The 58,600-nt window shown below is 47.2% G+C and overlaps 1 protein-coding gene across 1 annotated transcript; it reads left to right on the top strand.

Annotated features, from left to right (window-relative positions):
• The first annotated feature begins 19,138 nt into the window (after positions 1 to 19,138).
• Positions 19,139 to 58,241, top strand: CHRNB3 (cholinergic receptor nicotinic beta 3 subunit). Its single transcript, XM_050945465.1, has 7 exons — positions 19,139 to 19,150; positions 19,930 to 20,023; positions 31,670 to 31,821; positions 33,771 to 33,815; positions 47,325 to 47,434; positions 52,887 to 53,769; positions 57,917 to 58,241. Exons 1-7 carry the CDS (start codon positions 19,139 to 19,141, stop codon positions 58,049 to 58,051), a joined length of 1,431 nt encoding a protein of 476 aa, XP_050801422.1. The 3' UTR covers positions 58,052 to 58,241.
• Positions 58,242 to 58,600: the final 359 nt, after the last annotated feature.

Here is a 58,600-nt window from a genome sequence, read left to right as displayed (position 1 = left end):
GAATGTTGTATTAACTAGGTGGAATATATGGGCTCAAAGAGTCAAAGGTGTTAACATGACCCTGAAACCATCCAGCGTTAAACTGTTTTAAACAAGGTTTGGTATCAGAGACCTTAGCCTGCTTAATACCATAGCAAACACATCATTAAAAATCCTTTAACCTTTTATTAAAGATACAGAAAAGAAGGGAGAACAGTTAAAGCATTTCAAATGTAAGGTATTAAAGATGGCTTTCATCGTAACAACACCCCTTTTCCCTTTCAGCTGGAGAGAGTTTTAAGAAGAAAGTTCCAACCTCCCCCCATGGTTTGACAGTCTCTTATATGGTATTACAGAGGGAAAGAACTGCCTGTCTGGGGGAAGAAAGAATAAGTTAGTTGAGATGGCCTTCCCCTTCTTTCACACCTTCCCCTTCTTTCAGTCAGCCAGTGTCGTAGGCGCCGACTTCTGCTGTTGGCCTTGGGTGCTCGATCCCACCCCCACTCCCACCCCTGCCCTGCCTCACTCCCTCCCGCCCCAACCCACCCCTATTCCAACCCCTTCTCCAAAGTCTCCGCCCCCTCCCTACCTCTATTCCAACCCCTTCCCCAAATCCCTGCCCCGGCCCCACCTCTTCCCCGCCTCCTCCCCTGAGCGTGCTGTGTTCCCATTCCTCCCCCCTCCCTCCCACAGCTTGTTACACCACAAAACAGCTGTTTTGCGGCAGCAAGTGCTGGGAGGAGAAGCAGGGATGCGGCGCGCTCATAGGAGGAGGCAGAGGCAGAGTGAGCTGGGGTGGAGGGGCGGGGAGCTTGGCTGCCGGTGGGTGTAGAGTACCCACCAATTTTCCCCCATGGGTACTCCAGCCCCGGAGCACCAACGGAGTCAGCACCTATGGCCAGTGTCATGTTGCCTCTGTCTGTTTCCTCCACAAAGTCTTAGTTTTTTAAGAACCCCAAAAGGGAGCAATGGGACTTTTTCCTCTTCAATTAGGCCTACTTTCTGACACACTCATTTTGGTTCATTGATTTCCTGTCTCACACTGTTCTTGTTTAGCAGGCATGACTGTAATAAAGTCCTTGATTTATATCACTAAGTCTTTTTGTTTGGACCAATTCAGTGTTTCTGTCTCTTTTTGTGCCTTTTCTCATCAACATTTATTGTTGTAGGTTTTTGTGACATCTTAGGAGCGTTCACTCCTGAGCTTTCACAGTTGAGCTTACAATTAGGGTAAATTTGTTGGCTCAGTTACCACAAAAGGACTTTTTAAAATAAGATAAATGCTAGGTCACTGTCCCTTGAATGAAGGGAATCCTCTGGCTTTACCCTTCCTTCTGCTTTCCTGCCCAATGCTCTCAGTCTGCTGTCCTCTCATGCTGCTGCCATTAGCATGGCCCTTTCTGTCATCACAGCAGACTTCATTAAGCCAGGATCCCAGGAAATCATCTGACCTTGCTGGGATTTCATCTGTCTCCGTCCAAAGCCACACAAGTAACGGTGCTTCCCCACTCCAGATGTTTTGGCTTTGAATGAGATTGGTTGCATCTAAGGCTAAGTGAAACTCTTTTTTAACTGATGTGGGAGGAGGAAAGTCAGGAAGTTGTGTGCATCTGAGATTTTAGTTTTGTCCAGTTTCTAATTCTTATCCAAAGAATTTCAGCATCACACATTTCATTTGCAAGCGAGCTAAAATTTGACATGGTAATTGACATTCTGGTTTGATTCTTTGCTGAGAACTCTTGTAGGGCTTTTCTGCTTCCCTGATGACTTGAACCCTCATCAGATGGCCTTGGTATTAAGGAAGTGATGACTTCACGTTTTGGATCCATGCATATACCAAATAACAGCTGTCAGGTAATTGACATCAGTATATAAAACGATAATACGTAAGAACATTTAATTATTGTCTGTAATTGGTGCTTTTCCCAAGTTATTCCAAATACCTTCTGACAAGCTGGATTCGTGTACGAAACACAAATCTCTGCATCCAGTATTCTTGTCAGTCAGTTTATACTTGCAGCAGATGATGATGTGCTGGTCCTTAGGTCAGAATTCAGTCTCCACCACATGCTACCTACTGAAGCCATCTTCTATGTAACAAGATATGGGGGGACTTCTCTGCTTATTCAAATAGCCTTTCTAGGCTTAAATGTTGCTTCTGATCTCTTCTCTTTTCCCTTTTGTGCTTAGCCTTGTCCTTTTAAAATACCTTGCCTTTCCTTTGTTTCCCTCACAATTCTGTTCACCCATTGAATTAATAATTTGTCAGGGTTTAAGATCCCGAATTACCTACCCTTTCCCCCTCCTCAAACTCTCTCTTCTTCTGTACTTAGAAACAAAACTGTGCACAGTTAATTGCATTTGTTTCAGATGTACTGGCTCTGGGAGGTGCATGCAGGGACAATACACATTTACTAATTTTCATCTGCTGTATTCTGATGACTATTAATGCTGTATCATTTGTTTTAAAAAGTGCCAGAGGTGGTGGGGAAAAAAACTGTGAAACACAGAAACAAAATAAAATGTAGATTTCACCAGAGAATATTATATTTCTTAGACCATACAGACATAACCAGACCATGCTGAAGGAGTGTACTCTAGGTGAGAAAGTTGTTTATAATTTCAATATATTTACTCCTACCATATTGGTCTTGTGTTTGTGTAAGAAAACAGAAATATTTTCATTATCTGTGTAGACTTATAAATGAGAATACCTTCTGCTGTTTTCACAAATGAAAATACCTATTTAGGGAATGCAAGGTTGTTTATCTTGTAACTAAAAAACCTAAGAAAGGGTTTTGAGTCTTTGTATCCTACTTGAATCTTGCTGTTCTTATGTATAAAATAATGGGACAGATTAAGAGCTGGGTCTTGTCAGGTTCTGAGCATTCTCGCTTCCCATTGGGAATCAAAGGGTTGTTGAGGGCACTCAGGGTGGAATTTTCAACATAGACTTCCATGGAAGCACAGTTCTTTCAGTGATTAAAACTCCTGTTGACTTCCCCTGGAGCTGAGTTAAGCCAACACCAAGGGTGAAATTGTGATACCACTGAAGTCAATAACAAAACTCCTATTGACTTCAGTGGGGCCAGGATTTCCCCCTGAGGGCTATGGCAAATCCCACCATCAGCAGACCTTATCAAAAGGGAGCTAGATAGATTCATGGAAGATAGGTCCATCAATGGCTATTAGCCAGGATGGGCAGGAATGGTGTCCCTAGCCTCTGTTTGTGAGAAGCTGGGTTTGGGTGACAGGGCATGGATCACTTGATGATAACCTGTCTGTTCATTCCCTTTGGGGTACCTGCCGTTGACCACTGTCAGAGGACAGGATACTGGGCTTGATGGACCTTTGATCTGACCCAGTATGACTGTTCTTGTGTTCTCCCAGCCCCGCTTGTCAGAGTAGTGCAGAATGAGCCCTTAAGACAGGAAAGATTAGAGTAATAGCATCGCTTGAAATTAATCTAACCATGCTTATTTTCCTGTAACAAGGGCTTGGAACCACATGTGCTTTCAGCTCCAATTGCCTAAATCATAGTAGCAGATGATGTCATAATGGGAGCTCAGTTTTTAGTACACGCATGTCAGTCTCTGGTGAGTTGTGTCCATAACAGATCTATGGTAAAATAAAACCAAGTTATAATTTTAAATGATTATTTAAATAATCAAATAATGTATAGAATAATATTGATACACAGGTGATCGTCCCTCTACTAGCACAGGAGTGCAAAATTTAATGCTAAAGGATTTTCTGTATTGAATACCCACTTGTTGTTGTTATGGTTTGATTGATTATTTATTAAACTGTGGGGTGAATTTATCTTGTTCCCTGGTGTAACCTTCTTCAGGCCTGTTTGAAATACTGATCTATTTGTTGATTGAAAAATTGTTTTGGATGGGCTGCTTATATTGAAAGTAACTGTAGAGTTACTGTAGTTATGTTCTTCAGCCCAAGTAAACTAGAAAATAAGAGATGGGTAGTGGCTTTAGAAATTGTTGCTGTGTTCATGGAGGGGTGCTGCAGCAGGTTGCCAGAGAGGGTCTGAGGCTATGTCTACACTGCACTTTTGTCAGTAAAACTTCTGTCAGACAGGGGAGCTAGGGCTACTGCTAGTTCTGACACTTTCTTGGCCCCTCTTGTGCTCAGGGAGTACAAAGCACAGAGTTGTCTGGCTCCCTCCACTCTCCTCTTTGAGCTCAAATACATAAGTGGGGCTGTGACACACGTAAGCATGTGCCTTACCTTAATCACATGAGTAGGCTCATTGAAGTCAATGGGGTTCCTCCCTTGCTAAATTGGGACCTATGTCACTGTCAAATTATGGTAGCTCATGTAGGAAAAATACCAATCATCAAAACATAGGAAAATGTAGTTAGGTTCTGAAGTTTATAGTCACTAGTGCCCATAATGCTGAATGTACCTGAGGCATGCACTGCTGGTTCGGGTATACTCATTGCTCGCCTAAGTAGAAGATAGTTTGTTGGCGAAGTTATTTTTAAGTAGCAGGAGAAGGAAGCCCACATTGACGGCAACATTAGCAAAAGAAACAGAAGGCGGTAGCGGTCAGAAAGCAGAACTGTTTGGGGTTAGGCTATGCATGTAGATTTGAGCACAGAAATATTGCTTCTCCAGTTGTGTAGCCACAGGTGCTGCAGTTACTGATACACTCGTTGGAGAGCACACTGCACTCGATGAAAGATTCCTCTGTAGGGGTAAAGCACGTTGCTGAACATGATTCTCTTTCTGTAATCCAAGCAGGTTGCAAGGGGGCATGGAACATGAAAGGAAAAGATATAACAGCAATCGGATTTCTTGTCGCTAAAAGATCATGAAAAAAGTCCTAAATGCCAACAAAACATCCAGTCATGTAATGAGGGATGAGACACCCGAATATGAGCCTTCAGACATCTGTAACAAATATGTTAAGTTTTCACATTACAGACAAGCTAAGCAATATGTTCCATACGCAACAGCAAATGTTCCAAAAGCTGCTGGGATACAAGGAATTAACACAAAACTGCCAGGCAGGTGTACTGTGCAAATGCACATACACAGCTCAGCTATCTTTGAGAAAGCGGATAAAGATGCTCCAAGGCACAGGCTATTGACAGTAGGGAGAAGTGAAGATCGTAAAACTAGCCATTCTGCTCATAAGCAAGAGTTTCTAAGTTATGCCAAGTTTTTCAGTTCCAACGCTGTGTGCCAAAGCGAGGCGCCATCCCAGCAGCGCAGAATCAGACAAAGAAAAACACAACAGCAACTTCAAAAAGAAAACCAGTCCGCAACAATCATTCAGTCCGCCTGGCGAGGTTGTCAGGTCAGAAAGGAGATCAATGGGATGAATAAAGCTGCTGCCAAAATTCAGGCAGTTTTTCGAGGCTACAGGACACGACGGGAATTGCTTCTTGGATTTAACACACATGGCAAGGACGAAGGCCTACAATTAAAAAAGAAAAGGAGAGCAGAAAGCAAGAAAAAGCTATTCCCACTCATTCCAAGGTTTGATCAGCGGTGGGGTTGGGACTCCAGGACACTAAGCAACATCACTAAAAATGATAGTTTAAGAAGCCAACATAAGACTAACAAAAGAGAAGGCACCTTCTTTATCCCCATAGCAATCTTCCCAAAAGTAGAGTCTTCACTCAAGACCAAGAGGAAAGGTTTTGTGTTGCCTAGTGACTTACCTACACTAAATGTCTTTGAAAGCAGGACACAGCAGCACAGGATCTGTCATGCTGCAATTCAAATCCAAGCTGCATGGAGGGGGTATCAAGCCAGAAAGCAGATGAGGGAAATAGAAAGGCAAGCTAAGATAAAGGCAGAGGAGAGCCAGTCCTTTTCTAATGGTTGTAAAAACAGTCCTGAGAGCTGTGAGAAACAGCCTATGTCAGGAACAGAAATGTCAGGAGCTGTTGCAGAAATTCAGTCTTCGACTCCTGAGCAAAAAGACCCAGTGCAGGAACCTGAACAGGACTCCTCTGTAAAGGAGGAACCTAGTAAGGAAAGCAAAGGAACTAATACAGAAGGCAGTGTGCCATCTGTTAGAAATATTAACATATACACTGTTGTGAAGGGTGTGCCAGCTTCCAGAAGACCCCCCATCGCCATACGAGTGTCCAGTCCTAATGCAATAGTGCAGGGATATCACCGAGACATGAGCAGAGGGATGCAGGGGCTCTACACTGTCAAAAATCACCATGATCCAAGGCCTTCTCAAATCATTGTTCAGATACACATGGTGGAGAAGGAAGATAACCCAAGCACTCCTTCTTAATAATGGTAAAGAGGAAATAAAAGCTGGCACCTGACTCACACTGTGAGTTTCTTTGAATGTGAAGGGCTGTTTGTTGAATGACTTCTGGGAAGCTACCATTCCCTTCTGCTAATTTCCTCTACCAGTTGTCCCAACTGGCATCCCAGCTGCTGAACCCTCTTGCTACATCTCCTGACAAATATCTGCTCACTTCATCATAGGAAAGCATCCCTCTCTAGTATCAGAGTGGCAGCCGTGTTAGTCTGGATCTGTAAAAAGCAACAAAGAGTCCTGTGGCACCTTATAGACTAACAGACATATTGGAGCATGAGCTTTCGTGGGTGAATACCCACTTCGTCAGATGCATCCCATGAAAGCTCATGCTTCAGTACGTCTGTTAGTCTATAAGGTGCCACAGGACTCTTTGTTACATCTGTCTCTAATTCCTCTGCTCCTTCTCAGACACTGCCAGCTGTCACACTCTCCCATTAACCCCAAGACAAATGTGTGCTCCCTCTTCTTAGCTGCTCCTGTAACCCCAACTAGTGGCTGGCCCACATCAGAGACTTATGAATCTATCATTGTTTCTAGCTAATTAGCTATGTGCTTTAGCTTAAGTGAGAGCATCTCATGTGTTTAGCTCCAGCCTCCAAGGTCTGTGGGCTCAAGCCCCATTGTTAGCCCAAGTGGAGTCAGTTACACTGCCTTCTAGACAGTTATCTCATTGATGTTATTACAGTAATACCTATAGGTCCCAACAGACTGGAGCCCTGAAAAGGCACAGAAAGATTAAGTGATTTGATCAAGGTCACTCACTAAGTCTGTAGCAGAGCCGAGGAGTGAAACCAGGTCACCTGAATCCCAGGCCCACCTTTCTCTAAAGATATGTATTTTAAAATTGAAACCGGATAGATTTGGGGGGTAAAACTCTTTAATAAACAAACAGGGAATCATAGAATGGTAGGACTGGAAGGGACCTCGAGAGGTCATCTAGTCCAGTGCCCTGTACTGAGGGCAAGACTAAATATTACCTAGAGCAGCATTTCTCAAACTGGGGTCTGTGGACACCTGGGGGTCTGTGAGGGTACTCCAGGGGGTCCGCTGGACCCACTGATCAACTCCTCCTGCTCCCTCCCAGCGCCTCCTGCATGCCAGGCAACAGCTGTTCAGGAGGTGCTGGGAAGGAGTGGGAGGAATTGATTGGGGGGCCGGTGGACCCCTTGGAGTACCCTTGGTTCCCCGGCATGCAGGAGGTGCTGGGAGGGAGGAGTGGGGATGGGGTGCACTCAGGGGAGGGGGCGGAAAGAGGCAGGGAAGAGGAGGGGCAGGGGTGGAGCGGGGGTAAAAAGGGGTGGGGATGAGGCCGTAGGGGAAGGGTTGGAGTAGGGGTGGGGCCTGAGGCTGAGCGGGTGGCTTTGGGGTCTGCAAAAATTTTTAAATCAAAATGGGGTTTCTCAGGTAGCTAAAGTTTGAGACCCGCTGATCTAGACCATCACTAACAGGGGTTTGTCTAACCTGCTCTTAAAATCTCCTTAACATAAGTGATTTTTTCGGTGACCTGCCACTCATTCACACAAATCTTTGCAGCTTCTTTCCAGATTTCAACCATTTTTGAGGAAAATTGAATTACATTTTAAAATGTAAACTTTTTCAGAGGGGAAGGGCATACAGGCCTGATCCAAAGTCAGCAGAAGACAATGGAAGGCCTTTGAATCAGACCCTATAGCTATAATTCAATCAACATGAACTTTAAGTGATTTACTAATGTCATCAGAATTAAAAAGAGAATATAGGATTTAAGCTAAATTTTCAAACCTGGAGGCCTAAAGTTAAATGCCTACAGAAAAGTGGCCTGATTTTCAGAGGTGCTAAGCCCCCTGGGAACTGTGTACGCTCAGTACTTCTGAAAATCAGGCCACTTTTATGTAACTTCCTAAATAAGCATTCTGGGGATGGGATTTTCAAAGGAAATTAAGGGAGTAAGACAATGAAATACCATTAAATTTCGTTGAAAATCCCAGCGTAGGTGCCTAAATTTGGTGTCTCATGTTTGAAAATGTTGGTCTGGATTTACATGTGATTTTGGGGTACGTTATTTAATAATCCATGTAAAAATAATGCTACTGCAACTGTACATTTTTGATCACCAAGAAGTCAACTAATTTTGAGTTATTTCTGCTTCTACATGTCTGCCTTATAATGCAGCCTTTCATTTAATAATCATATAATATGGGCCATATCATATACTATATATGTGGCAAATAATAGAGCAATTTGAAGGAGCATCTCGTTTTAAATGTGTTAACGATAATTTGACAGTCACTGTAATTTCATCTCAAATCCACAAGGTGTCACCATTTCCCCTTGCAGATCTTGCTGAGCTAGTCTACATGTTCACCTCCTTGCAGAGTCCAGTACTTTGCTTTTCTCACCAATATACAAGACATGATAAATCTGTTCATTACAGCTGGAATTGCTGACATAACCAGGGCCATACATTTGTGCAAAGTTCTCAAGCTTTGACAAAATGGAGGATATCCGTGGAATAAATTTTTAGCAGGTTTTGTGTAATCCATCAGCAACGTGGAAAAGTTGCACAAAATGATCATCTTAGGTCCAGATTTTCAAACCTAGGTACCTCAAGTTAGATTCCTAAATTATACTTCATGTGAATATTCACATTTAGTTGATGGGACCTGTCATGTGCAGGAAGTTAAATACATCCAGGTTTGCAGAAGCAGGGCCTTAGTCTCCTAAGCAAAAGTGTCCTGATCTTATAAAGATCAAGGCCTGATCTGCACTGCAGAGTTAGGTTGATGCAAGGCACTAACTATATTACTGTCTACGCTAAAATTTCACTCTAACTGATGTAACTCACTTGCTATGCTGATATAAACACTCCATCTCCATGAGTGGCATAGAGTTTAGACTGACGTAATTAGGTTGATGCAGTGTCAGTGTAAATACTGCGTTACTTACATCGGCTGATAGTGGCATCCAGGAGCTGTCCCACAATGCCCCACCTTGACTGCTCTGGTCAACGTTTTGAACTCTGCTGCCCAGCGGCCAGGTACACAGGAAGCCACCCCTCCACTTTAAAGCCTCACCTAGGAACTCTTGAGTACATCTAGCAACTGCTCAGCTGACCATGCTAGCTCCACGCTGCAACTTCTGCCTGGAGAGCACAGGAGGTGTTGGATCTCCTGGGTCTGTGGGGAGAAGAGGCTATGCTGTGCACACACAGCTCCGATCCAGTCGTAGAAACATTGACATCTACAAGCAGATTGCTCAGGGCACAGGGGAGAAGGGCTGCAAGATTAGGGACCAGCAGCAGTGTTGCTTGAAAGCCAAGGAGCTACAGCTGGTGTACCAGAAAACAAGGGAGACTAATAAGCATTCAGGTGCAGAGGTGCAGACCTGCTTCTTTTACAAAGAGCTACATGCCATCCTGGGTGAAGACCTCACCACTACCACATCCAGGGGGCTACTGGATACTTCGGAGGAACCCGAGTCGGAGGCAGTCCAGCCCAAAGAAGCTGTTCTCTTTCCACCTCCATTGCCCTCAAGAGTGAGATATTGGCTAAAATCACCACCGCCTGTGGAAAACAGTGCCAGTATTTAGTTCAGTTGCCCTATCTGCATATCCTCATGTGTGTGAGCTACCCCCTGCCTTATTGTCCCAACTCGCCACCTCCTCCCCTCTGGGCCATACTTACCATGGCTGGCACTAGCGCTGTGCTCTATAAATCCCAAGGAGAAGTGAGAATATAGTGCTGGTAACTTGTGTGGATCAAAGGGAGTGAGTTAAGTATGCCAAATTTCCTTTTATCTTGTAACTACACTCACTATAATACCTTTGTGCATTGCATCTTTTGCAGCTGGAAATGTGGCCTTGGGGGTCTCTCCATCCACACCAGCGGAGCAGTTCAGCCAGATAAGGAGAAGGAAGAGGATGTGGGATGATGTGTTCCAAGAGATCCTGCAACCCTCTGCCGCTCTGGATACCAAGCACAAGGCTTGAAGGATAGAGCAGAGAGGAGAAAGGCGCAGGAAAAGGAGAGGGATGTGCTGCAGGAGATTCTAGCACTTCTCAGGCAGCAAACAGACATGCTGGAGACTCTTGCTGACCTTCAAGTTCAACAGTCCTGTGCTCACCTCCCTCTGCAACCCACAGAGAACTGCCTCTGGGACCTCCCTTCCCCCCCACATTCCACGTGGCATCCAGGGCCACTGCACTACCCCTACCATGCCTCCCCAAGGGAGAGTACAGGAAATCACAGCTGCTCATACACTGACCTGTGAAAGACACGCTTGGTGTGTTTCTGAAATGGAAACAACTGTTCTTTCCCCTTTAAAAGTTTTTTACCCTGTATTTATTGTGTTTTATTCAGTTACAAACTTATCTGTTCTTCGAGTGTTTGTTCATGTCGATTCCAATCAGGTGCATGCGTGCACACGTGCCCAGTAGCCAGAAGATTTTTCCCATAGATGCATCTGTTGGGTCAGTCCGGGTGCCCCTTGGAGTCACGCCTTCATGGCGCCTAATATAGAGCCCAGCCGACCTACTACTCCCTCAGTTCCTTCTTACCGCCAATGACGGTGGGCTGGAACTTCCCGTAGCCCTTGCTTTAGTAAGAGTGTTCTACTCCAGTTGTTTGTACATAGTTAGTTTATCCTAGTAGTTAGTGATTAGAGTTGTTGGGGGTCTCTACCCCCCTTTCGAGTCCCCGGAGCCGTGGTATGCCGTGGTCCCTGGGGTTTAAAAATGGTGTGGTCTGCGCGAAGTGCATGCCAAAGAGCGAACCACACTCCTCGTGTTTAGGGTGCCTAGGGGAGGGTCACCAAAAGGATCGCTGTAAGATCTGCCGCGAGTTCCGCCCTAGAACTCTTTAAAAAAGGGAGCAGTGGCTAAAAGTGAACCTCATGGAGGCAGCTCTACACCCCCATTTGGACCCTGGCTCAGGAGACCCGAGTCTTAGCACTTCCTCTTTGATGTGAAGCACTCCGGCGCCGTCATCGAGTTTGGTGCTGAGAAAGGACTTATCCCAGGACACTGGGCACTGGCATGGCACCTCCTGAGGCACAGCGGAGAGCAGGCACTGGTCTCACTCGCCGGTGTCTCAGAAGAAAAAGAAGTTGGACAGTTGGTCACCCCCTGCTAAGTCTAAGGAAGGGAGACCTCAGATGAGCCATAGCTCGGGATCCCCATTAGCTCCATGTCAACTCCTGCCCAGCCAAGGCAGCTGAGTCTGGGCCCCCCACGTTCACTGGTCCCTAAGGGCTAGCAGCTGCCACTTCCTTCGATGCTGGAAGCTTTCGAAGCTGCTCAGGATCTGCTGCACCTTATGGCGCCGTTCTCACCCCCTACAAGGGAGGAACCAGGTGGAGTCAGGAGGGAAGCTGGCAATGATGTCCAGGCATTCGCCCTCTCCACATCCTTTGGCACTGGCTCACTTGGACAGAGAGCCTAGTCGCTCCCCAAGCTTTTAACACTCAAGGCACCAAAGCTCCACTCCTCCATGGTCTTCAGTCTTGGAGACCTTGGAGTCAGAGTCTGACTCCTACCGTTCTCAGGGGAGCAGGAGCCGATGATCAAGGTCAAGGCAAGACAGGCGATAGCCCTAGGCGTGGCCTCCGCAGTGGCAGAATCCACCACAGTGGCCATTCTGGAACCCCTGGGCCTTTCACCAGAGCCAGGGAGGGATCCAAGGGCACCGCTCCACAGCATCTTCGGTGGCCTCAGACACATTCATCCCGCTGGCAACCACACAGCCTGCCTTGGCGCCTACCCACACACCAACTCCATTGGCTGAGGCACCATTGCTGACACTGGCCTTGGCACCAACAACTCTTTCAACCTCGGTGCTGATTGCATTCTTGGCACTGACTCCTGTGCTGGTACCAACAGCATTTTCGGCACTGCAGCACCGACAGCAGCACAGACAATGGCCCCACCACCTTCATTGGCTCAGGCAGCTGGTTCGGCACTGGCTTCACCCTCCCCAAAAACCACAGAGGCTAAGCGACCCGTCCTTGTCGGGAGAAAGGTCTACTCTACAGGGTGTCTGCAGCTCCATATTTCGAACCAGCAGGCCATCATCAGCAGGTACTCTTATAACCCCTGTGCAGTGATGGCCAAATTTTCAGAGCTCCTCCCTTCAGACTCCTGAGCCAAGTTCTCAGCCCTGTTGGAGGAGGGAAAGCTAGTCTCCCGGGCTTCCCTCCAGGCTGCATTGGACAGTGATGATGTCGCCACTAGTGTCATGGTTACTGGGGTGGCCATGAGAAGGGGCTCCTGGCTCCAAGTCTCAGGGCTCCCTTATGAGGTCCAACAGACCATTCAGGGCCTCTCATTTGAGGGTGTGACTCTTTTCTCTGAAAAGACAGACAAGAGGCTGCATAGCCTGAAAGACTTATGAGCCACCCTCAGGTCTTTGGGCCTGCATACTCCTGCCACACAGCAGGAACACTTCAGGCCGCAACCTCCTCTGAGGTTTTATCAGCAGAACCGCCAGGACGGTTCTCGGAGGAGGAACAGGAGTGCCAGGAAAAGACAACACCCATCCTCAGACCAGGGCTCTGGCCAACCCAAACCACCTTCCAGCCCCAAACCGGCCTTTTGAGATTTGTCCAGAATGGTGCACCAGAACAAAAACTGGATCTACCCCATCTTACCTTTTCCTCCCAACTGTCCTCCTTCTACCGTGCATCGTCCTGTATCATTTAGGACTGCTGGATGCTCCGCACGGTAGCGAGGGGATACTCCATCCAATTCTGTGCCCTCCCACCCTCCTTTCCCGTCCTTCTTCAAGTACGCTTCTCACAAGCAACTCCTTATCCAGGAGGTGCAGTCACTCCTATCTCTAGGGACAGTGGAGAAGGTTTCTCAGGAGCAAAGGGGTGAGGGCTTTTATTCCCGGTATTTCCTAATACCGAAAGCTAAAGGTGACCTAAGGCCTATCTTGGACCTACAAGAACTCAACATTGTCTCTTTGGCCTCCATCATCCCTTCCTTGGATACAGGGGACTGATATGCTGCCCTTGACTTGAAGGGTGCTTATTTTCAAATCGCAATCACTCAGCCCCACAGGAAGTACATCCAGTATGTGATCAACAGTACCCACTACCTGTCAGCAGCACCCCGAGTCTCCACTAAGTGCATGGCAGTAGTTGCTGAGTTCTTGCGCAGGCACCAGGTACAGGTGTTTCCATACCTCGATGACTGGCTGATCAGGGCTGCTCCAGGAACCAAGTGGAAGCTCAGGTCAAGTTCATCAGAGCCACCTTCGACAACCTAGGTCTCCTTCTAAACGAAGCAAAATCGACTCTGTCCCCCGTCCAGACGATAGAGTTTATAGGTGCATTATTGGACTTGACCCAAGCTGGGGCACGCCTGCTGGAAGCAAGGTTTCAGGCCCTGATTGATACCATTTGAGGCCTCAGACAGTTTCCCACTACCACAGCGAGGAACTGCTTATCAGACACATGGCTGCCTGTACCTACATGGTGCAACATGCCAGATTCAGGCTTCAACCTCTTCAGTCATGGCTCACATCAGTGTATCGCCCAGCTTGGACAGGATTGTGACCCTGCCTCACCTGGTCCTTGACTCCTTCCTGTGGTGGCTCGACCCTCACACACCTGATTTGGAATGGACGTGAACAACACATCTTGAAGAACAACAGTTACGAGAAGGTGAGTAACCGTTTTTTCCCATGGATATGGAAGAAAAGTCCAGTTATGGAAATTTAATTCATCTTACTAGTTCACAGTGTATGCTGGCTGGGGCTGACATCATTCACAGGTAATAGTTAGAGGTGCATTTGCAATGTTATATTGCTACTACACACAGCACTCATTACAAGCTTCATCCTGGGGTGGAAAAGAGCAGTGTCAGGTAGAACACACTGCAGCAACACACATTACTGTGACTCACTACTGAAATGATCTTTCAAAGCCTCCCTGAGCTGAATAGCTCTCTACTGAGCCCTTCTTATAGCTCCGGCTGCTCAAAATCAGCAGACAGTCGTTCCACCTCCACTGTCCACCCCGGGAGAAACTTTTCCCCCTTTGCTTCACAGGTATTATACAAGACACAGCAAGAGCTATAACCACTGGGATATTTTTCTCACTGAGGTCCAATCTCAAGAGCAGATAGCGCCAGCGACCTTTCAAATGACCAAAGGCACATTCAACTGTCATTCAGCATCTGCTGAGCCTTTACTTGAAGTGCTTCTTTATGGTGTTGAGGTGGGAGCAAAGAGTTGGCTGGGTCTCCCAGGATCACTGTTGGCATTTCAACATCCCTAATGGTAATCTACTGGTCTGGAAAGAAAGTCCCTGCTTGCAGCTTTCTGAACAGGTCTGTGTTCTTAAACGTGCGTGCATCATGCACCTTCCCAGACCACCCCACACTGATGTTGGTAAAGCATCCCAGTGATCCATCAGCATTTGCATGATCATAGAAAAGTAGCCCTTTCTGTTGATGTACTCTATGGCAAGGTGGTCTGGTGCCAAAATGGGGATCTCGTGCTGTCTATCGCTCCACTGCAGTTTGGGAACCCACGTGCTACAAAATAATCCACTCTGTCCTGCACATTGCGCAGAGTCACTGTCCTTCATAGCAGGACATAATTTAATAGCCCTGCACACTTGTATCACAATAGCCCCCAGCGGTAGCAATCGGGCATTGCCAGTTTCCACAGAGCAATCACCACTCTCTTCTCCACTGTCAGGGAAGAGCTCATTTTGGTCTTGCTGCACTGGAGGCCTGGGATGAGCTCTGTACACAGATTCAGGATGTGGCCTTGCACATCCGAAAGTTCTGCAGCCCCTGCTCATCATCCTGAAACCTCATGACAATGCGATTCACCAGTCAGTGCTCGTTTCTCGGGCCCAGAACCGGTGCTCCACCATCTGCAGCTGCTCTGTGAATGCTGCCAGCAGCTTTGAATTGTTTGTGTCCCACAGCAATCTAGCCTTCAAGGAATGGTCACGGCTCCTCTTGCAGCTCTGCAAATACTCTAGAATCAGGCCCCCCCAGGCTTGCAATGCTCATCACAATAGTTGTGAGATGTCCAGGCTTCTGATACAGATTGCGGACATTGAGGGGGGACATACCTGTTTGCAGGGGTTTTTGAAAAGAGGCGCGAAACGTGGGATGCAGGTGAAATTGTGGGATAGAGAACACTGCATGATGGGAAGTTGACTCATTTTGGCCCCATGAGACATTGCAAAACCTTCCCAAAATACCCTGCGCTAGATGGTAACCAGTTGCACAGTGGGATAGCTACTCATGGTGCATGGCATTCTGCATCACTGCAAGCGCAGCTAGTGAGGACGAGCACTGCTGACACAAGCAGCGTAGTGTGGACAGACAAAAATGATTGAATTACTGTGCTGGCTGTATGCAGATGTAACTTAGGTTGACATAATTTTGTAGTGTAGACATGCCCCAAAGCAACTACAGTTGGTCTCCAGGAGCTGCTGCCAGCAGTGTCCCAACCCTGCCATCAAGTGGTGGTGCAGCTGGACCAAAGAAGCAAATAGAAGGGGAGGAAGGGAAGGCACAGAAAGGGAAAATAGAAAAGGAGACAGAGAAAATAATGGAGGAAGGATGGCAGTGTCAGGAGAGAAAGAAAAAGGGAGAGGGATGGGGAGAAGGATAGCTCAGTGTTTTGAGCATTGGCCTGCTAAACCCAGGGTTGTGAGTTCAATCCTTGAGGGCACAATTTGAGGATTGCTCTTGCTTTGAGCAGGGGGTTGGGCTAGATGCTCTCCTGAGGTCTCTTCCGACCCTAACAATCTATGATGGTGATCATGGGATGTCTCTGGGAAGGGACAAGGAGACAGAGCTGGAGGCTTGGGTGAGTGCATAAGGAAGAGAGAGTTTGTATGGGAAGGAGGGACAGTGAGGATAGGGGAGGGGAGAAGCAGAGAGAGGGAGGGGTCTGTGGAGGAAATGCAGCAGTGAGACACTATTGAGCAGTAGCCCACAGTGCCTTCATGCTATGGAAGGGAGTTGAGGGAAGAGGAAGGGGCCCCTGCTTTGAAAATGCTGTGTGGTGGGAAAGCTACTCTTACCTCTTTGTCCCTATAGGAGCTGATGGGGGCAGCTGGAAATACTGCTGTGGAATTGAGAGAGGTTCCAGGAAACTACACTTAGTCCAGAGGTGCTTTCCAGTCCTTTCCTGACTGGCAATGGCCCAGAACAGCCTGATTCTGAGGGGCTACCATTGATGTCCCTGGAGCAGGTGTTGGGACAAAGGGGGAGTCTGTTGAACTGGATTCTTCTCCGGCTCTTCTGGTGATGAGTGGGCATTGGCAGGGGGATCAAACTTCAACCCCAAAACTTCATTACAGGAGCTGTCACTCTCTTACTGACTCTTCTCTAAGTGGTCCCTGCATGGTGTGGGAGAGCAGCAAGGCCCAGAGCTCCATTACATTTACCCATTTCACTATGACCATCCTGAGATTTTTCCCAAAATGACAGCATGATCAAAGGGAGGGATAGCTCAATGGTTTGAGCATTGGCCTGCTAAACCCAGCGTTGTGAGTTCAATCTTTGAGGGAGCCACTTAGGGAACTGGGGTAAAAATCTGTCTGGGGATTGGTCCTGCTTTGAGCAGGGGGTTGGACTAGATACCTCCTGAGGTCCCTTCCCACCCAGATATTCTATGACTCTATGAAACTGCATCAAAAGCCCCAGGGAGTCAATCACCATCGTGAAATGGCAGCTGAGCCCAAATGCCACTCTGAGGGCCTCTCTCTCTGTCTCTGGGCCTACACAGAGTCCCTTCCCTACATGAGTGAGGCAAGGAGTCTCCTGCTCTGAGTGTTAGACCTGAATAACTGTTCCCGTGTTACCTAGACCTTGACCTGCTGCGCTTATCCCCCTTCTGCCAGAGGATACTGCAGCCAGCTCCTCTCTCCCTTTTCCTGTAGCTGTCACCTATTGTCCTCCAGGCTCCTCCCTGTCTAGCTTCTTCTCCAACTGAGTCTCTCATTTCCTGTCCTCAAAACATCTCAACCTCATCCATGATGATTAAGGAACATAGGGATTGACGAGACCTCCAGGGTCATCAAGTCCAATCCTCTGCTATGGCAGGCAACCCCATCATATAACCCCCTTCATAAATGTACAAAACTCAACTTAAAACTAGTTAGGCTGTTTGCACCCTCCTTTCAGAATATATACTGGAGCAGAGTGTAAAATAATCACAGCAGGCATGTACAAAAGGGTTAGTGACTGCCCAGCATTAAAGTCCAAATCTAAGGGTCTTCCATAACGCAGTCACCACACCATTCCATGTGTCAAAGCCACATTAGCAAGTCTCCAGTTTGAAGTAATGGAACAGGGAATCCCATGAATTCTTGAGTAGGAAAGCAACCTGCAAATACAGATAATCAAATGGAGGTATAACTTGCCTGCTGAATGGGATGCAAAAGATGTTCTTAAAGAACTTGGTGAGCTGTTTTAACAGACTGGGGTACATAGAGGATATAACCCATCACACTGATATAGATCTGAGCATGCTGCCAAAAAGACAGACACCATGAAAAGCCCCATTAGCATCAAAAAGTAAAAAGATGAGCTTTACAAGTGGTAAATTAAGATGTTATAGGGATACCAGGATAGTCATTGTCATACAACTAAATCAGTCGAGGATCTGAATAGCTCCAAAAGATTCTAATATGGCCATCAAAGACTATCAGTATCCCACGAGAACAGCTGAGAAAGTCATATCTAGATTTCAAACTGGAAATGTATTTTCAAATTTGGATGCAAGCTAAGGGTTTTGGCCAGTCCATCTTGCTATAGCAAGGGCAAAACTCTGCACTTTAAACTCCCTTTTCGTAGATATATGTTTAAGTGACTTCCATTCGGCGTGCCTGAGGGACAAATGGGTTGGGAAAATGAACACTGAGGCTCAATGGGTCTGATCCAAAGCCCATTTGAAGTCATTGATTTCCATATACAGGAAGAATGAGATTTAGAAACTTGTGTCTGACAAAGTGGGTATTCACCCACAAAAGCTCATGCTCCAATACGTCTGTTAGTCTATAAGGTGCCACAGGACTCTTTGTCGCCATTTAGAAACTCGTTCAATAATCTCCCCTATGGAATTGCTATAAGCCCCATCAGTTTAGTTATTTAACAGTAGACCATGAGGACAGTGGGTGAAACAATCCTAGACTCACAGAAATGTAGGTCTGGCAGGGACCTTGAGAGGTCATCTAGTCCAGCCCCTTATGCTGAAGTAGGTCCAAGTAAACCTAGACCAGTGATTTTCAAACTTTTTTTTCTAGCGACCCAGTTGAAGAAAATTATTGATACCTGCGACCCAGTGGAGCTGGGGATGAGGGTTTTGGGGTGTGGGAGGGGCTGGGGCAGAGGGGTTTGGGTGTGGAGGTGAGTGCTGCAGGATGGGTCTGGGATTGAGTGGTTCAATGTGTAATAGGTGGCTTTGGGCTGGAGGTGCAGGCTCTGAGGTGGGACCGGGGATGAGAGGTTTGGGGTGCAGGAAGGGGCTCTGAGTTTGAGGGGGGGGGCTCAGGGCTGGAGCAGGGGATTGGGGTGCAGGGTTGGGGCATGGGTTTACCTCCAGTGGCTCTTGGTCAGCAGCGTAGCTGGGGTGCAGAGGCAGGCTTCCCACCTGTCCTGGCATCACAGACCCCACTGCGCCCTGGAAGCAGCCAGCAGCAGGTCCAGCTCCTAAACGGAGGCATGTGAGCAGCTCTGCAGAACTCTCACCTGCAGGCACCGCCCCCCAGCTCCCATTGGCTGGTTCCTTGCCAATGGGAGTGCAGAGCTGGTGCTCGGGGCGGGGCAGTACATGAAGCCTTGTAGCTCCCCCACCTAGGAGCCAGACCTGCTGCTGGCCACTTCCAGGGCTCAGCGCGATGTTGGAACAGGTAGGGACTAGCCTGCCTCAGCTGGGCAGCACTGCTGATGGGGCTTTTAACGGCCTGGTCAGCGGTTCTGACCAGCGCCACTGCGACCCAGTACTCGGTCGTGACCCACAGTTTGAAAACCACTGATCTAGACCATCCCTGACAGGTGTTTGCTAACCTGTTTTTATGAACATTCAGTCATGGAGATTCCATAGCCTCCCTTGGAAGCCTGCCTGTTCCAGTGCTTAACTCCCTAACTACTTTTCCTAATATCTAACCTAAATCTCCCTGGCTGCAGATAAAACCCAGTACTACTTGTCCTACCTTCAGTGGACATGGAGAACAATTGAACACTGCCCTCTTTCTAACAGATTATTACGTATTGAAAGACAGTTAGCATGTCCCACCACAGCTTTCTTTTCTCTAGATTAAACATGCCCTTCTTTCAACCTTTCCTGCACTGGGAAAGTGAGACCTTTCCCATCCCTGAGGTCTATGAGTTAGTGGTAAAAGATATATTTGTATTATGGTCCGTCTTGACTGTCTACCACTTATATTTTTTCTGACTTCATGCTATCTCTGATTTATAACAGGCTAGCACTGGTTATAATATAAAGAGTAAATGTGTCAGAGTTTAGGACCCAGAGATATTTTTTAGACTTACAGGCTGTGACAGCTGACTGAAAATCAATGAAGTGTACTTTAAAAAGCTTCCTAGTGATGCAAGATTAGGCTTGGAATGCCCGATCCTTCTTTGCAGACACTCTGATCCTAATTAGTTCCTGTTCACCCGTTTCTAGGCTGGAATTTGTTTGCTTGTGAAAACAAACGCTGCCATGCTGCTGCTGCTAGATCTTACTCTGGTACCCCTCATTCTTTGTGTTAGCAACTCGGGTAAGTGCGATTTCATCCTTTTCCACCGGGAATGCCAGAAATGGAGATTTCTTTCTGTAACACAGTTCGGTGTCTGCTCGCTGAAGCTAGGCATTAGCATTCATTGTTATAATAGTTCTACTTTCTTTTAAAACAGCTCTGACTTGTAAACATGGTTATATTTGTTCCTCCATTTAAAAGCCTTTTAAACATGAGGCAATGAAGTTACTGGTAGATATTACTGGAGCAGAGGAGAAATAAAGAGTAACTAAAATAGCAGAGCCCCTTTCTACTCAGAAAAGTGCATCTTGGGTTTAGTACCCAATCCCACAAAATATTTGACACTTGAGAAGAAAAGTAGTGTTGTTATGGGTGTGTGAGGGAGAGGGAGAGAGTGTGTGTTGCTAAAAAAGAGAAAATCCCTAGCACCGAGATGAACTCCTAGCTGCTCAAGTGAAAAGAGGAAAGGCTAAAGGTACCACATGTGTAGAAAGCTGCCTCCACCATCGTAGCCAGTGTTTTTTCTATTCATTTAACAACTCTTTTGCCGGTAGGATCAGAAACCGCAAACCGCTATAAATGAGGAAAAGTTAACAAGGGGTGATATTAAGTGGTATGGCAAGTGTGATGAATTCATTGTACACACAGTAAATGTGGTGATGAACACTAAAACTTACACACGCACAAATCAATGACATTGGAGATGAGTCTGACCTACAGCATCTGATAATCTTGTTAATCTTTCTTCAAGGGCAACATTGCTTCTTTCAGTGTATTCCCCGTTCCTTCATCTAGTCTTGTTGTAAAAGATTCTAGCCTAAGGTCTTCTCACATTTCTTTGGGGAGATGAGATCATGGCAGGATAGACCTCACTGGAAGGACTTTTTTCCAGCTATTCAGCCTACGTGTTTTCTGTGCTCAGTTTTACCCCATTTTTCTTAGTTCCCGAAACAGCCATTTTCCTTCTTTAGGGCTTTAGGGATGCCTGTTAGGCACAGCCCAGAGGAGGTGGGGGGAGGGAGGGGGCTGTAATAGCTGGAGACATTGTGTAGAATGTAGCCCTTGCACCAGGTGGGCGCATGCCTGAGATTTTATGGAATGCAGCCTGCTCAACCCATGCCTAGGGAGGGGGCTGGGCCATTGAGTTGCCTCTTCCTTGCCCCAGTCTCCTGCATTTGTGGAATAATTTATGCCCAGTGGATAACTGATGTCACCATTTACACCACAGCTGAATTTGACCTGATCCATCTTTTGTGGCTCTGTTTCTGGGGACCCCACTTCTTCCCTTTCTGCAGGTCCTCTATTGATCATGTTCTTCAAGGATCATTCCAGCTGTAAGAATCATCCTGCCAAGTTTCCATTATGCCCCCCAGGTTGGAGTCAGGGCCCATGTAGTCTTTTCTACTGAGTCTGTGGCATAGGGATGCTTCTGAGCCAGGTTCAGGGGAGGACCGTATTACATTAAATCAGGAAAGGGATAGGGGATGTTGTTCATTATTTTCCAGCTAAATCCAGAACATTTCCCAGGTTTGGGATGTTTTTCGGTTTACAGCCTCCCCCAGGTTGTCCCTCTGCTGTGAAATTTTGCCTCCAGTGCACCACTGCAGCACTTGTCAGGGGAAGGTTGGAGGGCTGGGGCAGCTAGAGACTCTAGTCCCTGGGAACAGTGGGAGGCAGTTTGGGTTTGGGGCACTCAGATTCAATGAGGCTTTTGGCAGTGGGCATGGGAAATGGAGTGAGCAGGTATTTGGAGGAGAGGGATTGACCTTGTAGAGGCAGAGTCTAGTCCCTACCCAGCCTGTGGTGGTGGGGCCAGCCAGCTGGGGACGAGCATGGTGAAATGCCCTGGTAGCATAGAACCAGCTACACCAGCTAAATACCACTCTCTCCCCTTCAATGGAGACAGCAGTATGGGGAGGGAGAGACTGGTGTATTCCAGCACTTCCCAGCTGGTGTAACAGCCCCAAGGGTGCCGTTTACAAACTGGCAAAACTCAGAGCAGCCCAGAGGCTGCTCTAAGTTGTACTGGGGGGGAGCAAACTGGCTCCTTTGCTGTATCAGTGCAGAGAAGGTGGAAAAGTGGCCAAAAGCCATCTGGTGCCCCACTCCCCCCACGCGAGCTGTGCTCTGTCTCCTCAACCAGCTGCTTCACTCCGGCTCCATATCCAACAATGAAGGACAGGCACAGGTGCTGGGAAGTTTCTGCTCAGAATCAGCAGTGAAACAGTCAACAGCGTTACCTTGTGCAGTGTTATTGTTAGGCTCCAGTGTCAACAACCTACCGGAGATGAATGAGGCATTTCCCATCCTCACAGTCTCAGATGTAAGATGAGTGTTACATGAGTATATGTCCAGTTCCAGGCTGGGAGTAACCACAGGGATTAGAAAATTGGTTTGTTTATGTAAAAACTCAGATCTGGGAGTATGTTTCTTACTTGCCCTTGCCCTCACCCTAGCATTATTCCCAGCCCACTCTTTCCATTGGCCTCACACACATCTATAAACACAGACTCCAGTCTACTCATATGTGTTTGCTGCAGGGCATTAGTATCTTCCGCCTCCAGATTGCATTTTAAATGCATTGACAGGCTCTAGATGAAGGAGAAGTCCCTCCCTCTCCCTTTGTTTAGATCGGGGTAGGCAACCTATGGCACGGGTGCCGAAGGCGGCACATGAGCTGATTTTCAGTGGCACTCACACTGCTGGGTCCTGGCCACTGGTCTGGGGGGCTCTGCATTTTAATTTAATTTTAAATGAAGCTTCTTAAACATTTTTAAAACCTTATTTACTTTACATACAACAATAGTTTAGTTATATATTATAGACTTGTAGAAAGAGTATCATAACCTTAGTCCCAGATTTGGACCTTAGCGTCCAAAATATGGGGGTTAGCATGAAAACCTCCAAGCTTAGTTACCAGCTTGGACCTGGTACTTGCTGCCACCACCCAAAAAATTAGAGTGTTTTGGGGCACTCTGGTCCCCCTGAAAAACCTTCCCTGGGGACCCCAAGACCCAAATCCCTTGAGTCTCACAACAAAGGGAAATAATCCTTTTTCCCTTCCCCCCTCCAGGTGCTCCTGGAGAGATACACAGACACAAGCTCTGTGAAACTACACAGAGTGACTCCCCCTCTCTGTTCCCAGTCCTGGAAACAAAAAGTACTTTCCTCTTCACCCAGAGGGAATGCAAAATCAGGCTAGCAAATTCAACACACACAGATCTCCCCCCTGATTTCTTCCTCCCACCAATTCCCTGGTGAGTACAGACTCAATTTCCCTGAAATTTCCCAGTAAAGAAAACTTCAACAGGTCTTAAAAGAAAGCTTTATATAAAAAAGAAAGGAAAAATACATACAAATGGTCTCTCTGTATTTAGGTGACGAAATACAGGGTCAATTGCTTAAAAGAATATTGAATAAACAGCCTTATTCAAAAAGAATACAAATCAAAGCACTCCAGCACTTATATTCATGCAAATACCAAAGAAAAGAAACCATATAACTTACTATCTGATCTCTTTGTCCTTACACTTAGAAACAGAAGATTAGAAAGCAGAACTACTTCTCCAAAGCTCAGAGAAAACAGGCAGACAGAAAACAAAGACCTTAGACACAAAATTCCCTCCACCCAAAGTTGAAAAAATCCGGTTTCCTGATTGGTCCTCTGGTCAGGTGCTTCAGGTGAAAGAGACATTAACCCTTAGCTATCTGTTTATGACACGCCCCCCAAATTGCAGACAATGGGGAAGCTCACTGGCGGCGATTTCCTTCTAGAACTTTAAAATAAATAGATTACTACAACACATGCACCTTTACATATACTACTAAGTATATAACTAACAGACTTTTACACTTTAAGAACACTTTTTAACTACTGGATTCTGGGAAACTCTCACGGGAGAGAGCATCAGCAACTTTGTTAGAAGCTCCTGTGATGTGTTGAATTTCAAAATCAAAATTTTGGAGAGCTAAACTCCAACGAAGAAGTTTCTTGTTGTTCCCCTTGGCAGTATGAAGCCACTTTAGTGCAGCATGGTCAGTTTGTAGTTGGAACCGCCGTTCCCAAACATATGGGCGTAGCTTTTCCAGGGCGTACACAATGGCATAGCATTCCTTTTCACTGACTGACCAGTGACTTTCCCTCTCAGACAGTTTCTTGCTGAGAAACACGACAGGATGGAAGTTGTGATCTGTTGCTTCCTGCATGAGCACTGCTCCTATACCACGCTCAGATGCATCCGTGGTTACTAGGAATGGTTTGTTAAAATCCGGGGCCCTGAGCACAGGGTCAGACATGAGCGTTGCCTTAAGTTGGGTAAAGGCCTTTTGACACTCATCAGTCCACTTAACTGCATTTGGCTGGGTCTTTTTGGTCAGGTCGGTCAGTGGGGCAGCGATTTGGCTGTAGTGTGGTACAAATCGCCTGTAGTATCCGGCCAAGCCTAAGAAGGATTGGACCTGCTTCTTGGACCGTGGGACAGGCCACTTTTGGATAGCATCCACCTTGGCCTGTAGGGGGTTTATGGTTCCTCGACCCACCTGGTGCCCCAGGTAAGTCACTCTGTTTTGGCCTATTTGACACTTTTTGGCCTTAACAGTTAGTCCTGCCTGCCTGATGCGCTCAAAGACCTTTTCCAGGTGTAGTAGGTGTTCGGGCCAGGAGTCTGAAAAAATGGCCACATCATCGAGGTAGGCAACTGCAAATTCTCCCAGTCCAGCTAGTAGACCATCTACCAGCCTCTGGAAGGTGGCGGGTGCATTTCGAAGGCCGAAAGGAAGGACATTGAATTCATACACCCCCGCATGGGTGACAAATGCTGACCTCTCCTTGGCAGGTTCATCTAGCGGTACTTGCCAGTACCCCTTGGTTAAGTCTATTGTAGAGATGAACTGGGCACGTCCCAACTTCTCCAATAGCTCATCGGTACGTGGCATTGGATAGTTGTCCGGACGAGTTACAGCATTTAGCTTACGGTAGTCCACGCAAAAGCGTATTTTCCCATCTGGTTTGGGTACCAGAACCACTGGAGATGCCCATGCACTGGTAGATGAGCGGATTATACCCATCTGTAGCATGTTCTGGATCTCCCGTTCTATAGCAGCTTGGGCATGAGGAGACACCCGGTAGGGTGGGGTTCTGATTGGGTGAGCATTACCTGTATCAATGGAGTGGTATGCCCGCTCAGTCCGTCCTGGGGTGGCTGAGAACAATGGGGCGAAGCTAGTGCACAGCTCCTTGATTTGTCGCCGCTGCAGACGTTCCAGGGTGGTTGAGAGGTTCACCTCTTCCACGCCACCGTCTTTTTTCCCGTCGTAGTAGACACCGTCAGGCCACTCAGCATCATCTCCCTGGACTGTAAACTGACAAACCTGTAAGTCTCTGGAATAGAAAGGCTTGAGAGAATTAACATGGTACACTTTAGGCTTTAGTGAGGAATTGGGAAATGCTATGAGGTAGTTTACAGTTCCCAGGCGCTCTTGGACCGTGAATGGCCCTTCCCATGATGCTTCCATCTTATGGGCCTGTTGCACCTTCAAGACCATAACCTGGTCTCCTACCTTGAAAGAACGTTCTCTGGCATGTCTGTCATACCAGGCCTTTTGCTCTTCCTGAGCATCCTTTAGGTTCTCTCTAGCAAGGGCTAAAGAGTGTTGGAGGGTGCTTTGTAGGTTGCTTACAAAGTCCAGAATGTTAGTTCCTGGAGAAGGCGTAAACCCCTCCCATTGCTGCTTCACCAACTGTAATGGCCCCTTAACCTCGTGACCATACACAAGTTCAAACGGTGAAAACTCTAAACTGGGATGTGGTACAGCCCTGTAGGCAAACAGCAACTGCTGCAACACTAGGTCCCAATTATTGGAGAATTCGTTGATGAATTTTCGTATCATGGCCCCCAAAGTTCCATTGAACCTTTCCACCAGGCCATTGGTTTGATGGTGGTACGGGGTGGCAACCAAGTGATTCACCCCATGAGTTTCCCACAGTTTTTCCATGGTCCCTGCCAGGAAATTAGACCCTGAATCTGTAAGGATGTCAGAGGGCCAACCTACCCTGGCAAAGATGTCTGTTAGGGCCAGGCACACAGTGTTAGCCCTGGTGTTGCCTAGAGCGACTGCTTCTGGCCATCGGGTAGCAAAGTCCACTAAAGTCAGTACGTACTGCTTTCCTCTGGGCGTCTTTTTTGGGAAAGGGCCCAGAATATCCACAGCTACTCGCTGAAATGGGACCTCAATTATGGGGAGTGGCTGGAGAGGGGCCTTGACCTGGTCTTGAGGCTTTCCCACTTTTTGGCATACCTCACAAGACCGGACATACTTGGCAACATCCTTGCCCATCCCCTCCCAGTGGAAGGACTTCCCCAACCGGTCCTTGGTTCTGTTCACCCCAGCATGGCCACTGGGATGATCATGGGCTAAGCTTAAGAGCCTCCCCCGGTACTTAGTTGGAACCACCAACTGTTTTTGCGGCTGCCATTCTTCCCGGTGTCCACCAGAAAGAATTTCCTTGTATAAAAGTCCTTGGTCTATAACAAACCGGGATCGATTAGAAGAGCTGAGAGGCGGTGGGGTGCTCCGTGCCGCCGCCCAAGCTTTCTGAAGGCTGTCATCTGCTTCCTGCTCAGCCTGGAACTGTTCCCTTGAGGCTGGGGTCACCAGTTCTTCCTCAGACTGTGGACTTGGGCTTGGTCCCTCTGGAAGCGATGTAGGTGATGGGGTTGTTTCCGTTGCTGGTGAACCGCTCTCCGCTGGTGCACCTGAGGGTATTTCAGGCTCTGGCTGAGCCTTTTGGGTATGGCTGTCTTTTGCTTCTGCCAGTTCTGGCTTGCTGGCGCCCTCTGGCGTTGAGTTTGAAGATGTGGTTGCACTTGCTGGTGCTGGTTGCTGTTCCAGTTCCGGGCCTGGGACTGGAGATGCTGTGGCTGTTTCAGTGGTAGGCATGGAATCTGGGTCCACTACCTCTGTCTGGGTCTCTGGTAACACAGACGGGGCCTCTGTGGACGGCTCAGGAACAGGAATGGGTCTGGAAGCTTGCCTGGTTTGGCTACGTGTAACCATTCCCACTCTCTTGGCCCGCCTCACCTGGTTGGCCAAGTCTTCCCCCAGTAGCATGGGGATAGGATAATTGTCATAGACTGCAAAAGTCCACATTCCTGACCAGCCTTTGTACTGGACAGGCAGTTGAGCTGTAGGCAAGTCTACAGCTTGTGACATGAAGGGGTAAATTGTAACTTTGGCCTTTGGGTTGATGAATTTGGGGTCAACGAAGGATTGGTGGATAGCTGACATTTGTGCCCCCGTGTCTCTCCACGCAGTAACCTTCTTTCCGCCCACTCTCAAATTTTCCCTTCGCTGCAAGGGTATTTGAGAGGCATCCGGGCCTGGGGATCTTTGGGGTGATGGTGGTTTAATGAATTGCACTCGCATGGTGTTCTTGGGACAGTTGGCCTTGATATGTCCCAGTTCATTACACTTAAAGCATCTTCCATCTGATGGGTCACTGGGCCGAGGTGAGTTACTGGAGACTGGTGAGGTGGAAGGGTAGGGTGTCTGTGGCTTTACTTGGGTGGTATGTGGGGTCTTTGGCTGTCCTCGGTTGTAGGGTTTATGGTCTGTGTGCCCCCTGGGGTAATCGTTCCCCTTGACAGTAGCTTTCTTGCTTTCTGCCAGTTCCATCCATTTGGCTCCAATCTCCCCCGCCTCAGCGAGATCTTTGGGTTTTCCATCTTGTATGTACCGTGTGATGTCTTCAGGAACACCATCCAAGAACTGCTCCATTTGTATGAGGAGGTGCAGTTCTTCCAAGGCTTGAACGTTGTTTCCTGTTATCCAGGCCTCATAGTTTTTTGCAATGTAGTAGGCGTGTTTGGGAAATGACACCTCTGGTTTCCACTTTTGGGTTCTGAAGCGCCGACGGGCATGATCTGGGGTTATCCCCATTCTGTATCTGGCCTTGGTTTGAAAAAGTTTATAGTCATTCATTTGCTGCTTAGGCATTTCAGCTGCCACCTCTGCTAAAGGTCCACTGAGCTGTGACCTCAATTCTACCATGTACTGGTCTTCGGGGATGTTGTACCCAAGACAGGCTCTTTCAAAATTTTCCAAGAAGGCCTCGGTGTCATCACCTGCCTTGTAGGTGGGAAATTTCCTGTGCTGTGGAGCAATAATTGGCGATGGGTTGTTAGGATTGGCTGGAGTCTGTTGCTTAGCCTTTTCTAATTCCATGGCCTGTTGGTGGGCTTCCCTCTGGAGTTCTATCTGTCTTCTGTGGGCTGCCTCGTCTTCTGCTTGTTTCCTTCGGTGGGCCACCTCTTCTTCTTCTAGTTTTCTTTGTGTGCTGCCTCTTTGGCTGCCTGTTCTCTTTGGTAGGCTGCCATTTTGATGCTTTCTTCCTTTTCTTTCAGCTCCACCTCTTTTTCTCTTTTTTTCAGTTGTCGCCTGTGTTCAGCTTCTTTGATTTGTTCTTCGGCCTCCATTTTTGTCTTGGTAGACATGGTTCCTGTTTCCTTGTGTTGGGGTGCTCTCCGGTGTTTATCTTCTGAACTGCAGGTTCTCTGTTGCCTCCTGAAGTCTGCCTAGCAACAGTGCCTTTAGCTAATCTTCAATGTTAAGTAAACCTGAAAAACCACTTTATTTGCATGTATATAGTGCTGGTAATGACTCCTAATGGGAGTGCTATTGCATGACAAAAGACCTGTAACAGCTCCTTAATGGCTTCTTGCTTAACATGCAAGCCACAAACTGCCAGAGAGAGCAGAAAAAAAAATTCTCTCTGGTTCCCTTTTAAAACCAAACTGTTTCTCTCTGCTAAAAAGCCCTTAGCAGAGAAAAGAAAAATATAATATTCCTACTGGCTTCTGGATTCTGTCTATCTCCCAACCGCTGCTACTCATATCATAACCTTAGTCCCAGATTTGGACCTTAGCGTCCAAAATATGGGGGTTAGCATGAAAACCTCCAAGCTTAGTTACCAGCTTGGACCTGGTACTTGCTGCCACCACCCAAAAAATTAGAGTGTTTTGGGGCACTCTGTTCCCCCTGAAAAACCTTCCCTGGGGACCCCAAGACCCAAATCCCTTGAGTCTCACAACAAAGGGAAATAATCCTTTTTCCCTTCCCCCCTCCAGGTGCTCCTGGAGAGATACACAGACACAAGCTATGTGAAACTACACAGAGTGACTCCTCCTCTCTGTTCCCAGTCCTGGAAACAAAAAGTACTTTCCTCTTCACTCAGAGGGAATGCAAAATCAGGCTAGCAAATTCAACACACACAGATCTCCCCCCTGATTTCTTCCTCCCACCAATTCCCTGGTGAGTACAGACTCAATTTCCCTGAAATTTCCCAGTAAAGAAAACTTCAACAGGTCTTAAAAGAAAGCTTTATATAAAAAAGAAAGGAAAAATACATACAAATGGTCTCTCTGTATTTAGGTGACGAAATACAGGGTCAATTGCTTAAAAGAATATTGAATAAACAGCCTTATTCAAAAAGAATACAAATCAAAGCACTCCAGCACTTATATTCATGCAAATACCAAAGAAAAGAAACCATATAACTTACTATCTGATCTCTTTGTCCTTACACTTAGAAACAGAAGATTAGAAAGCAGAACTACTTCTCCAAAGCTCAGAGAAAACAGGCAGACAGAAAACAAAGACCTTAGACACAAAATTCCCTCCACCCAAAGTTGAAAAAATCCGGTTTCCTGATTGGTCCTCTGGTCAGGTGCTTCAGGTGAAAGAGACATTAACCCTTAGCTATCTGTTTATGACAAAGAGACCTTCTAAAAACGTTAAAATGTGTTACTGGTACGCGAAACCTTAAATTAGAGTGAATAAATGAAGACTCGGCACAGCACTGCTGAATGTTGCTGACCCCTGGGTTAGATGCTACCGAACAAATGCCGACAGGTCAAACACAGGAGACTGCCACGCCATCTGCTTCAATGGAAGGTGTCATGTGATCAGTGCCTTTAATCCATTGACCGTTGTCTAACCGCCAAGAAAGGACTCGCTTTTGTGTATCAGCCGTAGGGTTGTGAACATTCCCCTGCTTAAATGTCTCTGGTATCTAGTGAGTATTTCCTGACAATCACAGCCCAAATGGGCCTGGCTGCAGCATGAAGTCTTGTACACCTTACACAAGGCCAGGCACTCTAGCAATGCCTCTACAGCCCCCACCCACTCAGTGTCGCGCTTTGTCCTCCTTAAAGGAGGATGAGCCTGCTACACCCCACTAACAGAGCTAGAGCTCTTCACTCAGGCAGTAGATGCTCATGTGCTAAAATCTAAAGGTCCCAGGTTCAGTCCTGGGTGCTGCATTACGTCTGTACTCAGTCGCCCAGCGACTGCTCCTTCCCAATGCCTTGTGGGCCCCCAAAAGCAGGAAGGGAGCAGGCAAAGCCAAGCCCTGCTCCCCTCTGCAGCCCACAGGCCTGAGTGGGACGATCCAGTAACACCAGCCAGAGGGCTGGTGCAACATGAGTTCAGTGTGGGATTTTACCACGGAAACACCAGTCTCTCCTTCAAGTCTGTGTCTGTGTGACTACCATCTTCCCCTGGAGAAATAGGGGGTGGCCTGGTTCTGGAAGGCAGATGGCAGCTCAAGAGGGTGGAGACACAGCTGGCAGAGGGAAGCGGAAGAGTGGAGAGCCCAAACTTCCAAGTGGCATGTAGAATGGATGGATGTAGCCTTGCAGGGGTCATCCACTCCTGGGCTGAGCATGTATGATGTGAGGAGGAGACAGAGAGCAGTGGATCAATGGAATGGGGTCGATGACTCATAATGTTTGTGAATACGAACCATAATTATTGCAGTTACTTTCCTGCAAGTTCTCCGCTGACCTGACCCCAGCTGCAGTGGCCGCCTGTTCACACACAGCTGCCTGGCTCTTGCTGCAGTTAGCAATGCGTGTAGCTTTCCCTGCTTTTGGCTTCCCAGCTGCTCCTATTTTGCTGCTGCTTCCCCCAGGGCGTGGTTACTTCCTGGGCCAGGGTCTTTCATAGAGTTTCTGCCCCCTGGCCGGGGAAGTATGTCCACACTGGGGATCAGAACATGGTGGGCAGGGAGTGTTGGGAATGGTAGCTTCTTGCCTAGCAGATTCATCACAAAACTCAACCATGCAAAACCTCATTCCGTGTACGCGCTCTGTTTCTAAAGAACATAATGAGACTGAGGCTCTGTTAACAGGAAGTCCCACCTGTAGCTGGTCAAACACCTCTATGACAGTAGATCAGTCTGCCTGGACTACAAAGTGACCAGGGTGCCCCCAAGTCAGGTATTACAAAAATGTGTAATTTCTTCCTGAGGCGACATGTATTGATTTGGATTTTCACTGCTTTACAATGAGAGGCCCTCCTGATGTTCTGGAACACTTTGATGATCTTTTAAAAATACACTAATAAGCAATAAACGCCTAATCAAATCAGATAACCCAATGACAGCATAAATATAACAAAATCCCCATTTGAGCTGACTAATTGTACTTCCCTCCTTCCTTGGCTCTATTGAGAGACTGTAAATTTAATCCCTATCTGGCAAGGTTTCGCCTGAGGCAGATTTTCCTGTTTTCATTGGTGATGATTGTCTTTCCTCTTACTCTCTTCAACTCAGAGAACACCTTGGATTGCACTTTCACATACACCCACACGCTCTTTGTCTCCTTTTAGCTGTTGCTGGGCTCAGTTTGATTGCTGAAAACGAAGATGCCCTCCTGAGACACTTATTTCATGGGTACCAGAAATGGGTCCGACCTGTTGAAAACTCCAACGATACAATAAAAGTCCTTTTTGGCTTAAAAATATCTCAGCTTGTGGATGTGGTAAGTAAGCTGTAGGACCTTTAACCCAAAGAGAAAACCTACACCAGCAAACTCACATTGTGGTAAACCATCTTTTCATGTTTGTATAATTTTTCATAGCAAATTTTAGGGGACTAGGATCTGGAAGAGTTTAGTTCATTAACCTTTTACTTTATGATACGGGATGCATAATGGAGTTGTCAGACAGTTGCATGTCAGCTGTTGGATAGAGATGTGACAACTCACCCCTTGGAATCCCAGTCTACCCAATTTCTGCTCCTAGGATGTTATTGCATCTTGCTACTCTGTAACAAGCATGAAGACCCTCCTCCAATATTGTCTTATTGTTTCTTTGTACTCCCCCTTTAGTCTGTCTGTATCTATCTGCTTTCTCTTGTCTTGTGCACAGATTATAAACTCCTGGGGGCAAGGGAACATTTTTTTTATTCTGTGCTTGTATATCGCTTAGCATAATGGGGCTCTGGTCCGTGACTGGGGCTCTTAGAAACGATGAGTTGTACAAATAAGAAAATGTGCTAGGAACTTCACAAGCAGAGAGTAATAGTCCCTGCTCCAATGAGTTTACCATCTAATAGAAAGACAGCCCAAGGGGAGGATAATGTAACAGAGCTTACAAATAGGGTTGCTCTTCATATTATAAAGTGAATCTTAGAGCTGCTTGACATTTTGTGAATTTAAATGAAATTTCTAATATCAAAATTTTGAAATTAAAAGGAAATTAGGAAAAATTTCATCAAACTTTTCCCAATTTCCTCCTGCGCCCATTTTCCAACTCTTATACTAGAACCTAAAACAAGGCTAGTTCAGACAGTAGCTATTTTTTTCCCTCTCCTTCTATTTCAAAGTAAGCAGCACAGTCCGCAAAATCCTTTGCTTTCTAAAGCTGGTTTTCCTGCACATTTTGCTTTAATTTCTGTAGAAGAAAATCTTTTCCCAGAGTTGCATTCATGTGTTACTAGGAGCTTCCAGGCAGTGCTTCCATTGACTTCAGTGGGAGTCGTGTGGGCTAACAGGCTGCAGGACTCGGCGTTAAGCAGGGGTGAAAGTAGAAATAGGGACTTACCGGTACGGGGCTGGATTGGCCCTGGAAGGGGCAGGGCCTTGGGTAGAAGGGGTGGTTATGGGGGGGTCAGAGCCAGCCCCAGCCCGCCCTATACCTGTAAGTGCCCTCCCCTCCCCCACCGGGGTAGCCGCTGGAGCCTGTCGGAGCCCTGGGGTAGCAGTGGCAGTCGAGGGCTCCGGCAGCGATTTAAAGAGATTATTTAAAGGGCTGGGGCTCCCTCTGCCTCTACTGCCCTGGGCCCTTTAAATAGCCCCCGGAGCCCCACCTCTACTCCAGGGCTCTGGGGGCTATTTAAAGGGGCCAGGACTCCCGTGCTTCTACCGCCCCAGTCCTTTAAATAGCCCCCAGAGCCCTGGGGTAGCAGTGGTGGGGCTCCGGCAGCTATTTAAAGGGCCCAGGGCAGTAGAGGCAGCGGGAGCCCCAGCCCTTTAAATAATCCCCGGAGCCCCACTGCTACCCCAGGGCTCCAGCAGCAAGGCTCTGGTGGCAATTTAAAGGGCCCAGGGCTCCAGCTTTAAATTGCTGCCTGGGGAAGCTGGGCTGCCCTGGTATGGCGCACTGGCTCTTGCCGGCATGCCGTACCAGGGCGTACCGGCTTACTTTCACCTCTGGCGTTATGTGCTTGGGCTGCAATCCCATTGAAATTCAGTGAGTTGGGCAGCTGACTCCTTTGAGCCTTTTTGAAAACCCCAGCTGAGGTTTTTACAAGCACTCGGAATCCAGGGGCTCCTGATGTGAGCTGGGTGCTGAGCTCTTTGGAAAATCTGACTCTAATGCTATATGCCAGTCCTCAGATTTCTAAAGGAACTGAAATCCATTCAGTCAGACATCAGTATGGGAACCATTTATTTGGATATTTTTAATTTCAATTCTTTTGTCTCCCTAGGATGAAAAGAATCAGCTGATGACAACAAATGTGTGGCTGAAACAGGTAAAACAGACCATTACATTACATGTTGAGTTGTTTGGTGGCAGGGGGGAATACCAGGCAAGCAGACCTTGCTCCTCCCTCTCTGTGGTTGGAGTCACCATTCGATCAGGACAGTAACGGGGTTTTTACCCTCCAGGACTTAATAAGGCCAGTGTGGCCCTTCATGAAGATTTTGTTTCCCTGCTCTGATACTCACATCACCTCAGATAGTAGCCAAAGGGGATTCTGAGGAATGGAGATTCTGGACCACATGCCTACCTATTTTCCAGCATTTGACTACAAGCCAGCAAACACAATCACGTGATCTTCCTTTTCTGTTCTGCACTTATGCCAGCTGTCTGTTAGAACAACCTCTTACTCCACTGCAGAGAACTAAGCCAGGCCTCAGGATTCGGTGCGCAGTGCAGCAGCCCTGAGGACTATTATGTCTCGCTCTTAGAGGGCATTAGAGTGATTGGCACTATCCTTTAGCAATGAGGTCCCTTTCTCAGCAAGATCAAAAAAAAGAGCAAAAAACAAACAGTTGACATATTTCCACAGTAATTACAATGCCTGAGATTTAAATTCGTCATCCTTTTATAATGTGCTTGTCCTGGGGGGACATTGTTCACTGGAATGACCTATCATATACAAAGTGACCCAAAGAGCTATACGTTTAATGATTATTTACCCACCTTCTCCCTAGCTCCCAAAGAACTTAATGTTTTGTTGAGTCAATTTTATTGGTTCATAGACAACATGACAATTCTAACGAGTATCTAATCCATTAAAGCATCCTGCAAACATAAGTAGCACTTGGCTCCAGTGAGAGTTAAAGCAGCTGTACACTTACTGCAGCAAAGAGTCCTGTGGCACCTATTGCACTAACAGACGTACTGGAGCATGAGCTTTCGTGGGTGAATACCCACTTCGTCGGATGCACGAAAGCTCATGCTCCAATATGTCTGTTAGTCTATAAGGTGCCACAGGACTCTTTGCTGCTTCTACAGATCCAGACTAACACGGCTACCCCTCTGATACTTGTATGGTTACTGTAATTTAAGCAACTGGCATAGAGTTTCAGATAGAAACTTTATAACTTTCAGTTGTTTGATTTGCTGGTTCAGGACTATTTGATGGCTGAAGAATTTCTAAGTACTAATGTTGACACTGAAAACAATAAAGATCAAGTAAAAACCTTCAAATAGGATGAGTGGGGTCAAATAACCAAATAGTTTTAAGACAGAGCCTGATAAATTTATGAACAGGATTATATGATAGGGTTGCCTGCAATAGCATTGGTCTGGACTTGATGACCCAGGAAGTCCCTTCCTGGCCTATGTCCTATGTTCTTAAGTGAACAGAAAATAAGTGGGAAACGGAGTCCAGTTTTCACACATGGATACTTTGGGCATCTCATTCCAACAGTTGGATGCTCAGATTGGCACACAGGTGCACAAACTAGACATTTAGATGCCTAGTCTGATGTGAGGATCCAATGTTGGGATTTGGATATCCCATCAAGGTTTGAAAGATTGAGATCCACATGTCATATGATTTGGTGCCGATCCTATTATTTTTTATTATTTTTTAAGGGCAAAATTAGATCCCAACTGTAACCCTTTTGTCCATCAGAGTTGGCAGCAACAAGGGCCGGGTTCAGTATCTAGGGGTTCCTTTTCAATAACACAATGCAAAACCGGCTCGAGCCCCCACCCAGTGACCTGGGACAATTACATACTGTACTCTAAGAGGAAATACTTCCCCTCTCGCAAGCATGGAGTCTGAGTGTAGCAAAAGTCTTTTAATAAATAAACAAACAATGCAGCATTATGTTGGGGAAACACCACAAACAGGATTCATAACACAAACCATGAGTAAAAGACCCACCCCGAGGAAGTTTGGCAGTGTCCTTTTCCCCTCAGGGTCTTAAGTCCAGCAACCCAAAAGTCACCCCACCCACAGTTTCTGTCCTTGGTCAGTGCAGCCCCAGAGTTCAGAAGTTCATCTGCAGAGTTTACCTCCCAGCCTACGTGGAAGGTGGGGGAGATATGGGGGCACCTTACATACTCTGATCGGGTCAATGGCCAATTGTCACACCTTTCTGTGGGGTTCTGCTGCAATCTTCATCACCAGCCGCACCTCTCCACTAGCCATGCCTCTCCTCCAGCCATCCTGTTGGCAACGCCTCTAGACCAGCCACCCAACTGCCTCCCAATTTAACACAGCTCTCAGTGATCTCAGCTGTTAGTAGGGAAACATTAAGGCTGGTACACCTGGATAGTCCTCTTCTAATAGAACCATTAGCCCAAAGTAGGTCTAATGCTTAAATCTAGATATCAGTGATTTTAGTTCTGCAGTATGTAACAAGACTCCTAATAATCAAAATTAGCTGTTATTACATAGTACAAAACAGAACAACCTGGCATTTGTGTGACACCCTTGCAACCAGGAAATATGCTTAACTACCTATCTCCAACCTCCCAATACACTAGGCTTTGGAACCCATGTCCCTTGCCTAGCGAGTGCCACTTAGTTGAGGGTGAGTCCCTCAGTCATAAACTGCCAAGTACAGTTCTATTGTCCTCAGTTCACAAAACCAGGATAACAACACTTTATTACTCCTGGCCCAATAACAAAGAGACTGAGGATTCCACAGCAGCCTAAGTGACCATTTGGGAAAGCAGTCCCATCATGCTAGGCAGGGTGGGTGTGCCCATGCAAACGAGATCAGCCCCTGAAGTCCTTTCCCCACAGCTCACCACCAGATGTCAGGGGAGAACTCATTCTGAGGCTGCTTACACAACATTTTAACAGGGCAACTGTTGATAAAATTAAAGTAAATTAAATGATCAATTGAGATGATGGAAAGTGAAAAAAAAACAGTCAGATCCTATCCTACTGCAGTGACAGGGACTGCAGACATGTGGATAGGTAATTCTGGCCACATTAGACAGCAGGGCAAAGGGTTATTATAAAGGCACCACTTCTGGTCAGTTTTGGCTCTGCTTTGCTGAGCTAGTTCTTGGGTATATCAGGGGAGTTGCTTAGAGTTCTTTTTGAAAATCCCAACATAAAAAGATATGGAGTCTGATGTGGTCTGTCTGGTTAAATGTTGCAAGGACATTCTGTGACTTTTAGTTGCCTGCCAGAAAGATATCAGATGTCAGAAGAACCAGGATTCAGGAAATGGCATGAAAGACAGGCACTTGGTGATAGAATTATAGAAATTAGATCTGGAAAAGGCCAACAGATCATCTTGTCTGTAACCTTCATTGATATCAGGCCTGGGCCCAGTGGGCAGTGACAATAGTATTTATAGCTATTGTGTGCTTGGGCTAACTTTTTGAGTGTGGGGGCTGCTTCACCAATAGCACACCAAAGGGTGCTGCCTCCAGAGAATCATTAACGCAATGTAACAAGCAAAATACACCCCCCTAGAAGTAGGGGTCAGACACAGACCTCTGACAGATCAATGGGAAGACAATGTATCTGGGGTCACAGAGGGGCTTTAAAATGACAGTGGCAAAGAGCAATGGGCCTCCTATAGCGCATTCATCCTAGGTGTTTGCAGCAGATGCCAGGAGAGTCCATACCACTGAAAAATCCCTGGTGTTCAAGTGAGCTGTTCATCATGCAAGTCCCCAGGCTGTATGTATTAGCACTTGTAACATGGCGCACAACTGTTTACATGGGCAGCAGGAATTAAAGGCCAGGGGAGGCTGAGCCCTGCCCAGGCTCTACCCCTAAGCCCCCTCCTGTTTCCTGGTGCAGGAGGGGCCCTGGGCAGCCAGAGGGAGAGTTGAGGCAGCTGCGCTGGGGGGAGGAGCCAGTTTGGCTGTGGCAACAATCGCTGCAACTTTGTATCCAGGAGCGAAATTTCTACATCCACATGGGGGTGGAGGAACTGGGTTGGGGATGGCTGCGGGGAGCTGGGCTGGGAAAGGAAAATGGTGGGTGGGGTGGGGCAGAGGTAACAAGGATGGCTAGGGGAAGGAGCTGAGTTGTGGGTGGGGGCAAAGCCAGGCACAGGACCACTGTGGGGCAGACTCAAAATCAGACTCAGGATCCGCTGTTCCAACATCTGCAGCAAAGGTGCTGGCAGGGCCCCGCTGGGCGCCAGCCGGGCTTTGTCTGGGGTCCTCCAGGGAGGATAAAGGCAGGGTGGGCCTGGGGGGAAGAGAGGGTGTTTCGGTGACAGCACTGGGCTGGTGGGGGGTGTCTGACGCTATTTTGAGTTGGGGCTGGTGGCTATTCTTTGGGAACATGTGGCTGATCTATTAGGGGATTATCACTGGTATTTGGAGATGGGTTGGGGGTGATGGGATGATTTGAGATCGGGGCTGTGATTGGGGAGTGGGGATGTATTGCTGTTGGGGCTGTTGTACAGGAAACAGTGATGGAGTCTCACCAGAGGATGTATTTGTGTTCACTAATAATAATCCTGGTGGATACTCCATCTCTGACCATTTTAAAATCAAGATCTAAAAGCTCTGCTGTGGGAATTATTTTGAGCAATTCCATGTGGCCTGTGTTATGCAGAAGGTCAGACTCACGATCGCAATGGTCCCTTCTGGCCTTGGAATCTATGAATAAGAATGTAGGGCTCCAAAAAGAGCTTCAGCTGGTGCATGAGTAATATATCAAAGAGGGACATACACACCTTGCGGGATTATTGTACATCCACGGCTGTGGGTTTAAAAAGCCCAGTAGGTAAATGTAATCATTATTTAGGTCACTGGTTAATGTTGGGACCCTCCCTCTCCCATACATTAGTACTCTGTTTGTTTCAGACAGACTTTTAGTTGGGATTTTCCTTCATGTTCTAGGTGGGAAATTGGCAGAGGGATGGGGATTAGCTGGAACACAATATCACAATGAATTTGGCTCAGGGAGATTAAATGACTTGCCTAAGGAAACCCAGTGAATCAGTGGCATAGACAGAGATAGAACCCAATGTGCTGCTCTAACCTTTAGGCCACATTATATTAAGTGTTCTCTGAATTTAGGGAATAAAGAGCCATATTTTTAAAGGAACCTCAGTTTGGCCTCCTTTTCAGATTGTTGCATATGCAAATGGTTGTGTGTGCATAATTGTGTGCCACAAATGTAGAGTGTTGGGGTTCTTTTAGCTGTAGGCTTTAGGAATGGGTCAGACAGCTTGACTGCCTTTCAGTGTATTTATTGTCCTGTCTTGGAAGTTCATACTTATTTCTGGGAAGAATTTTTACACAGAGATGAAGGATGGTCCTGGGGGTACAGCAGTAGGAGCTCTGTTTTCAATTCTCTGCCCTAGACTTCCTGCCTCCCATGGCTGGAGTGTGCAGTGGGGGCAGTGTAGGGCTGCCTGTGGTGGCACAATGCAGTGCACATGGCAGGGGAATTCTCTGGCTGCTTGTGGGCTGGTTCTGCTTTGGAGGGGGAGACAGAATGCCACCTTGGGTAAATCACTTAATCTCTCTGGGCCTCAATTTCCTATCTGTAAAATGGTGATAGCAATCCGTTATTTGTTTGTCTTGTCTGTTTAGATTGTAGTCTCTACAGGGCAGGGAACTGTCTCCTGATCTCAGTTGGGACCCATAGGCAAGGCCGTCCTTAGGCATATACAGCATATGCAGCTGTGTAGGGCACCATGAAATTTGGGGCACCAAATTGCCCCAAATTTCATAGTGCCCTAGGCAGCTGCATGTGCTGCATACGCAGCAGCACCAGCCCCGGTGACCAGCCCTATCCCTCGTCTGGCTGGCCCACGGGGTGTGGGGCCCCGAACAACTCCCTCTGCCCTGCCTCTTACCTTTCCCCCTGCTCCGCCCCAGCCTACCCCCATTTCACCTCTTCCCCCAGTGACCCTGCACTCATTGGCAGTGGCGGGCAGTGGAGCAACATGGCCCCAGCCTGCTCTACTCCTCCAGCTCCCAGCCATGATGCTCCGCTTCCTGTTGCCGGTGAGTGCGGGGAGGGGGAGAGGGGCTGGCAGCCGTAGGAGTGGGGGCTGGGGGGTGGGGCCTCAGGCAGAAGGAGCAGGCCAGCTGGGGGCTAGCCTCCCCAAGCCCGCAGTTCACCTGCCACCCATGACTGTTCACCTTACAGACACAAAATGGCACCTTAGTACAGGGAGATACTGCAGGAGGGGGAGTCTGACATCACAGACCACACTTGTGCTCAAGCCCGTTTTACTACAGGGACTGGCCTAGGTTCCCTCAGAGACTGTTGGGGAGCAAGTTACGTCATCTGGATTCTCATGGTACATTGGCACAGGTCCCAACCTACTGGTGTGAATTAGAGCAGGCTAGGGGCTGCTCTAATTTATGCCAGCTGGAAGTGTTCTCTGTAGGACTAAATGTCAGCTGAGGATTGGCATCATGCAGGCACATGCTATCCTGTCTCCTGCCCAGCATAAGAGGTGGCAAACAAGAGCAGGAGCATAGAAGAGCATAAACTGGGACTAAGATCACAATTCCCTGCTTCCTCCTTGCTCTGGGGAGGAGTGAGTTACATCACTCCATTTAGTGGAGCAGCTCACTCATCCCGTGCACCCGGCCAGCTTCTTTGGCCAACCAGCAGGAAAATATAGCCAGGTCTCCTCTCATGTCCTGCCCCTTTCCATTCCCTTCCCTGCCCACTTGCTCATAGGGAGGAGTATTGGGTGAGCAGCCCCTTCTGTCCACTCCCAGCAGATCCCCAAGGGATATGGTGGATACTCCATCACTTGGAATCTTTACATCAAGATTGTATGTCCTTCCAAAATAAAGCACTAGGTCATTGGGCTTGCTGCAAGAACCATTGGGCAGGTTTTTGGCTTGTGCTGTGCAGGAGGTCAGACTAGATGGTCATCATCGTCCCTTCTGGCCTTAAAACCAGTGAATCGATGTGTTTGTACGGTGTCTAATGCAGCGAGACAGGCTTCAGCGTGGGGCCCTTCGGTGCTACTGTTACACCATAATACAAATTTTTATTAATAGTAATGATGGGCAGCAAAATATGGACATGGATTGGCCATAGAATATGGATGCAAGCAAAGCAAAGGCCAGTGTGATCTGGGCTGTATCCAATGGCATCACATCCCGGAGCAGGGAGGTAACAATCTCCCTCTATTACTCTGATAGATCCACATCTGTAATGCTGCAGCAGTGGGTCCTTATTAGCCCCAAGATAGTGACAAACTGGAGGGAGTTCAGAGAAGAACAAGAAAAATATCTGAGTCCTGGAGGGACTAATATATGAGGCGTGCTTAGAAGGGGTAAATATGTGCAGCTTGGCTAAGCCATAACGGAAGGAGGACATAACAGACGACAGATCTCTGATGTGTGTAACTAGCAAGGAGAAGTGCAACACCCAGGGCCGTAACTAGAAGTAATGAGATGAGACTAAGATCTGGAGCACTGAGGCCGAATAGCAAGAAGAGCTATCTGTCAGTATTAGGCTGTACATTATTCTCCTCAGTCTTAAGTGGTGGATATTCAGTCTAGGTGGATTTGGCAGAACATCAGGCAATGCCTGTCCAGCCACAAGCAGCAGCTATCAGAGGTGAGAATGAGCAGGACCAGGGTGTGCTGATATCACTGTAGTGGCTAAGATACAGGAGTAAAAATCAGGAAACCTGGGTTCTAGTCCTGGCTTTTCTGCAGACCTGTGGTGAGACCTTGGCAAATCTGTGTTTTCCTTGTCCACTTAAGCTGTGAGCTCTTTGGGCTAGAGACTCTCTCTCACTGTGTGTCCGTACAGCACCTAGCATCATGCATTGGAGCATCTAGGTACTATAAATGATCTTTCTAATTACAGTGCATGAGAATGAATACAGCCTTAACAAGAAAGCAATAGGAAATGAAGTCAATGCATTTGCATGACCATTGCCCCTTTTAATGTGATGGCTAATTCTTCTTTGTATCAGTAAAACGATCTTGAAGGTGTTAAAGTGTGTAGTTTTATTTAAAGCAATATGTTAGGTGTCCTCACTTCAGTGACCAGCATCGATACTCCCAGTAATGCAGAGGCTGCCGACTGTTACCGCTGTGGGTACCAGGTAGTCCATTCCTACTGAAGTACTGCTGCTGTATTATGGCATGGAAAAATTCACTCAAACATCTTGGAAGTATTTCCCACGGGATGAAATCAGTAAATCCTCCTCTCATGCCTCCCCATTCCACCCCCAGCAAAATAAAATAAAGGGAAAAGTAGACAGCACAACATCCCCCTATCTACAATCCTAGTCGATTATTATTAGTGTTGTCCCTTGGCCCTGAGTGGTTAGCCAAAATTCAGGGCCTTGCAGGGTTGTTTTCATTAGGCAGCAAAATCAGTTACACGATTTATGTATATTCTTGGTGTAATCTTGTTTATTCACAAAGAGTGTCCACAAAGTCCCATTTCCCCGAACACAGTAGAAGCAAGCGGTAGGCAGGTTCCTTGCTCAGAAATCCCCAAGGCTGACACTCCAGGGAGCCCTGTGCTCTGCCTCTGCTTCCTCTCAGGGTCACAATCACGACTCCTGCTGGCTTTCTCCTGCCAGCACACACAGCCTAGTCCCTGTGCTGGCAACCCGGGAAAGCCTTGTTAATCTACCTGGGTTAACTCTACCTTGCCACGAGCCCTATTGCTTTAGGCAGAAGCCCTAAGTCTGCAGCTGCATGATTGTGCCTTCTGTTGATCCTGAAGGAGGGTGCTTGGCATCCACTGGCTTTAACAAGGTCAGCGATTGTCTTAGATCCTAGACCCACCTGAGGGCAGCCATTAGCCCCTTTCAGCCGTCATTAGTAGTTGCAATTTGTATTGTGGTAGCACCCACAGACCCCAGTCGCGGACCAGCACTCCATTGTGCTAGGTGTGGTACAGGTACAGAACAAAGAGACCATCACTGCCCTGATGATCTCATCATGTAAATGTAAGGCCAGGGCTACAGCACAGACCCATATCAGGATAACGACAGTGCTTAGGGATGTGAAAATTACACTCCCCCGAGTGGTGTAGTTATGCTGAACTAACCCCCCATGCGGACAGCACTAGCTCGACAGCAGAGCTTCTCCTGTCAACAGAGCGCCCGCCTCTCGGGGAAGTGGATTAATGATGCCGATGAGAGACGCTCTCCATTGGCATAGGAGCGCTTTCACTTAGGCGCTACAGTGGCCCAGCCCAGTGTTTGAAGTGTGCACCTGCCCTAAGACAAGGGACCACAGGTGCAGACAGACAAATAGAGAGGGGAGCACAAAGACAGCAGTAGAAAGTATCTAGTTGTCCTTGTAACCCTGCAGGGGCTCTGTGTGCATATAACTCAGGGAGGGGCACTGTCCCTCGGAGGAAGCAGGGCCAGGAGGGTGAGAGAGGTGCCCGGATGGCTGCCAGCACCCCTGCTCAGAGGAGGGGCACTGTCTGAGAGGCTACAGTCATATGATAGACAGGGGACAGCCTGGCCAATAGGAAGTGAAATGCCTGCCCCAGGGAGCATTGGAGAGGGGAGAAGCCATTTTGGGGGTAGTGGGGGCTGGTATGTCCCAGGCCTGCATGCAGGGTCCCCCTGAGAACTGGCCTCTGGGGACCTGGATGCAACATCCCTCAGCTCGACCCTTTCCCTCTTCAAGGTGACTCCCAGTTTGTAGAGTTTTGTTGGGGAACCCCCCTCTCCCGCCTGGCTGAGTTCGCCCTCCAGCTCCCCAGGTAAAAGCAGCCACCACTTGGCCAGCTCTGCTCTGGCTGCTAGGCCAGGGCTGCCCCCTGCTGGGAGTGTGTCTGAGCGCTGGGGAAGGAGACCAAAGTTGGGGTTTGTAGCAGCCATTGTAACCTGCACCTTGAGCCCCGCACCCCTTGGTGGTGAGGGAATCCCGGCCTGTGGAAGAAGGAAGGGTAACACGGTAGGCACTGAAAGAAGTTTTAACGTAATTTTAATTTTTGTCCCTCTCTGAGATCCTCTTAGCACTAGAGTCATCCCAAGAAGTTGTTGTTGTTATTTGTGTTACTGTAGTGCCTCTGAGCCCCACTCATGGATCTGTTGCACTAGGCTCTTTACAAACCCAGAGCAAACATTCAGTCACAGCCCCAAGGAATTTACAGTCTATAAGACAAGAGACAACAGATGGATGCAGACAAACTGGGGAGTACAAGGTGGTATCCGCACCCTAACCGCTTAACCACTGTCAAGTTTTCTGTAGACAACACAGCAAAGCAGAGTTTGAAATAGGGGGTTGAAGGAGGCTGATAAGTTAGTTTTGGGGATGCTTCTCCCTGATGTGAGGGGCAGCATGGGAGAAAGCACTCGGGGGCTTGTTTGAAAATTTAACAAGTGAGCGACGGAGGCTGGCATCCCAGAACGATTGATGACGGGAGTTGAGATCTTGATGGTAAATGAGAGATGATAGGTAGGGTGGAGATTTACTGTGAAGGGCCTTGAGAGCAAAGACAAGCAGCTTATATTTGTGCAGGAGAGAAGGGCAAGCCAGTGGAAGGATGCAACTGTAAGCAGGGGAACTTTCCTGGCTTATACAATACCCTGGTGAAATGGGCTAGCGAAAGGATCTGAGTCCTCGCTCCCACTTCCTTTACCCAAAGGCCTGCCTGACCTCAAGTGCTCCCTTTCCACTCTCCTGTGTGGCAGAGTCCTCGTAACCCCAATAAGACTGGGCCCAGGATTCCTGTGGGGCTCGACCCCCAGCCTTGTCTGGTCACTTAGGGCAGGGGCTAGGTTATTCCCACTCTGGGGTGCTCTCTGCACTGGATGCTTCCCTGACCCACTGATCATAACATACAGTTCAAGCAAATACAATTTATTAAACAGCAATCAATTAAAAAAATAAGGAAAAAATGGGAAAAGTTAAAGGAAAAAACCCGTCACCCCGCTCTGTGGCATGAGGGCATCACAGCCAGCGTCTCTGGAATGTCAGGGAAGTTCAGTCTGTTCCCCACATGTCCCAGGCCCCTGCCTATGCTGCAGGGATGCTGGGGTCGGACGCTTGCTGTGGCAGTGGCCAAACACCCTCAGGCTCTAGGTGGCAGGGCGCTTCTTACCAGCGTTGCCCCTGCCCTGTCGAGGTTACAGTTCCCCTCCATGTCTGACCTGCAAGGCCTCTTGGCTGGGGGCATCTCCCTATGCTGGGCCTGCTGCCCAGGGCCCCCTCGCACTTCCCAACTGCTCATCGCACCCAGCTCCGGACTGCTTCAGCTCCAGCCCCAGCACTGCTGCTGCTCTGCCTCCAGCTCCCTGGGCTGCTTCTCTGACCCTTCTGACTCTGGTTGCAGCAGCTCTTCTCTCAGCACTGACCTGCTCCCTGGGCTGTTCTCTGGTTCTCTCTGGTTGGCACAGCTCTGCTCCCCAGCTCAGCTCAGGCCCCTGATCTCTCCTCAGCCCCACTCTGTTCCAGGAAATTTGACTCCCACATTAGCCTGTCTGTCCTGTCAATCAGGCTGACCTGGAGCATTGGCCTCTCCCCATTGTTCCCAGGGACTGTCAGTCTCAGGGTGCTGATTTCCCATCGACCCTTCCCCTTCCTTTTGGTACTGGGAGGTAGCCAAACAAAACACCCCCGCTGAGTTTTAGTAAGGGGCCAACAGTCCCTTACACAAAGAGAGGGGTGACATGGTCAAAGCCACCGGCTAGGAGAATGAGCTAGTAGCAGCAATCTGAACGGATAGCAGGGGGCATCATCACTAATGGCAGACATTGCAAACTCTGCATATCCATAGTATATGAGGTGCCAAAGAATGTTGCATTCTGGGATATCCATAGCCAGTCAGCAAGTACCAGGAAGGATGTTTCTCGGAAAACCCAGGAGCTATTTAGGCCCTGTCTCCTGAGCTTTTACAGAAAGCTGCCGTTATTACTGGTATTGATTTTAGTTTGCATGTTATCTCTTCTCTCTTTGCAATCTCACAGGGCAACCTAAAAACCTATAAATAATGAATACAGCAGCAAAAATTTCTTTCACTGTGAGAATTGCTCATATCCCCAGCTCTTCAGACTGGGTATCATGTGATCCAAAGTTAACAAAAGGTAATAAAAAAAGCAAAGCAAGGAGCTGGAAAATCGTGCCAAAGCTCAGTGCTGAAAGAAAGACCTGCACCTGACTTACTCCTAACACATGAACTCACCAGCATCCCCATCAGCCCCCTTGGTCATCTATCCTGTGCACTGAATGAGGCAGGGGTCTTGTGGATAGCACAGTATGTGATAATGTAATTGAAGACTTGATCATAATGTATGTGGGTTGCACAGGCAAGAGAATGAGGTTTGCACAGGCAGCCATAAATCAGGCATTTCCTAACTTTGGTGTGCTTGGATAAAGAATGTTCTTTTAACATCGTTCTTGTATGTAATTTCTTAGTTTTTTTATTAAGGGCAAAGGTTAAAAAAACCCCTTTTCTATTGCATGCCTGTAAAACCCCAGCCCTCCATCATCTACAGGGTTTGAACCCCAAGACTTCAGCTTTGTAACACAATCTGCTACTGCTTGAGCTGCAGGACTAACTACAGTACACAACAGAAGGAGGAAGTATGGGCCATTGGCATCATGTGCTGGGCTCATACGGTGGTCACAGGCAGTCTGATGCCACTCTCCCTTTTTCCCACCCAGGAAGGTGAGGGCTTCTGCCCTGTGTGGGCCTCCAAGGAGGGGGAGAGTAGTTTGGGGTTTGTACTAGGTCTGGGGGTTTATGGGTGGAGCCTGGCTTTACATTCTCTTGCCAGCTCTGGAAGCTGAGGGAGCTCCTGCCCCATACAGTTCCCTCACATGGGGGCTGGGATGCTGGGTCCCATATGCCAGGTTGGAGGGGGCAGGGAAGAGGCTCAGGGGATCAGCCTGGCTCTCTCCACCCTGGCAGCTGACTGGTGTTCTCCATGCACATTACTGCTGCTGTTTTGGTGGTGGTGTGAACCCAGCCTGGGAATGTTGAGTGATTTTGTCAGGCGGCCAAAAACACAAGGGAGAGAAGGAAAAAATGGTGATTGTTAACCCTTTATGTCTTGACCAAATCTGAACAGAATTTCACAGGATAAAGAAAAGGCACTTCTCTATCCTGAAGGGATTTCCCCTGCCTCTTGGAGAAAGTGGAGGCAAGAGAGCTTCTCAAAGAAAAGGTTACAAGAATCCTTTTATAATGGAAGGTGTTACAACCTAAATATAGGGGTCACTACCAACTTTAATAATAATAATAAATAATTAATAAATAAATTAATAACAACAACAGCTGTTGTGATACATAGATTCCAGTCAGGGCTTGGGGTTCCATTGTGCTGGGCTTACATCTATGTATTAAGTATCAAAGGGGTAGCCGTGTTAGTCTGGATCTGTAAAAGCAGCAAAGAGTCCTGTGGCGCCTTATAGACTAACAGACGTATTGAAGCATGATTTTTCGTGGGTGAATCCGACGAAGTGGGTATTCACCCACGAAAGCTCATGCTCCAATACGTCAGTTAGTCTATAAGATGCCACAGGACTCTTTGCTGCATCTATATATTACAATCCCTCTGAGATGGACCAATGACCCATCTGGCGGTGAGAGCTTGTTGTGTCTGAATGGAAAGCAGACGTTGTTGGCTCGTTGCAGGAATGGACTGACCATAAGTTGTGCTGGAATCCTGAGGACTATGGTGGGATCACGGCGATCCGGGTTCCGTCAGAGTCACTGTGGCTGCCGGACATTGTTTTGTTTGAAAAGTGAGTATAAGGATCTTCAGGTTTTGAAGCAAGGCTCATTGCTCAGGGTTTTAGATACTTGTTCAGACTTATTCAGTGAATAACTAACATCAAGTTCCAGCCATGCTGGCCAGCACTGGGCTTAACCATGGATCTCGTTAGATAGCGGATATCCAGAAATGTATCTGAACTAGAATGCTAGCTGGCTTAGATTGCTCCATATAATGTCATATACTCTGCCTGGGGCTACATGTTGGGACCACTCAGGAACTGAAGCTGGTGCAGAGTGGAGCTGGACACTGGGAGCCCATTAGATCAGTGCTCTTTGATCTTTACTGGCTTCCAGTAAGGTTTGGGGTGGGTTTCAAAGGTTGGTTTTAAGGAGGCCTGAATGGCTTGGGGCAGGGTTATAGACTCATAGACTCATAGACTCATAGGTCAGAAGGGACCAATCTGATCATCTAGTCTGACCTCCTGCACAAGGCAGGCCACAGAACCCCACCCATCCAATTTTATAACAACCCCTATCCCAGGACCGAGTTATTGAAATCCTCAAAAATGGTTTGAAGACCTCAAGCTGCAGAGAAACTACCAGCAAGCGACCCGTGCCCCACGCTGCAGGGGAAGGCGAAAAACCTCCAGGGCACCTGCCAATCCGCCCTGGAGGAAAATTCCTTCCCGACCCCAAATATGGCGATCAGCTAAACCCTGAGCATGTGGGCAAGAGTCACCAGCTAGCACCCAAGAAGGAATTCTCCGCAGCAACTCAGTACCCATCGCATGCAACATCTCCCCCGCAGACCATTGAGCAGACCTGTCTGGTGGTAATTCAAGATCAATTGTCCAAATTAATGATCCTATCATAACATCCCCTCCATATACTTATCAAGCTTTGTCTTAAAGCCAGGAAAGTCTTTTGCCCCTACTACTTCCCTCGGAAGGCTATTCCAGAACTTCACTCCCCTAATGGTCAGAAACCTTCGTCTAATTTCAAGTCTAAACTTCCTAATATCCAGTTTATACCCATTCGTCCTCGTGGCTACATTAGTACTAAACTTAAATAATTCCTCTCCCTCCCTAACGTTAACCCCCTTGATATATTTATATAGAGTGAGCATATCCCCCCTCAGCCTTCTTTTGGCCAGGCTAAACAAGCCAAGCTCTTTGAGTCTCCTTTCATAAGGCAGTTTTTCCATGAGGTTGCCTGAGAGACCTCCTCATCTTGTGCTATACTGCCACTGTTGAGATTGGCAGAGGCGCTTTAGTTGGATGGAGCTCCCCCAGGGTTAGCAAGAGGGAGCTGCTGGCAGGGCGTTCTCTGTTAGGGATCCTCCATTTCAGAACTTGCTCCCTACATTGGTCTGCCAGAGTCCAGATTTGTTAACTTTCCAGGCAGGCAGCACAGCCCGTCTTTCCCTTCTCTTCCCTAAGGTTGGTGAACGGGGAGTGTGCTGAGATGGACTTGTCTAGGAACACAGTCTTTTGTCTTTGTCTATGTCCGTATTACGCACTGGACAGGAGTGCCTAGAATTGTGTTTTACAAATTCAAAGAAATAAAATAAAAGAACGAAACTCTGGGGCAGTTTGGAGTCAGACCTGCACTTTGTAGTTCCGGCCTGGGCCTGATGTGTCATTGTTAATCCAATCACTCCTGACCCTGGGGAGCATTCAGATCCAGATCTGAACTCCAGGAGTTTGACATAGACAATTAGGGTTGGAAGAGACCTCAGGAGGTTCTAGTCCAACCGCCTGCTCAGAGCAGGGCCAACATCAACTAAATCATTACTTGCATCTGTGGAGAACACAGTGCACAGCTGGTGCCGTCAGCCTGCTGCTAGGAGCAGAATCTGTAGCATCTCTCCACTACTCCCAGGTGGCCTCGTGTATCAGAGGGGAGACAGGATAGATGATCCCTGTGGTACTCTGCCAGGGAGGGGTTTGGAGAAAAGGAGCAATTGCCCATCCCCACTCTCTGGATCAGCTTCTGTGTGACTCTCCCCTTACCCCACTTTGCCCATGTCTTGCCTTGCAAGTGCGCAGGAGTAAAACACCAGGCAGAATTTGGTTCATGGTGTTTTACTCCTGCGCAAGGTGTTTCCCTGGTCTTCTAGCTGCCTTCTGTAGACAGATAGTAGAATTCAACAGTTTGCTCGGAGCATGTGTTTGTTCCTTCTCCACATTCCAGCTACCATGTAACTCTGGAACGTGCACAGAGGAAATCTCCATAGTAGGGAGCGGTTCTGGAGGAAGCGAAGTAAGTACACAAAGGAGACAGGTGCAGATGACATTAGCACATTCTGTTATACTCACTGGGCCATCTCCAGCCTGCAGTAGAGCTGAGTAGTGCCTAGAGCACTAACCTAGGCCCTGATCCAGCAAAGCGTTTAAACCTGGGCTCAGCTTTTCTATTAGCATTATTTATTGCACACAAAAGCGACATTAGAAAACACTAAGGCTGCAAAGTCAAGCCCTCCAGTTAGAAACTGCCAGAATTAAGGTCGTCCATGCCACCGTAACAGGGCCCTCTTGTGAGCCTGCTTTTTTGAGAGTCATTAATTACATGATCACAAACTATTTTTTGCCACAGGACTCCTGCCTCCTTCAGTGACTTTGCAGCTGTAACATTTTTTTAACAATGTTGTGTGTAATTTCCTGTTTTTAGAAAATAAATAAAAAAACCTAGAAAATCCATTATATGGAACCATATTGACACCCACAGGAACATCAGCAGGTTGAAATCTTTAGTTCCACTGCATGGGCCTCTGCCACTTGAGATAACAGATGAACTGATAGCAGTAGTAGGTTGCCATCCTCTGAGGAGCAGCCACTGGGGGAGGCAGGTGTGAGACGCATATTTTGCCAGTGGTTTTCACAGCTATTTGTTGACAGTTGAGGAATATTGAGACTCAGGAATAATGAGTTCCATTCAGGTTCTGGAGGAGAGTGTTCTCTAGTGTTCCCAAACCCGTCTGCTTCTGTCTCACCCAGCCACTCCCTGTCCTGTCTCTCCCTCCCCACCCTCGCTCCTAGTCCCAGTTCTATTCTCCTCACCCAGCCAGTCTCAGTCTTCCCCTTGGGGTCCCTGTCCAAGTCCCAATCTTCCCCCTCCCTGACTCTGAGTCCCAGTCTCTGACCAGGCACCTCCTCCTGGGATCTTTGCCTCATTCTCCTTGCCCAGCAAGTCCCAGGGTCTCTCCCACCCCAGCCTCCTCATCCAATCTCAGTCTTCCCCTGCATTTCCAGCTCTTGTTCCTTCTGTGTTCAACTCAGGCTGTTTCATCCTTCACTCTTCCTGGCCCAGCAGGGAGTGTGGGCATTGCGAGACAATCACCCTGTTCTCACTTCTGGTGCCTGGCACCACAATGGTCTGCATCACCCAGGAGCAGTGACTTCAAGGAAAGTCCTGGTCAGTCCCTGCAGCCTTTGACTGGAGCATGCTCAGTGCAAACAGAATCTTCAGAGAATTTCTCAGCCAAGCTCTAACAAGTCTGTACTGAGCATGTGCAAACTGATATTTTTCAAAGTCTCATAACCAAATTTGCAGGGTTTTTTTTAGCAGGAATAGCAAAGACACATCCCCTGATGCAAAGGCCATACCCTTACCAAATTTCAACTCCCTACTCCACAGCACGGAGATGCTAGATTCTCAACATGGGCAAAACAACCTATTTGTTCCTAATATAATTCTCAGGAATGGCTGAACCATGTCAGCTGAAATTTTCCCAGAAATATCAGCTGGCCTTGAAAATTTCAGCCTGAATGGTCAAAGTTCGGCAAAGTTATAGGCAACTGAAAACAGGGTCTTACAATGGGAAATATCAAGCAACCTTAATAATAGGAAGCCCTACCAGCTCTGCCTACACTATTACCATAGAACTACCTGCTTGCCAACATTTCAAGAGCTGAAATGGGATGAGTCCTGCCCCGGGAAGTGGGAGGCCTGGTGAGCGGGAGTAGGAGGGTGAGCCCATCTCACAACAGCATATCCTGTGGCTACTGTTCCGTGGAGCAGATTGGCTTGGCTACTCACTCTGGGCATTGCAACCTGGTCCCTGATGCACAAGGGCACAGCGCCACTCAGCTTTGGCCCAGACCTCCAACGAGGGGTGCAGCTGGGCCAAATTTGAGGGAGTGATGCTGTGATCCTGTGCACCAGCTTGCAACGTCCGGAGTGGGGAGCCAAGCACAGCCATCCTTGTGGGGACAGAAGCTGCTTCAACTGGTACATGGGGCTTTGGAGGGGTCAAAGTGGGACAGCATAAACAGGACAGTACTCAGTAGGGAGGTGATTTCACCGCTGCATGCAGCACTGATGAGACCAGTGTGAGAACACTGCATCCAGTTCTGATGTCAATGTTTTTTAAAGGATATTGTAAAATGGGAGAGAGTGCAGAGAAGCCACAAAAATGATTTGAAGGCTGGAGAAAATGCCTAACAGATTTAAAGAACTCCATCTGTTTTGCTTATCAGAAAATAATATTGAGTACTTGATTACAGTATACACAGTACCTGCAAGGGGAGAAAATCCCAGGTACTCAAGGGCTCTTTAATCTAGAAAAGAGCGGCATAACAAGAACTAGTAGCTGAAAGCTGAAGCCAGACAAATTAGAAACAAGGCACAGGTTTTTTTTACCAGAGGCAGTAATTAACCATAGGAACCAACTACCAAGGGAAATGGTGGATTCTCCATTGCTTGATGTCATCTAATCAAGACTGGGTGCCTTTCTGGAAGATATGCCTTAGCCAAACACAAGTTACTGGGCTCAGTGTAGGGATAATGGGGCGAAATTTAATGGTCTGTGATATACAGGAGGTCAGATTAGGTGATCTAATTTTTCCTTCTGGCCTTAAACTCTATGAATCTGTGAAGGATCTCAAAATCCCATGAAACCTGGGACTACTGGAATTACTGATTCCAACTAAGGTCAGAGCCCCATTGTGCTAGGTACTGTGTGAACATAGTAAGAGACAGTCCTTTCCGTGAAAAGCTTGCAGTCTAAAGAGGCAAGACAAGCAGTGTGGAGGGGAAACATAGTTACAGACAGCTGACGCGGGTCACCAGAGCTGGCAGTAGAATCTGTGTCTCCTGACTTCCAGTCCCATGCTTCATCCACTAGTTCATGCTGCCTCCCAGCATCAGGCATCTGAATAGTTCCACTGACCACTGGGCCATAGTTCATGTGGGGGCATCACATGGAGAGAGACCTGGGGAGTCTAGAAGTTGAGATCTGCTAAACAAGGAAAAGAGTAGCACTTTATAAAGCCCAGGGCCTCCATGACCCTCATCATCTGGGGCATTCCTCCCAAATTTCTAAAGCGGATGGGATTTTATGGAATTCTTTGCCCAATACTCCTACTGTGCCACTGCTCTCTCATTTCAAAGGAATAGAAAACAGAACTGGAATCAGAAAGTCCAAATAACTGAGCGGGTCTGGTGAAAAACTGAAACTGACTCTATTTCTCCTCTCCCCAGTGCCGATGGACGTTTTGAAGGCTCTCTGATGACCAAAGTCATAGTGAAATACAATGGGCTTGTTACCTGGACTCCACCAGCCAGTTATAAGAGTTCCTGCACTATGGATGTGACATTTTTCCCATTTGATAGACAGAATTGCTCCATGAAATTTGGATCCTGGACCTATGATGGCAACATGGTTGACTTGATTTTAGTAGATGAAAACGTAGACAGGAAAGACTTCTTTGATAATGGAGAGTGGGAGATCTTAAAGGCCAAAGGCATGAAAGGCAGCAGAAAGGATGGGTTGCATTCCTACCCATTCATTACTTACTCCTTCGTTTTAAGACGCCTCCCACTCTTTTACACTCTTTTCCTAATCATCCCTTGCCTTGGATTATCTTTTCTAACTGTGCTGGTGTTCTATTTGCCTTCTGATGAAGGGGAAAAACTTTCATTATCTACATCTGTTTTAGTCTCCCTTACCGTTTTTCTTTTAGTAATTGAAGAAATAATACCATCTTCTTCCAAAGTCATTCCTCTGATTGGCGAGTATTTGTTGTTTATTATGATTTTTGTAACCCTCTCAATTATTGTTACTGTTTTTGTTATTAACATGCACCATCGGTCCTCAGCAACCTACCATCCTATGGCTCCCTGGGTTAAAAGACTCTTCCTTCAAAAGCTTCCTAGGCTATTATGCCTGAAGGGCCATGTGGACCGCTATGCCTTCTCAGAGGCTGCAGGAACTATCCCAGTGTTAAAATCAAAGCTTTCAGGCAAAAAGAAACAGAAACAAGTCAAGGATGGAGAAAAAATTGTGATTGCTTTTTTGGAAAAAGCCGCTGATTCTATTAGATACATCTCTGGCCATGTAAAAAAGGAGCATTTCATCAGACAGGTAATGTTAACACATGAGGAGTACATGGATGTTCTGACAGAGAAATAGAATGAAGATTTTTTTTCATCTGCAGCCAGCATAGTTAAATAACTTGTCTCATCTAACACCTACAAATAGGTTCTTTAGCCACCTAAATGCCTTGTATCTGTTTTACATCAGCATTGATTGCAGTGAAGGTATTCTTGATTTACACCAATGTATGTCATATCAGAATCACACTCTAAATATTAAGTATATTTGGCTCTCCAAACCTTTTTGCCCCAATTATCTAGATGTCTGTTATGATGTTCAATGAACATAGAAGTGGAAATAACATGGATTTTCCAAAAGATATGATGTTGTGAGGTGATGTATAGGGACAAGTTATGAAAAAGAAATAGAGTTTTTGTTAGTACCATGCTGAAAGGAGCTCTGTTTGTTGTAGTTACTCCCAATCAGTGGTAAATAATTAATTTCAATTGTGTCCTTTGTTCTGAAGCTTCAGTTCTGAGGGTCTGTTGTTTCCATCTAGCTTTAAGAAGTGTATCAAAGAGGTCTGGCCCCAAGATGTAGAGGGTTATTATTCTTTTTAAAATATCCCTAATAACTTCAGAAGATCACTGTGATAGTAGAAATGCAGGTTAGGGACAGAGTGGGTTGAAGTGTTTTGAATGATAAAACCAAAAAAGGAAAAACACCAAAAATTTTCAGTAAAAACAAAACAAAGCAAACCTGTGATTTTGTTTTTGAAAAAATGAATATTCTTTAAAAAACTTCAAAACAAAAATGTGTCCAAGATGTTTATGAGTTTTTATTTGTTTGCTCCTTGGCCAGCTCTGGGAAGGGCATGGGAAAATGCTCACAGATCCCACACCAGATAGCTACAATGGCTACATGAACTACCCTTAGCCTGGAGAAAGCTATTCAATTCATTTGAAAAGTACTAAGGGGAACTTACTCAGGGAAAGCTCCCCTCTAAGTGAATGTGAGCTCTGCCAGCATGCACATTGCAGGCTTAGGTCATTAGTTATCGCAAAAATTCTGAGGACTCAGTCATGAGCTTCTTTATGCATTAGGCAGCTGCTACTTCCCGGCATATATGAGCAGGGAATGGATGGCAAGAGAGGGAGTGGGTGGAACCAATGCTCTGTTCCCACACCAGAGATGCTGTGTCAATGAAAGTGCATGGCAGAGAAAAGTCCATGTATGACCGTTCTTCTAAAGCCACACAAAATTGTCTGGGAATCTTATATATATGCTCGCAGCTTAGCCACTTCATCCTGCCACCTCAATATCTGACAGTCCCTAACGTACAAGAAAAGAGCAGGTTCGGGTACGTCTCTCTCCCCAGTATCCTTTGCAGTGAAGACTGATGCAAAGAAATCATAATGGGTATGTGTACACTGCAACCGTGTCCGCTGACTCTGGCTCCCAGGGCTCGAGCTGGACTCTGGCTCATGGGGTTCCAGGCCCCATCCCGAATGGGAACATATACACTGACATTTTATAGCCCTACAGCCTGAGCCAGGCAAGCCCAAGTCAGCTGACCTGGGCCAGTCGCAGATTGCAGTGTACCATTAGTGTCTCAGCAACAACATTATCTTCCTTAACTGATCCCTTTAGTCCATGGTGACCCAGTGAACCTACTGATTCTTTTTCACACATCTTGCTTCTGATATACATAAATAATATCTTGTTTGTTTTCATGCATGTAGCTCTTTGCTCTTCATAATCCCTTGTAGCTTTCACATATTCCCTACTCAGCCCCAAGTTTGATTGGTTTCACAAGGGTCAGATTTCCAAATTCGGAAGGATTTCTGTTTGGCTCAAATAGGCTCCCAAACCCTGCCAGTTAGCCACGGCGATCGGCTTCTTTCCTTTCTGGTTTCCTTTTGTTCAGGACACTCACCCCTTCTGGCACTCTAGTATTGCTTCCATAAGTGGCATCTCTGGGGTACCTAAGGGTTTTACTTCCTTTCCTTCTAACTGTGGGCCTTTCTTGGCTAGCTGCCTCATTTATAGAAATCACACAGCCAGACTTGCTCCTTCCCCAGAGTCAGGCTAGAACCTTGGCCTTTTAGTGCCAACCTCTACCCTTGAGTGGCCTTGTTCTACTGAAATCTCCTTTTCTGTAGTGTCACTGTGTTAGCTGTTGGTACCTCCCCAGAAGCCAATCTGCATAGCTGTAAATGAAGTGTACATAGCAATTAAGCTTGTGAAAGGGCTTGCTAGCCCTGGTGATTGAAGTCCTCTCTTTAGCTGCTGGGCAACAGCAGGACAAGCTTCCCCCAGTCAAACCGCCTGGGCCATGAACCTCATTCAGGGTGGGAGGGGACTTTCTCTGAGGGCATCACCATCATTCTTCCTGCCTCGCCACGTGAACCAGGCACCAGTCAGCCCTGTCCTGCACTCCACTTTCCAGCTCTCTTACATGCAGATGTAAAAATGCCAGAACAGCCTCTATTTTGCTGCAGAACATGTCTCCAGTTTGGCCTCTCTGTCTCTTGCCTGGGGGTCAGAAAGGCTTGTTTAGGCAGCCTGCTAGCAGACATTCTTAAAAGATCTCTCTTCTTTTGTACTCCTGGTACTGGTGTAAGCAGTCGTGCCCACTTAGGGAATGTCTTCATGGCACATTAAGCCTGGGTTCTGGCTCAGGTTTGAGCCCAACCCCCCCTTCCATTCACACACCAATCAGTCTGATTCAGGTCAGCAAGCACACAGGTCCTGAGTCCTAGGACACGCTGCGGCGTAGGGCAGAGCCCGAGAGCTGCTGTGACTTGGGTCCAAGACCTGTCATTTTGCAGCAGTGGCACAGCTCCAGCCACAGGCCTGTGTCAGTCGGTCCATGTGGTGCCGTATGGCCCTGTTAGCATAGCTCTGAGACCTGGGTCCAGCAACTGCAAACTCAGGTTTACAATGCAATGTGGATGTTCAAATGCAGGTTTGGAAACACTCAGTCCACAAGCCCGGGTCTCACAGACCTGGGGTGACAATACATCAAGGGGTACGTCCAGACTACCCGCCGGATCGGCAGGTAGAGATCGATCTATTGGGGATCGATATATTGCGTCTCATCTAGACACGATAAATCGATCCCCGAACACGCTCCCGTCGACTCTGGAACTCCACCAGGGCGAGAGGCGGAAGTGGAGTCAACGGGAGAGCCGCGGCCGTCAATCCCGCTCCGTGAGGACGGGAGGTAAGTCGAAATAAGATACGTTGACTTCAGCTATGCTATTCCCGTAGCTGAAGTTGCGTATCTTACATCGACACCCCCCACACTGGTGTAGACCAGGCCATAGACACACCTTGAATTACTTACTCCAGCGAAGGGCAGCAGGGAAGGTAATTTTCAGAAAAGGATCAGTTTCGGTGTGCTGAGAAGTTCCAGAGTGTCTAGTTTGGCCAAACGAATGATAACTAATGGGCCAGAGTCCCCAGTACCCTTCAGTGCCTCTATACCACTCCTGAAACACAAAGCAGCCATTAACCTGCCAATTAAGGTGCATTTAGAGTAGCTGATGCATCTCAGTGACTGGCCCAATATCTGCAAGGAGTTAAAAGGTGATCTACAGGAAAAACAATACTTTGCATTTTGATCTCAGCGTCCATGGTCACAGGCTCTCAGTGTGAAATTGGGAGGATAAAAACTTTCTCCTGGTTTGTTTTACACTATGCGCACTGTGATGTGCCAGAACTTACAGCTGGGAATGCAAAGTCCCATTTTTTCCTAAATGCACTGTGTGTGTTAGGCTCTGACCCAGCAAAGCACTTAACCCTAGTGAAGTAAATGGGACAGCTCACGTTCTGAAAGCTCTGCCTGGGCTTATGTGCTTTGCTGGATCCATGACAGAGTACTTGAAGGTGAATTTTTAAACAAATCTTTATAAAACCATTTTAAGACCCCGATCCAGTAAACATGTACACACGTGCTTAACTTTGATCACTGAAGCAGACTCATTGGAGTTAATGGGACTACTCAGGTAAGCATGTGGATAAGTGTTTGATGGATTGGGGCCCAAGGGAACGATATTTATGGCATCGGTAACATTTGTTCACCGTTATAACTAGCACAGACCATATATTTAATTGCAGTTTTTGCAGCTAAAATATATTGAAACTTGTAAAAAAAGAACCAAGCTAATATTATTGTTATTGTTTCTTCTAGGTAGTTGAAGACTGGAAATTTGTAGCTCAAGTCCTCGATCGGATCTTCCTGTGGTTATTTTTGGTGGTGTCAGTGACAGGTTCTGTTTTAATATTTACCCCCGCTTTACAGGCATGGTTAAGCAGCAGTTTATAGGAATAGATTCATTTTGTTAATGTGGATAATGGCTGAAAGATACAGTTGCCCCTTGAGACTGATGGGTTTTTTAATTTTCAGTGAGTGCAGGATGGACAAAACCAAAATGAGATGGAAATGAAAATACATTGCCTTCTGGCTGCAGTAAACGATGCTGATAATAATAATAATGCTTGTCACTTGAATAGTGCTTTACATCTGCAAATTGCTGTACAACTCGAGGGCTCAATTGTGTAACCCTTAGGTTGCTGGATATTGCCCATTGAAATCAGTGAAACTACTTGTGTGTGTAAGTGTTCATTATTATGAGCAAGGTTTGCACAACTGGGTCCTAATTAATTAATCCTATTAAGGCTGATAATATTACAATACGATTTCATGATTTTTTTAAAAAGAGTGATTGTTTCTTTTTGATCCAAATATTCTGTTAACAAATGCGATCCTCATGTATTAAATATGCTACATTTGAAGAAAAATTAAATAGTATAGGAATACACAGGGCACTGGTGCCCTAAGTTTTTGTCAGTCCACCTTGTTATCTTGAAGTGT

Source organism: Gopherus flavomarginatus, chromosome 3 (assembly GCF_025201925.1).
Source record: "Gopherus flavomarginatus isolate rGopFla2 chromosome 3, rGopFla2.mat.asm, whole genome shotgun sequence".
In the NCBI taxonomy this organism is placed as follows: Eukaryota; Metazoa; Chordata; order Testudines; family Testudinidae; genus Gopherus; species Gopherus flavomarginatus.
Note: the sequence above shows the minus strand (reverse complement) of the source record. Positions and strands in the feature narration are given on the sequence as shown.

Bases quoted from the DNA above. Each gene is read 5' to 3' on its own strand.
- CHRNB3 (XM_050945465.1), top strand. The intron at 33,816-47,324 runs GTAAAACAGACC...GGCTCGTTGCAG, and splicing joins CAAATGTGTGGCTGAAACAG to GAATGGACTGACCATAAGTT. The intron at 47,435-52,886 runs GTGAGTATAAGG...TCCTCTCCCCAG, and splicing joins GACATTGTTTTGTTTGAAAA to TGCCGATGGACGTTTTGAAG.